This window comes from Tenrec ecaudatus, chromosome 5 (genome assembly GCF_050624435.1).
Source record: "Tenrec ecaudatus isolate mTenEca1 chromosome 5, mTenEca1.hap1, whole genome shotgun sequence".
NCBI classification, from domain to species: Eukaryota; Metazoa; Chordata; class Mammalia; order Afrosoricida; family Tenrecidae; genus Tenrec; species Tenrec ecaudatus.
This window is the reverse complement of record NC_134534.1, coordinates 5,877,867-5,940,000: the sequence shown is the minus strand read 5'-3', so window position 1 is coordinate 5,940,000 and position 62,134 is coordinate 5,877,867. Positions and strand designations below refer to the sequence as shown.

Sequence of the window (62,134 nt, the reverse complement as noted above, 5' to 3'; positions counted from 1 at the left end):
GTTTTTCCTCCCCCGTCAACATGAACTCACGGCCCCTTAAGGTTCCGATCTGTTCTTCTGCACTGTCCATTTGATCCCAAAAAGATAGCTCTTGGGAGAACACAGTGCTCAAGGAAGACATTCTGTACAACTTAAGCTAACCTATTATTGGGTTCTAAGAAGACATTAGGGCTTAATTTTGTTTAAGGTCTGAACGTTAAAGACGGTCTCTCAGCATTAGTTTTCAGAGGTCAGCCCAGCCTCCATGGCCCCAGAAAATTTGCAGTCCATGAAAATTTGAAATCCTGTCCTAGGATCTTACTTTTGTTGGGTTGCTGTAGCAAAAGTGCCACATTTGGGTGGCTTTAAAGGACAGAAAGGTGTTTCTTACAGTTCTGGAAGCTGAAAGTCCCAATCAGCTGGGGTCAGCTGTGTTCATGCCTTCGTTCTTGGTAGTTCCAAGCTTGTATTGGCTCTTGGCCATCCTCACATGGTGTCTGTCTTCCCCTGTTGGTGCTTAAGTCTGCTTGGCTCTCAACCACTCAAAAGTAGTGAGGGTTAGAACCTGCACTACCCTGGCATGACCTCATCAACCTAACACAGGAAAGTCTACTTCTAAACAGGGTCATGTCCACAGGTTTCACTCACTGCCATGAATCAATTCAGACTCATAGCAGCCCTGTCAGAGCAGAAATGCCCCTGTGTGTTTCTGAGACTGTAAGTCTTCTTGGGAGTGGAAAGCCTCAACTTCCTTCCCGAGAGAAGCTAGTAATTTTGAACTGCTGACCTTAGGCTTAGTAGCTTAATGTATCAAGACTACAATCAGGAGCCCTGATGGGGCAGTGGGTTGAATACTGAATAACTAACTGAAACGTCAGTAGTTCAAACCCACCAGCTACCCCAAAGAAGAAAGAAGAGACAGTCAGCCATATGAAGTAGTTCTTCTCTGTCCCATAGGATTGTTCTGGATTGGAATGGCCTTGTTGATACTGGGTTTCTTTTGGGTTGAAGTTTAGAAGCACAATTCAATTCCTAGAAAATACTAAGTGTGCTTACTCACCATTTTATTCCCCGCATGGCCAACCAGTGCTTGGCTTGTGTTTTCTGCAATGAAGAATAGCACAGATAGCCTTCAGCAAATAAACTCCAGTATTGTGTAGGATACACCAAGGAATGAACAGCTGCATCTGTTAAATGTCCTTGCAAGAGCCTGTGGAAGTATTTTTCTACCTTGATCACCCAGAGAACTTCTGCTGCCTTGGGAACAAAGTACAGCCAGCGTTTCCCAGCTCCCACAGGCTCACGATGCCAGGAAGCTGCTTCTCCGCAGCGAAAGCAGCAGGCATCAAGTCTACAAGCTTGCACATAAAAGGATCCATTATCCCGGGAGCCAAATGTCACTGCTGGAATGACTTCCAAATGCTGCCAGAGAGAACATTATTAATAACGGTAATGATAATAAGAGGGATCATAATAACACAGATTGAATTTTAATTTATATGACACCCAAGCTTCCTTCCCAGTCCTGGGAGGGAGTCCCTCTCACAAGAGAAGGGATAATGTACAACTCCAATTGCAAGAAAAGGTGGCACAACAGGGGCCGCGTGCCAGCCTGTGGGGCACGAGACATGCATTTTCCATGTTCCTATTTGGACTCAAAGTATTTGACAAATGCCCCCGGGAGTGTAGGAGAGAAACCTCCCCCAGTGCCATGGACTTGGTGTCTACACTGGGATGCTGAGAGCAAAAACATGGCTCTGAGGGGCTCTGTTTTGAGACCAAGCCCACTGGCTTCAAGCCCAGTCCAACGCATAGCGGCCCTGGAGGGCGGTTTCCTTGCTTCCTAGAATTGGTGAGACTGTAAATCTTTACAGGAACAGACAGCCTCATGTTTCTCCCACAGAGTAGTTGGTGAGTTTGAACAGCTGACCTCGAAGTTAACAGCCCCAGCACTTGCCCTACTGTAGCACACGCCCGGCCAATGGTCAAACATTGGGAGTGTGAAACAATAGTAGTACGTAGAGTCGGCGGTGTGTGTTAGGGCTTGGGAGTCCCTGGGTGGTGCACATGATCAGTACACGGGCTGTTAACCCAAAGGTGCCTTGGAAGAAAGGCTTCTTGATCTACTTCCCAAATAACCAGCCAGAGAATCCCCTAGGAATCAAAGGAGCACACTGACACCCAAGGGATCCGAATGAGTTTGAGTAGACTCACTAGGAACTGATGATATTTGGTTTAGAAAGGCTTCCATGGTGTTGGCATGGGGGCATTTCGGTTGGCTCTTTTCTGTGGTGTTTGGCAGGGGTACACTGGTTAGTGTCTAAAAGTTTCCCATCTTTTTTGGTTGCTTGTCTCCTGGACACTGACTTGTGAGTAGTATCATTCACTGGACACTTCTCCTTGTGTTAGGCTGGGTTGAGTAGAGACATAAAGACAGCGAGACTCCTATATGTGTAAGAAAGAGCTTTCTATCCGGAAGGAATTATATACCAAGGAAACACCCGGCCTAGTCCAACCCAAGTCCAGACGTCCGATACTAGTCCATCAGTCCCTCTTCAGACTCGCACAGTCACATGCAATGGTGCAGAATGCAGGGAGATCAGAGGCTGGAGGGTGCAGAGCCATCTCCAGTGTCGGTGGAAACATGGCAGGGTTCCGGCAGCTCCCAGAGTGGCCAGCCAGCACGGAGATGAAGGTAGAGAGGAACTTGGACCCTCCTTATGAGATAGCCACACCCAAAGGAGGCACCGTCAGACTGTGGCCTGATTGACAGGTTAGATACCCCATACACTTTTATATACCTTTAAGATGACATAGAATTGTGTAGCTGCCACACCTCCCATTTACCAATACGTGTTGTTATTTCTGGGTTATGTCTTCTTCAGATGTGAGTCTGAGATAGCTTGAGTCTTTGTGTGATGTCTACAAACAACAGAGAACTGACCGCCATATTGTTTCTTGGGTCCTGGTGTCCTGAATCAGACAGCCTCTCCCCGGGTTTTCTTAGCGTCTTCTGATATTTGTTTTATATATATAATGTCCAGTGTTCGTAGAGGTCCACACAAGAAAGAATAGGAAAAAAGAACACATCCACTCTCTCTTCTCAAAAGTGCAAGTTCAGCAAAACCATTAAAATAATTTATTTCTTTTTGGTTGTAATATGTACAAACACACACACATCCTCTTAGAACTTGTACAGGTGCAGCTCAGTGACTGATGGCAGACGTGTCACCATTCTATCTCGGTCCTTATGGCTTTATCCCATTGACTGAGGCTAGCTGCCTCTTAGGCTTTTCCTCCGAGACCTAGAGGAGCAGTTGTCAGTCTATCGAGGATGCATACACAGTTAATACTTGCTGGAAGCAGACATTCATTAGTCAAATTTGTTGTTTTAACAATGGCTACATGGGTAGTTTCAGTTCAAGATTGAAAGATTATTTCCAGGCATAGAATTTGGATGTCCCAAAATGTCCAATGGATTCAGAATATGTGATTTCTATACGGGGAGCTGAAAGTTCTATTCCCTGAACCTCTTCCTTTAGATCAGAACCCATCTCTTGGGTACTTGATTTTTTAAAAAGTCAGTAAGGGTAGCCAGGTGCATCCATTTCTTCTGGTCTCAGGGTATGGGAGGTAATATTTCATGGAGGCGAATAAATCCGCTTATTTCCTTGTCCAACTCTTAAGTCTATTTCCGCCTCAGCATAACCATTTTAAGCTAGGTGGACCCGTGAATACATTTATTTTTGAGGCAGAGAAATTGGAAACTACGATTCCTGCCTGCTTGTTGTCTTAGAATGAGATGGGACTGAGGCAGGCTATTATTACTTTACAATTAATCAGCATGCAATCTTTCACGGACCAGTCTCCCGCAGGCTGCCATTCTGCAAGGTGCCAGCCCTTTCTACCTGGAACACTGATGCTAAACTCAAGTGTATCATTGGATCCTAAGCTATCATGGCCAGCACACATGGTAAATAAAAGGAATAAAATATAATAAGTCACATCCTAAAATATCCCCAATAAAGTAAGGATGTAAAAATAAGTTGAATCTTACTTACCAAACCTGTGGCACCCCCATCATTAGCAAGTAATTGTTCCACGTTCATCCTTCCATAATTTTTATTTTTCAAAATTATCCCACAACTTGATGAACTGACATGAGTATATATATATCTTATTCAACTTACATGTCATATATATGTATACATATACATATATGCTATGTATATGATATGTACATGTATATAGTACTAATACATGAAGAAGAATATGGCATCAGGATTGGAGGAAGACTCATTAAAAACCTGTAATATGACCATGACAGGAACCTTGCTTGCTGAAAGTGAAGAGGACTGAGGAAGCACTCACTGAGGAAGATAAAACACTAGGGATTTCAGTATGGATCACACTTCAATATAAAGAAGGCAAAGACAAACAAAACAAAAAGACCACACAGCCGAACCAGTGAGTGACATCCTGATATGTGGAGACAAATAAGCGCCTATATAAGCGCCTATATATATATAAGCGCCTGATATGTGGAGACAAATAAGCGCTATATATATATAAGCGCCTCTGGTGCTGGTTGAGAGCCTGGCTGCTAACCGATGGACAGGCCAGCAGTTGGAACTCACCAGACAGTCCACAGAAGAAGGTAGGAACAGTTGGCCTCCTTCAAGGTCTAAAGCATCGGTTCTCAACCTGTGGGTCGCCACCGCTTTGGGGATCAACCTTTTCACCGGGGTCGCCCGATTCATCACAGGAGCAAAATGACAGAGATGAAGTAGCAATGAAAATAATTTTGTGGTTGGGGTCACAACATGAGGAACTGTATGAAAGGGTCATGGCATCAGGAAGGTTGAGAACAGTTGGTCGAAAGCTTTGGAAACCCTGGGAAGCAGTTCTGTGCTCCTCTATAGGGCCTTATAGGGTCTCTATAGGGTCGCTATGAGCTGAGCCTGACAACAGTGAAAAACTTGAAAAAAAGTATTAAGTGAACTAACACTATTCCGAACACTAGGTAGTTATATGTAATGTTATTAGGTGAATTGGTGGCAGATTGGAGAGAGTCTGCAGGAGGGTATTGGGGGCCAGTTAGGAGGATGTTCAAATAGTTGTCGTGAGGCATAATGATGGTTTAATAGGTTCGCGGTGGCGAGGGCAGGAGAGAGGGAAAGGGACAGCAGTAAATCAGGATATTCGGGACTGAGGGATTAGTCAGAGTGCGTGGGAAGGACGTGGAAGGAGATGGAGGCGCCTAACATGAATGTTTGGTGGACGTTGGGGTTATCAGTATATCAAAAGAGATTCGTTAGGCATTTATCGCAATAAAGGCAAACACTTAGTAGGTAACTTTTATATTTGAACACAGCAACACTAGATCCCGACTTCACCCTTATCTTCACTCTCAGTCTGCGGGGTTGACATCTGATGGCTGCTTTTTCCACTTTTCATTATTGCAGCATCTGGAAGAACTAGAGGATGGGCTTCTGTATAAAGAGGAGCTGAATCCTCTGAGTCACAGGGATGGGCGACCTTATCTTAACTGATAAAGTGTCCTTTAACTGGAGTTTTTCTCTTGCTCCATTCTATTTTCTAATAGCATTTAAGACCAGGTTCCCTTTTCTACTCCCTCTTTCCCATCTAGGTCATTAAGAGATTGTTTTATAGGTGTCTGGAACAGCCTGTGCAGGGAAGCAGTTCTCTTGGACATTTAAAGGGCTGGAGTTGCTTAGAAATGGAAGTTGCCTTACAATCATTAAGCAATCATTGAACTAGGCATTTTCCATCCTCCACCTTCCTGATTACCTTGTGTTATGTTTGAGTAGCAAATAGCTAAATTAAGTTAGAGTAACACAAATTTAAAATGTATACTTCATTAATGAGGAGTAGGTTGCAATGTAAATTTTACAACTAATTTAGAAAGAATGCCATTTCGAGAACAAATTGTCAATTTTTTGCTCCCTTCACTTGAATTCAGACTAGGGAAAACTAGTGTTTTAATTACAAGCTAGACAAATACAGCCCGTGAAATCTTGTTTAGTGAGTTCAGATTTAATGAGCTTTCAGAAAGCGGCAAGAAGGAAAATGATCATTTATTTATGTGAGTTTTGCTTTTTGGCTCCTTGTGATTACACTTGTTTGGTGCACTTCAACATTACGTCTTAACGGCACTTTCCCCATAAAAGGAAGAAAGATGCCCAAAAGCCAATACTTGGGAAGAGTATCCTGACTCCTGGGCTGGAAACAGCCTCCATCACCAGGAGCAGAAACAGCAATTGGCAGCCAAGACAGTGCCCCATTTCCTCTCTTGTTGTTGAGCTGTGAAGACCTCTCTTTGGTAAGACATGCTTTGAATATGTTGTGATTTTACATACTTTGGATATGGTCTCTCCAGGAGAGACCATCATGCTTGACAAGGTAGAGGGGGCAACAAAAGGCCTCCAACCAGATGTATTGACACAGAGGCTGCAAGAATGGGCTCAAGCATAGGAGGACTTGTGAGGATGACTGAGGACTGGACAGCGTTTTGCTCTGTTGACCCCGTGAGTCAAAACCAATTCAGTGACACCTAATAACAACCACAGCACAGACTGTTGAGAGGACGAACAGATTTGTCTTGGGAGAAGTACAGTCAGAGTGCTCCTTACTTGCGGGCAAGGTTGGCAAGACTTCCTCTTACACACTTTGAACATGTTGTCAGGCGAGACCAGTCCCTGGAGAAGGAAATCATGCTTGGTAAAATAGAAGGGAAGCAAAAGAGAAGAAGACCCTCAATGAGAAAGACTGACCAAAAATGGCTGCATCAGAGGACATACACTGGCACAGACAGGAACCGGAAACCCACGGAATCCAGGACAGATGATCCCTTCAGGACTGGTGGTGAGAGTGGCAATACCTGGAGGGTGGAGAGAAGGTGAGGTAGAAAGGGGGAACCAATTATAAGGATCTACATATAACCTCCTCCCTGGGGGATGGACAACAGAAAAGTGGGTGAAGGGAGAAATTGGAAAGTGTAAGACATGACAAAATATTAATAACTTATAAATGATCAACGGTTCATGACAGGGGGGAGGGAGAGGGGAAATAAGGAGCTGATACCAAGGGCTTAAGTGGAAAGAAAATGTTTTGAGAATGATGATTGCAACAAATGTACAAATGTGCTTGACACACAATGGCTGGATGGATGGGTTGTGATAAGAGTTGTATGAGCCCCCAATAAAACGGTTTTAAAAATGGCTGCCACAATGGGCTCATGCATCGCGACAGTTGTGAGGACGGCGCAGGAGCTGGTGGAGTTTGGCTTTGTGGTGTACAGGGTCTCTGTGAGTTCCAAGTGACATCACGGCACCTAGCAGCAACAATGCACCGCCTTCTGGATGTTCAGCCGGAAAGAAGGCGCGCTGTCCCCACATAAGGATGGTTTGAACCCACCAAGCACTGTGTGAGAGAAAAACATGGCCGTCTACTTCTGTGAAGATGCATATCCTTGTACACCCAGAGGGCAGTTCTACCTGGTCCCATAGGCGGTGATGTGCTAGAACTGACTTGATGATCACAAGTCTGGGATCCCAAGCATAACTCCACGTTTGAAGAGATTCATGTCAGTTCTTGGTGTTAAGGACTCACAGGGCGTGTTTGGGAGCATGCTAGGATGAAGCAAAAACCCCAAAGCAGAGTATCATTGCCAATGTCTGTTAAATTCACGTTAACAATTCTTGTGCATTACTTTCTTCAAGAAGAAAGGGTGAACCTGTGGGATCAAAAACTTGTAGATTCAAAATATCACTGCTTTGTCCTGTAAGCCTTTGCTCTGTTCTCCCTCTATTTCTAATCGCTTTGACTTTCAACAACAGCAACTGCTTGTGCCACCCTCCAGGTCTGACTTTTGTGCCCTTACTTGTGCCCTACTCGCTGACCACTGACCTGTGCAAATTAACTCAGGAACCCCCCAGAAAGCCTCTGCTGATCGTCCCCTTCAGTTTGCATCCAATGGCCCTCTTTATGCGCTCATGGCTCTTAGGAGTCCCGGTGCTTCAGAAACTCGCAAGGGCATTCCTACCCTGTCCTGTAGGCTCTCTGAGTTGGTATCGACTCCTTGGCAGTGAGCTTACCTTGAGTTTTTGCTATCATTGCTCTTAGCATTTAGAGCTGTTTATGCTTCCAGCTTTTCCTCTGGAGAGCCAGCCACGAATCTTGTGGAAAATGCCACTGGCATAGAAATAGACTCCTGCAGAGGGAGGCCTGGTGGAGCCCTGATGGCAAAGGGGTTTGTGTTGTGCTGAGATCCACCTGGTCGGCAGTTCTAAACCACCAGCAGCTCCAAAGTAGAAAGACAGGGCTTTCTGCTCCCGTATGCAGTCACAATCTCAGAATCACGCAGTCTCAGAAGACGCTCACTGTCCGCATTGAATCGATGGCAGTGAGTCTGAGTTTTTGAGGATGAGGCCTCATAGTTTGAATCTTAACACCCCCAGAAAATGCCATGCACCCTCTGAACTACTTCTCTGCATTGTGTGTTGCTAGAACATGGGACAGCTCACCTAAGCACTGTGCGCTTGGCTGAGTAGCGCGTGTGTTTGAGGAGGACATTACACAATCATAACTGAATGAGTGAGTGAAGGAATGAATGAATGACAATGCCCTCTGGACCATCTGAATGAATGGCTCTCCCCCCAGCACCCCCAGGGGACCTCTTCAAGTCTAAGTTCTAGACCATCTGATGTGTCTTACAAACTCTCATCTTTGTCAGCTGCACTTGCCTTTGCCTTTTCTCCTGTTTAACCTTCTGGACTCTCTCTTGGAGGTGAGCTCTTGAGACTATGAGAACGTGCTAGACCGCTCTTTCTTTATTGGGCTTGTTGCTTATTTATTTATTTTTCCCATTTTCTTCTATCGAATTCTGTAAGGGTTTTGTGAATGAATGAGTTTTCTGAAACAAAACCATTCTTCTTGAACCCCATTGGTGCCACTAGCCTTTCCCTCTGGGCTGTCTCCTGTCTGCTCAACACTCCTGCAGTTTTATTTCCCTTTCATCATTCTTTCTGGACACCCCACTTTTCAGGCTCTGCCCATATTCTCTTCTTTCTTTTCATTTGAAGTTTTTCTCAGTTTTACTTTGTTATTTTGTGGGATTTTTTGGTGGTATATTTTTCTGCATATGAAACCCAGGAGAGGTAAACCTATTGAGACAGTACCTGGATTAATGGTGTCTTGAGGGTATGGCATGGAAGGTTGGGGTGGGCGGGGGCAGACGGGGAGAGGGAGAAGGTTGGCGGGGGAGGTTGGGGGAAGAGGAGCTAATAACCATGAACATGAGAAAGAAGAAAATGTTTTAGAATTGATTGTGGTGATGATTGCACAATTCTTCTTAACATGATTGAAGTGTTGAGTTATATGATATGTGAATTATATGCCAATGATACTGTTAATAAAAATATAAATAAAACCATGATAGCAAAAAAAAAAAAAAGAGAGAAAGAAAACAAACAAAAACATTCAGCCAAATCCAGATCTGACTCTTCCTGGAGACTTCAGAATGTATGTCACGGGTCATTACTAATTAGATGTCCTGCTTTGAGATATTACCATTTTCATGGAAGCCACAGCCTCAGCTGCTGGCTTTGACTTGTTCCAAGACTGGGTAAGGAAACCTCCAATTCCTGCTTGGGATGCAGGAAGTCCTCATGGGAATAAAGTTAGACTCCTCACTGCAGATGGCTTGGGGGACTGCACCCTCCCAAAGGACTCCACAGTTGGATGTGCCAGTTGGGCAAGAATAGTCGCCTTTCCAAGGCTTTGTGGCTTGGTAACGGGCACTTTCATTGAATCTGCTTACGTTGTGGTCACTGGTTTGAAAGCAGTCCAGGTTCCTGGTGATAAACTGTGCTTCTGTTTGACAGCTGGGCTTCGGCAGGTCTGAGGGATGGTGTGGTTTCAGGCCAGGTCTGGGTGAATCCTGTCTCCTGTTCTCCTGGTGAGGACAACCTCAGTGGGAAGCCTGGTCCTCCCCTCTCGGTGGGTGTGGTCCCTGAGGCAGATGACAGGAATCATTAGGGCTGGTGGCTCTAGATCTTTGCTTGGTAGAGCAGAACATTCTTATATGTGACTAAAAACATCAAGGACATAGGGGCGTGACCAAGAGTTACCAGAGGAGAGTGCGGAGGGGAGGCAGCAGTGAGGTAGCAGGAGGCGACAGTGGAGAGAGAACCAGGTTGGGCGTCAGACTCGGCTATAGATTCTGGTGCTGCCGCTTTCTCCTTGTGTGATTATGAGTTGATCACATGGATTCAAGACCTCCTTTTCCAAATTGGTAAAATGAAAATAATAATACCTATCTCATGTGCTTATGTTCATTTTCCCTTTGCTCCATTGAATTCCCCTGTCCTGTCTATTAGGACCTATATCTGGTCCATGAGCCCCAGTGGCATAAGGGTTAGACATCGGCTGCTAACTGCACGGTTTGCAGTCTGAGATCCATAGCCACTCAGCAGGAGAGAGACGAAGCTGTCTACTGCCATACAGAGTTACAACCTCAGAAACCCACAGGGGCAATGCCACCCTTTCCAAGAGTTGACAGGAGCCGAATCCATCAGGTGGCAGTGGGTTTGGTTGAGTTTTTATGGATCAAATTAGGAACTCTTCTGTGGAGGATTACAAGCTGGGCTTTTAACCAAAAGGTCAGCAGTTCAAATCCACTGGCGTTCTGCTCCAGTAACGGTTTATGGCCTTGAAGACACACAGGGAAAGGTCTGTTATATCCTATGGGGTTACTATGAGTCGGAATGGACTCAGTCGCAGGGGTGGGGTAGGTTAAGCTTTCATTCGCTAACTGGAAGGTTGTTGGTTGGAAACCACCATTTACCCCACACACACAAAAATGAGGTTGACTGCTTTCTTACATATTTGTAACCTTGAAAATTCTGTAGGGCAGTTCTAATATTTCATTTAGGGTTGCTGTTAAAGTGAAGCCAATTCTAAGGGAATGGGGTTTGTTTTGTTTCTTAGTATGGATACAATAAAAGTAGGGGAGATATCTTGAAATCATGCCGGCGATAATTTCCTCTAAGTTTTTAGTAGTTTCCATTGTGTTAGTAAGATTCTTACAGATACATGGGGTTTGAATCACTTACTAATAATGTGGCCTTAGGCAAATGGCTTAGATCTTCTGAGTCTTCTCTCTAAGATGGAAACAAAGGGGGCCTCAGAGGGCTGATGGGAAAAGTAAAAAAGATAAAACATAACATTGAATACTGAATAACATTGAATATTCAAATCTAGAAATTAATAATGAATTATTTATCCATATTATTTTATTTTTAAGATAATTTTATTTGTGGCTCTTACAGCTCATACATACTTCAATTGTATCAAATATATTTGTACATATGTTGCCATCATCATTTTCTAAACATTTACTATTTCAGTCCTTGGTATCAGCTCCTCTTTTTTTCCCCTCCTTCTCCCATCCTTGTGAAACCTTGATAAATTATAATTTATCATTATTTTCATATCTTACATGAATGCTTCTGGTGTTTGTCTGGGGGGGGGTTGTTATGCTGTGATCATTATGATTGGTTCCCCCTTCTTCCCTTTCTTTCTCCACCTCCCCCCTACCCTTTTGGTATTACTACTCCCATTTCTGTTCCCGAGGAAGGTATCTGACCTGGACTCTATGTTTCGTGAGCTCTTATCTGTACCAATGTATATGCTCCGGTCTAGCCAGAACTGAAAGGTAGGACTGGGGTCAAGATAATGGGGAAAACCCTTAAAGAACCAGAGGACTATTGTGTATTTCATCAAGTGCTATACTCTACCCTGGTTGACTCATCCCTTCCTTGTGACTTTTCTGTGAGGGCGTGTCCTATTGTCTACAGATGGGCTTGGGTTTCTGCTCCAACTCCCCTCATTCTCAACAATATGTTTTTTTGTTTGTTTTGGGGTGTTCTGGTGCGTGTTACATGATTCCATCAACACCTCACGATCACACAGGCTGGTGTGCTTCTTCCATGTGGGCTTGTTGCTTCCCTGCTAGATGACTGCTGTTTCATTTCAAGCCTTTAAGATGTTATATCTTTTGATAGCCTGGCACTATCAGCTTTCTTCACCACATTTGCTTGTGCACCCATTTTGTCTTCAGCGATCATGCTGGAAGGTGAGCATCACAGAATTCTAGGTTGTTAGAAAAAAGTGTTCTTGCATTGAGGAAGGGCTTGAGAAAAGGCCCAAAGTCTGTCCACTTCCTCAATGCATTGCCGTATAAATATATGTTCATAGGCCAATACCTCTATTTTAAAATTAATATATTTACATATGTATACACATGTTTATTGCTCTACAAATATCTTTGTTCCAAGGTATTTCCTCTGTTATCTTACCTTCTTTCTGCTCACCCTTCTTTTGCCTCTTAGTAATTCTTCTCAGCCAGATTGCTGTTGCTCCAACACCACCGGAATCTCTACATCCTCTTCATTGTTGGTTTTAATTCCATAGTTGGCGCCCTGTCTATGGCGTTACTTGCTCATTGCTTCCTTCCCCTGCCTCCCCCTCCCCGGAAGTCCTTCCAGAACTATTGATCCTGTTGCTTTCTTCTCAGGCTTGCTTCCCACGGCTATCTTAGATAGGTAGGCAAAACAACAATAATGGAGACAAAAATAAAAAGAAAAGATTGAAGAAAAACAGACAAAATAAGCAAAAAAAACCCCCAAAAGCTACATAATTCCAGGTATATCCACTGACCTTTACAATTATCTCCCCACTGGTCCTGGGGGATTCCAGGAACTGCCCCTCCGAATCTGAAGTCTATTTTGGGGGCTTCTCGGGGGTTTATGGCTTTGCTTTGCTCCTGTTGCTGATCTGTTATGTTCCCTTCTTGGTTCACCCTACTGGAGATGGAGTGTGTGGGGAGTGTTAGACCAGACTTACTCCCCGCTGTGTGTCCCCAGTATTGTCCTCTGTCACAGCCTGCTCCAGCATGGGGACATCATACCTTGAGGTGTTGTTGACCCTACAGTTTTCACTGTGCCTCAGCAGTTCCATCTAGGGACATCATCCTCAGGGTGCGGTGAGTCAGTATGGGGCCTAGTCCCTCACTCTCTCTTTAACCTTCTTGATTTGCTTCCATGTAGGCATGGCAGGGCGGCTCCTCTGACCCCAACCTGTAGGTGTAGTGTTACCCTCTGTAGCATACATTCCTAGGAGGGGTCAGTTTGGCTCTGATTGGGGCAGCCCCGTAGACCTCTGTTCATGCGTTGCTCTATGTGGTTACATTGCCCTCAGGTTGAACATGCCATGGTGGGATCTGCACTCACACTCGCATTTCTGTGGAGACATAAACAATACCCTCCCCCTGGATATATTTTGTTAGTGCTATGCTCCCCCAGTGCCATCAACTCTCTTTCCCCGCCTTTTCTTGCTGCCCCCCTTCCCGCCCTTCCCTATTCTTTGTGTACATCCTTGGGCTTGTCTGGTTCCCCCCCACCCTCCCCAGCCACTGACTGCCTGTACCTCAATCCATATATTGTGAGATAAGTGGCGTTTATTCTATATCTACTATGCTGATTGTACTTATCTCAGTGGACTAATGTTGTGCTCATCCTTTTGTGATTGACTAACTTCACTTATGAGGTGGTATGCTTCATGCTATCATCAGTGCTTTTTAGTGATTCGTAGTACTCCATCACGTGTATGTGCCAGAGTTTTCTAATCCACTCGTCAATCAATGGAAATTCAGGTTGTTTCCAATTCTTTGAGATTGTAAATTGCGCTACAATGAACATAGGAGTGCAGATGACTGGTTGTTGTCTATTTCTTACCTCTTGTGGGTATATGACCCGTAGAGGGATTTCTGGATTGTAAGGCAACTCCATTTCCATTTGCTTTAAACATCACCAGGTCACTTTTCACAGTGGCTGTATGTATCTACATGGCCACCAGCAGTGAAAGAGAGTTCCTGCTTCACCACATCCCCTCCAGCATTTGTTGCTCAAAAGCCATGGTTCGCTTCAGGACTTTGAAGACCCTAGGCGATATATCTTTTGATAACTGGGCACCATCAGCTTTCTTCACCACACTTGCTTGTGCACACATTTGTCTTCAGTGATCGAGTCGAGAAGGTGAGCATCATGAAATGCCAGTGTAATGGAACAAAGTATTCTTGCATTGAGGGAGTACTTGAGTGGAGGCCCACTGTCCATCTGCTACCTTAATACTAAATCTATAATATATGTACATAGATATATTTCCTGATCATCATATATAAATATATTTACATAAGTATATGCCTGTATTTAGGCTTCTAGTTCTTTCCTCTGTTTCCTTTTACTTTCCTCTTGTCCCACTATCATGCTCAGCCTTCATTTGGGTTTCAGTAATTCCTCTTGGTGACATTGCCCTTGATCACTCCTTACCAGGCCTCCTTGCCACTGGTTTTGAATCACTCATTGCTCCCTTCTCCCTGGGTTGGTTAACACCACTTCCTTTCCCCCACCTCCCCTTGTCCCATGTCCCCCGAAAACCACCAGTCCCATTGTTTTCTTCTCCACATAGCTCAGAAGCAATGAAGCCCACATGGAAAGAGCATACCATCCTGTGTGATCACGAGGTATTGAAGGGATCAGATAGCAGACAGCAAAAACCAAAAATATCATCATTGCGCGTTCACCTTCCCCATACAAATGCTGAAGACAAATGTGTGCATAAGCAAGTGTAGTGAAGAAGGCTGATGGTGCCAAATTATCAAGAGATATAGCATCTGGGATCTTAAAGGCTTGAAGGTAAACAAGCGGCCATCTAGCCCAGAAGCAACAAAGCCCACATGGAAGAAGCACACCTGCCTGTGAGATCACAGGTGTCAAAGGGATCAGGTATCAAGCACCAAAGAACAAAAAGTCCTATCATTGTGAATGAGGGGGAGTGCAGGTTTGGGACCCAAGGCCCATCTGTAGGCAACCAGACATCCCTTTGCAGGTGGTGGAGGGAGAGAAGAGACGAATCAGTCAGGGTGCAGTGTAGCATCAATGACACATACAACTTTCCTCTAGCTCTTAAAGGCTTCCTCCCCACCCACTATCATGATCCCAATTCTACCTTACAAATCTGGCTAGATCAGAGGATGTAAACTGGTATAGATAGGAACCAGAAACACAGGGAATCCAGGACAGATAAACCTCTTAGGACCAGTGGTGAGAGTGGCAATACTGGGAGAGATGGTGGGGTAGAAAGGGGGAACCAATTATAAGGATCTACATATAACTTCCTCCCTGGGGGGATGGACCACAGAAAAGTGGGTGATGGAAGACATCGGACAGTGTAAGATATGAGGAAATAATAATAATTTATAAATTATCAAGGGTTTATGAGGGAGAGGACAACGGGGAGGGAGGGAAATAAACGGGGAGCTGATACCAAGGGTTCAAGTTGAAAGAAAATGTTTTGAGAATGGTGATGGCAACAAATGTACAAATATACTTGACACAATGTATGTACATATGGATTGTGATAAGAATTGTATGAACCCCCAATAAAATTATTTAAATAATAACAATAAAAAAAGCCATGGTTAGAGGCCACCACGTAGGTGGCAAAGCCTTAACCATACACCTGTTTAAGGCTCGAGGGCACCTTCCACCCTTGTCAAAGCGAGTGCTAACCTCTCTCCTTTTCTACAACACTATCCACATTCTTTTATAAGGTCTCTTCAATTGATGTGCGTCACCTTATTAATCAGAAGAAACGCCAGTGAGGGAGAGAAAGAGAGCTGGGGGAGAGCGATACTGATTTATAGGTCCTCTGACACTAGTATACTTACAAGAAAGTTACCTGAGAGAAATGTTCCAACTTTAAGCCTGGGCTCTCTCATCTGTCCACTAAGAATGAAAGATCCTTGATTGTGGTCTTCTGAGGAGCATTAGCAAAGGCATCTGGGAAAATAGGAAAGCCTAATTGTCTTGGGCAAAAAGAGCGCTTGCTGGTCTTTTCACTTTCTCCGTCTTCCCTTCCCCCTTTCTTCTCATTTCTTCCTTATTTTTGCATGACTTTACTTTCACTAATTACAGCGGTAATCCAATGGAGTCTTGGTAGCACTTTGAATTAGGCTGTGGGCTGTTAAGCACAGAATCAGTCATTCAAACCCCCGGTTTCTCTGAGGGAAGAACATGAGACTGTCAGCTGCAGATGCACACTCTTGGAAGCCCAAGGCCACTAGAAGCTGGAATCAGCTTGATGGCAGTGGGTTCCGTTGGTTGATTGATCACCCCTCCCTGGTATTTGAGGTCCTCCTATGTATAATTTGGCATTTAAAAAAATCATTCTTTTGGCGGCCCTTCTTGATACTATTTTTTTAACCTGGGAAATAGTTATGTTTTCTGAAAATGTTTTTGATTCTTCCTTTATATGAAAGGGCTTTCAAAAAGCTTATGAAAATGGCCCAACAATCCTTCTACTTGGTGTCTGTACTGAGAAATGAGACCTAGCGTAACACAAATGTACATATATGCACCCTCGCTTTCACAGAAGCACTATTCACAGGAGCAAAACTATCAAAACAACCTACCTGTAAATGCCCGTCAGTGGAAGAATGGATAAACCAACTTTGGAGTCTACAGACAATGTAATACTCCAGCCATTGAGTCAATTCCAAATCATAGTGACCCCAAGGGACAGAGCAGAAGTGCCCTGGTGGGTTTCTGAAACTGTAGAAAGCCTCACCTTTCCCCCACGGAGTGGCTGGTGGTTTTGAAGTACTATTCTTGTGGTTATGCATGATCCTGTATTCCATCAGGGCTCCTCTCAACGCAGTACTAGCTTTCATTAAACAATGAGGATAGGCCTGCAAAACACCTCACAACATGGATGGATTTAGAGGACGTGCTGAGTAAAATGGGTCAGTCACCAAATATTGTCTGGGACCACTATTGTAAAAAGTTAAGGGCAGGTTTCCACACTAACGGTTATTAGGGTTGGGAGGGGAGGGGAGGGGATGTCACGGGTTTGAGAGTAGACACATGAACTTGACTGAAAAGGAGGATGAAATCAATAAGGGGAGAGTTAGCCACAAATGTTAAAGGCAGGAGATGATACAGGGATATGTGTACAAGTGAAAGGCAATGGAGGGAAATACCATTCGTTGCATGCACAATCCCACAACAATAGTGGTCCATGAGTAGATGCTTGGCTAGATTCCCAGGCTGAGTGGAGGTGGAAGAGAGAGTAGATTTATGCCCACAAATATGTATCAGTTTGACAGTGGGGTTTACTTCTGCTGTAAATACATCCATGAATGTGGCAGAGGTTCTGGGAACAAACTTATGAAAATTTCCCTGACATAACAAAGACCTTGAGGAAATGAGTCACGGGGCCTGGGGAATCAGCAGCACAGTCTTGAGGACACCAAGGTCAATGGGCATCACCCTGTTAGCAAAGACAAGGTTAAACGGTGTCCTTCTGTGAGCAGCGGCTGGGCTCATGACAGCTCCTAGGTGACCATGAGAGGGCCAACCATTGGTGTCTCTCTCTCTCACAGAAAGAAGAGTGGCAAAAATAAAAGATTGATGGAAACAATTAGCCCAGTGGAATAATGGCCCAAAGCAGTGGTTCCCAACCTTCCTAATGCCATGACCCTTTAATACAGTTCGTCATGTTGTGGTGATCCCCCAACCATAACATTATTTTTGTTCCTACTTCATAACTATAATTTTGCTACCATTGTGAGTCAGGCGACCCCTGTGAAAGGGTCATTCGATCCCCAAAGGGGTCGCACCCACAGGTTGAGACCTGCTGGACTAAAGGAACAGCAGTCTCCCTGGCCCTGAGATCAGAAAGAGTACATGGTTCCCAGCTACACGAAACACTACTTGAACGAGCCATTGAGAGAGGGAAACAAAAGCGTGAAATAAAACTCCACGTCACGAAAGGGACTGGCCTTCGTGGTCAGATAGAAACTGGTGGGACTCCTGAGACTATGTCCCTGGTCACCACTCAGGCCTGGGATGGAAATCACCCCCCTGGCTGAGTTTTCAGCCAAGCAATCATCAGGGCAGGACCACGCCAGGTAGGTGCTCATGCCTTAGGGTGATCCTTCAGCAGAGACCCAAAGGGCAGCACTTCATCAAGCACAGCGTTCCGAAGGGTTGGGAGAGACAGAGCGACAGCAATAGGACACAGGGAGTAAGGGGAGAGGAGCCGGTACGGGGAGGGTTTGCTGTGAAGGAGTCCTCATGTCGCGGGTCAAGCTGCTCATCTGCTACCCCCTCTGCCCCCCCGTCACCCAATTCACAACAAATTCTTGTAAGATAATGTTCAGTGAGAGATGGAATGAAAAGTTAACAGCATTGTGTTCCACTTTTTCTTTTTAAGCCTCCTCATACTTTGGCTTCTTTCTGAGATTCTTGTTTATTGCTGCCGACATTTCTCTTCCTGCCTTCCACGCCTCTTCATTTTTATGTCTTCTGGGGGAATGCCTTAACCTAATTCTTCAGCAGTACGAACTCTGTAATCAATACTCTCTATTTCCATGATTACAGGGAGACAACTTCAATGATAAGGGAGCTGGAATTCCCCAGTGGCATCTTTCGTTAGGATGATTTGAAAGTCTGTTCCCGCTGGCACAGGTGGGTCCCTTAAACAACTCACCTATTCCTATTTGACCCTGTGAGATCTTTCAGGGTCGGGAGCTCTCATGGGTCATGATTTTTCTATAGGGAGGGACCTCTGCCTCATTCCTTTTAATTGGTAAAAATAAACTCAGCCTTTCTCAGGCGGTCCCCGGCAGAGACAAAATAGTCTGTCCATAGTAAAAGGTGGAAAGACAGGGAATGAAAGGGGTGAAAGGAAGAAGCGATCGTGAAAGAAGAAACAGCACTGGTGACTGGCGGCACGATGGTCCCACTCTCACCAAGGAGGCCCTGGAGCCCGGAGATGTGAAGAGTTAGGTTGAGGAGGCAGAGCCAGGATGGAATTAGGGAGACTTGGACCCCCCTCATCATCAAACACGTCACAGACCCTGTATCTACCCCACCTGCTCCGTGCTTTCACTAAATTAAAAAGGAAGAAAAATGAGCTTTTTTAAAAGTGGGGTTATGTGTGATTAAATGGCTGTTTTAAAAATACACAAAAATATAAGTATCACAGTGTGTATACACACATATATTATTTTATAAACAAAATAAAAATATTAATTTGAGCTCTTTTCTTTCTTTGCATGCCAGTCTGAAGCCAAAAGGTCTTTCTGCACACATGCACTCCCTGCCCTGGCTGGTTCAGTCATCTTGGGCTTGTGGGGAATTTTTCTGGTAGGAAATCCAAGAGGAGATGGCCAGATGCTTTGGCAAAGGGCAGTTGGTAGACTTTTCAATGGAAATAAATCACAGTGATTGAGGCATCCTGTGAGCAGAGGTCTTGATGGCAGCAAAGGGGAGCAGGCTGATGTGTCTGGAAAGCTCGTGACTTACTGTGTGGAGGGTGAGGGATGGAGTGAAATGGCCAGCCCCACACACCATGGGAAGTGGGCCATCACTGTCATCCAGCAGGCTGGGCCAGACACAGCACTGTTCACTGGGCCTCAGACCAGGCCGTCAATATGATTATGATTTGGCAGACATTGGTTCTCTGAAGCCATTCCAAGCCTGGCCCAATCACGGGAGCGTATCATGCAAACGAGCTGGGAGGCCAACCGTTCTAGCCCCTTCATTTTGCAGATGAACAAACTGAGGCTCATGGGAGAGTAAGGAAAGCAGGGATTTGGCATGAGACTAACCTGTGTGGGGGCTATGGACTGTTTGATGCTGACCTGTGACCTTGACCCTGTCCTTCCCCGAGCCTCTGTCTTCTTGTGTCTAAAATGATGGCAGTGTGACCGTCTCTATGGGGTTGAAGGGTCTGAAATTGCCAGCTGTGGAGTGCTGGCAGAGGCTCTGGCATCGGGAAAGAATTGTAATGGAGGTCAGCTTCACAACCTCTCCAGGGAGACACAGCTTGTACATGGAGCCTTTGACTCGAAATTAGGACCCTTTCCACTCTTCCCTTTGGCCTCAGGCAACCCAAAAGCGCAAACATAGTTTGAGTCAGTCAGCATGGTTCAAACATGCCCGAGACAGACACTGGAGGCAGGCGGGATGGGCCGGCGGGGGAGAAAGCCCTCGGGAACATGTGGCGCGCTGGGCTGGAAAGGGCCTTTGGATCCCCCACCCTTCTCCTCCTCAGATCGGCTTTGAGGGAAGCGCTGAATTCGTTTCCATCACGGATGTTCAGCTAAATGAGCATGGCTTCGGCGTCACGCCCTCGGCAGTGTGGTAAGGGGGTTACAAGTGCAGAGGAAGCAACCAGGAGACCATTGGCAAGGAGTTGCCACAATCTAGGCGTGAGGACATCGCGGTTCCAGGTGTGTCTCTGCCGTCCTCCAAACAGTGGGGACGGTCCCATCTGAAAGCAGAATGCTTGGGAATTTCAAACTCAAGTGATACCTCTTGGTGATATTGGTGACTTCCACCGCATCCTCCTGGTGTCCCTGGACTTGCGAATGTCCCTACAACCATCATTTCTTCCATCGCAAGCTTCTCCTCAGCAGCTCTGAACCCCTCCCTCCAGGCTGCGATGAGGTTCCTCTTCCTCACTACTTCCCAGCGGAGCCAAGAGGGTGCTCTTTGATTTGCACACACAAAGCTCTGTCAGCCGAACACCAGGCAGGATGCTCCTCTTCCTGCGCAGGTTGGTGGCTTCTCTAGACCTTTCTGTCGCACAGTTTTGGTCTACCAGGCCCCAAGATAAGGAGTAATAGCAATGGCAACTCAAACTAAGGGACTCTGGTGCCGGGCAGACCTTGCTTCCTGGATGGAGCACAGAGGAACTCTCCCTGCTCTCTGGTGAGTGAGTTTGCTCACCACTGAGAGGAACTCAAACACTGACTGATGTCCCAATGTGGGAATGTTTGCACGATGCACAGGGCTGACTGCCAGAAGAAGCCCAGTTCTCCTCACTGGGTCACCATGGCCACGTCCCACGCTCCCTCTGGCTTCCCCAGGGTTGGCTTCCCCAGCTGCCTCCTTGAGAGAGACAGAGGAAGCAGTCTGCTGCTGCTCAGTCACAGCTTTGGTGTCTCAGAAGGAGTTTTGCTCTGCCCCAGGGGTCGCTGTGAGTCAGGGTTGACCCGTAGCTGCGGGTTGGGTTTTCTGAGATTTCTCAATGTGGGGGGCTGGACCAAAGATGATGTAAACACCACCACCTCCCCAATCCCAGTTTGTCTGCTTCCCTAATCTAGATTTAAAATAAAAATAAAAAACAAAAACCCCACAACCCAGTTTTTACAAAGGGGCTTTATTTTATCTCTGCCCAGGCCCATTTTCTTCCTTCTCTTCTTGGCAGGCGGACTGGTGCTCAGGCTGACCAAGTGCCAAGGGTGCTCCCCAGGACTGGGACTTGGCAGGGACAGCTGCCACACTGAGTCAGTGGATCCCCAGGCAGGAGGGAGTAGGATGAGAAGCCATGTAGAACTGTCAGAACTGCAGGATGCCCAGCCACAAAAGGTTGGCTGACGCCCCCACACTGGCCCCCTGGCTCAAAGAAGGCATTCTCTAGGGCTTCTAATAGGTTCCAGAGAAGCACAAAGAGAAGCGGGCGGTGCTGGGAAGCAGGCTTCAAATTGCAGCGGCGTCATGAACGGGTATTTATTGAGAGCCATGGATGCCAGGTGCTGAGTGGTGCTCCTGGCAGGAAGGGTGGAAGATGGTGTGGTGAGCACAATCAGAATCAGACCCGGTCTTACTCTTTAGGAGACCCCGCGGTAGAGTCGATTAAGCAATAAACACAAGGGGAGTGCCGGCCGGGGTCCATGCTAGGGCTAGGATAAGTGAGAGCGCATGTTGAAGTCCGAGTCCCTTGTTGGCATCCTGAAATGACAGTGTTCGTGCTACAGTTAAAAACCGCATCTCGCTCATGCAGCTGATGCGACCATTTTCCGCTCTCCAGATCTACGTGAGAGTAGGTTCGCTGCATTTGTCACTCACGAAATTTTCATAGAAAGAAGAGTGTTGGTGGTGGGGGGTGGGTAGGGAGAAGAATTGAATAACCACTGATTGAAGGTGGTGTAATTCAACTCATTGATGGGAGTAGGGAAATGACTGCAAACTGAACACTTCCAACTCAACGTCTTGTCTCCCCTCTTTCAGAGTTCCCGGTCCCCAGGAAGGATGCATTCATATCCATCTATGAGGGAAGCTCACTTGGAGGGTGATTCAGGGAGAGGAGTTCTATTCCGTCATGATGGGTGGGGCAATGTGGCAATGACAAGCAGCTCCACAGCCTCGTGGCTCACAACTAGATAGAAACCGCCGACCAAAGGCAGCCATGTCTATCCCCCAAGGTCTTCCCCTCTGGACATGGGCAGATGGAGTTTCTGTGTTCTTAAACATTACCAGTCTTGGGAAAGGGAATTGGCATACCATTCATTGGCATTAGAGCTTCTACTGCAGTATTTGACCTCTCAGTTTTATTTCTTTTTATGTGCATATTATTTTTAAAATCGCACGACATGCCTAAGGTCAATGGGATGGGAATTATCATCCGTCCTCAGGGCCAGATACATTTCTAAATATTCATAGCATTTGCTGAACTTGGGGGGCAGACATTGCAGTAAGTAGGTCAGGGTGACCCATAAAGTCTTCATTAGCTACCACGAACTGTCAGGAGAATGAGAAACTCTGTCTTAAAAGTAGTACCAGCAGAACGCTCCTCCAAAGTAAGGTTGGTAAGCCTTCCTGCAGTCTACTTTGGGCATGTTATCAGCCAGGGCATGTCCTTGAGGACATCATTTCAACATAGCAAGGACTGTGAAGATGGCAAAGGACTGGGCGGCATGCTGTTCTGTTGTGTGCAGGCTTACTCTAAGTTGCAATTGACCCAAAGACATCTAACAACAACACCAATAAGGGTTTGGAATCAGATTACCAGGCCCTTTTTCTGATCTCTCTTAAGTCTGGGCACTCTGCTGAAACCTCTTTGCCATGGTGACCTGCTGGTTTTCATGCCATCGTTTTTAGGACCACAGCAACACACAGGTCTCGAGAGTAGGACAAAGATGTGTGCGGGTGGTGGGCGTGACGTGCTGTGGAGTCAATTCTGACTCAGTACAACTCTATGTACAACAGCCCAAAACACTGCTAGGGCCCATGCCATCCTCACAATTGTTATGTTTGGCACCAGGGCTGCAGGCATTGTCGCAGTCCATCTCCTTGATGGTTTCCCATCTCATTGCCCTTCTGTTTGTTGCAACATGATGCCCTTTGCTGTGGACTGACCTTTCTTGATAACAGGTCCAAAGTATGTGAGATGAAGCATGATCATCCTCACTTCTAAAAAACAGCCTTGTTATAGTTCTACCAAGATGGGTGCTAGAACAGAATAAACAGTTCCATAAGCTTTCCTGAACTATCACTCCAATTTCAAGTATTCATAAATCCACCCCTTATCTTTAATGAGCACCAAACTATGGCCAGGCACGATGATACATGATTTGATGTGGTTATAAATAAGATCTTTATGGGATCCCTTCACCCATGACCTCTCAGGAAAGACAGGTTGACACATGTGATGAGCCCCCAGTGGAGAAGTACAAGTACCCAGAGTGTTTATCCTGTCTTGTAGATTAGGAAGAACTTTTGGTAGGGAGTCTTGTTTGAACTGGTGAGTTACAATTACTTAGCCAGACAACCTTCCCAGGAAGCTTCCCTTGAGTTACCTGCTCCTTAAGAAATTGTCTTTGAGGACCACAGTGGTGACTGTCTGATGTCTCTGAACTTTCCCCCTGGCTCTCCTCGGCTACTCACTACAGGGCATAGGGTGGCTGTTGATAGACAGTCTCAGAGTGGGTGGGGAGTGGTTTCCATTCTGGTGGTCAGCCCATCTGTCAAGGGAGTAATGGCCAAGCTAGAGTAGGAATTGTGGTTACTTCTAGGTCATCACAGATTCCCCTGGGGGTCCCTCCTTTCCAAACCTGCCTGGTGGGTTTCTGCTTGAGATCTCAGGTTGGATCTCACATCTTCCACGAAACTTCTCATCCTCAGGATCTTGGTGGGAGCTCTTCCTCTGGTCTCCCATATCACCCTGAGCTTACTGCCCTGGCTGTGTGTCTCAGCCATGCTGTTCACTAAAATTAGCAAGATTCTGAAGACATGGGTCTTGGCTTGACTTTGGGCACAGGTAATATTTGAAAGCTGTCCAGGTAGACACGACCATCCTACCACGTTTGGACCACTGCAGCTCTCACCACCCTGTGCAGTCAGTTCCTGCTTGTATATCTCTTTTCTCCTTTGGACCATAAGTTCCTTGTTAGTCAGGGTCACCTATCTTACTCTTCCTGCACTTACAGAGGTTGGCCATCATGGCTGCCGGACAGATATCTGTTGAAATAACGGGGACTGATTAAGAAGGACTTATACTGGGGCTTCAAAAAGTTCGTGGACAATTTTCACTTTTGATTTTTTTAATTCCATTTTTCCAAGAACTTTTTGAAGCCCCTTTGTAATTCCCCAATGCCCACAACAATGTTGCCATCCTGTCTCTCCATGTTGAAGTCTTTGGAATTGGCTCATGACCCCCCTTCTGTTCTCCGGCATATGACCCAATCTCTGGGTGTCATCTGCTGTCCATTTAGCTCGAACTCCCTAAGATTGCACAATCAGGACAGCCTTCAGAAAAGATATCCTGTCATCCCTACCTGAATCCCTCTCTCCCCTAGATTTCCATCTTGTTGAGGAGCTGATCAACCCATTCCTGGGAAGCTGGGAGTCCTTGGCAAAGCTGTGGCAGTAGGCATAGATGTAATTGAGAATGGGGAGTGTACTGGGAAAATTAGGTTACATCCTGGCTTGCCCTACTAAAGGGACTATGAGACATGGAATGGCAAGATAATTTAACAAAATGACAAAGAAACGAAGAGTAGCTAAGAGACTCTTCACTACCATATGCTTGCTTTCGTGTTCATGATCTAGTTGAGTCTCCACTCATTCCCAAAGATGTCAAAATAAGGATGGTGAGCCTGGTAAGGGTCCTGGCACTGCACATGCCCATACAAAGACACACCACTTAACCAGTTTCTCAGCATGCTGTTTTCAGTGGTTAGTGGATTCAAACCTCTGGCTTTTGAATTTGCAGCAGAGTGCTTAACCAGTGCACCCTCGGAGTCATAGCGATAGGCAGGACTGAATACTTTCTTTAAACCTGAGCAGGTGCCGAATAAATGCTAGCTGTTTTTCCTTCACTAGGCACATGTAGGGGACATATTTGTAAACTGATGTCCCTTCCTCATGCAATATTCTTAGCTTCCTCGTGTTCACACGGCAGAGGCAGCTGGAGCTTTCTGAATAGCTGAGAATTTGGCCACGGAGGCCACAGCAGGGCAGAAGGGATAAGGGAGCCATGAATGAACAAAGACATGAATGAACTGCTCAGTCGGGTGGGTGTTGGGGCGGTGGAGCATCTGGGCTCCCTTGTTAATGTTGCCTAGTGGCTGCAGTAACTAGCAGGGCTTAGTAGGTCAACCGGAACACCCAGACCCCTGAATGACAACAAGGGGCATTTTCAAAGTTCCTGGACAAGGATGAAGGAAATTTATGTCAAACACTTAGACACAAAAATGGCCAGTGTTCTCATGGGGCTTAGCCATCACCCACTCTAAACACTCATGTTCTTAAGGAAAACATCAGATCGGAAAGGCCACGTGGCTCATTCAAGGTCAACCTGCAAGAGCACTCTCCCATTTGTCTCCCACTTAGTGTTGTTGTTAGTTCTCACTGAGTGGGCTCCCACTGGCAGGGACTGGAGAGTGACCTGAGGAGTCAAGGCCCAGGCCTGTGCCATCTTCAGCATCACTGGCATGCTAAATTCCTTGTTGTTTCTATTATTGCAACCCATCTCGCGGACAATGGCCCTCTGCTTTACTGAGCCAATGTTATATTCAGGGTCTGAGCTAAGTGCTGCCTGAACAAAATATGTGGAAAACAGATCTTCAGCTCAGAGTCCGACAGAAACAAACATGTACATGGGAGTACTTAGGGATTTCAAACCTGTCCCCACATGCGCTGCATGGATGGCAAGTTGCTGGTGACATACTTGGGCTTCTTGATAAATGTAATATTGGGTATTTGTGCATTGCATGATTTGGGATTATTTCCTCTATATGCTGGTTGAACCATCCTAGACAATGGATTATATGAAGCAGAATGTGACACCAGGAGTGGATGAAAACACATTAACCACCTTCCATGTGCAGATGACACAGCCTTGCTGTGGAAAGGGCAGAAGACTGAAAGCACTGATGAAGATCAATGACTTCAAGAAGGCTAACACCTCAGGTAAAGAAAACAAAACAGCCGCACAACGGGGCCTGTAAGTAACACCTTGATAATCAAATACTGTAGTTGTCAAGTATTTCATTTGACTTGGATCCACAGTCAATGTCTATGGAATGATCCACAATCAATGTCATCCGTCAAGACAGTGAAGGATGTATTGCACTAGCCAAATCCACTTCAAAAGGGCTCTTTAAACCACTAATGAGTAAAAATGTTACTCTGGGGAATGAGGTGCACCTGACCTGAGCCATGACATTTCCTATCTCCTCATAGAGATCCCTGGTGGCACTACCTGGTGAGTTTTGGATGCATAACCATAAGGTGGGGAGGTTCAAACCAACCAGCTGATCCTCAGGGTAAAGTCACAGCTGTCTGCACACAAAGATGTACAAAGCCTGGGAAGCCCAATAGAAGAAGGTCACTACTAGTTGGAATGAATTCCATGGCCGAAGCTTTGTGTTGTTGTTGTTGCTGTTGCTGTTGCTATGCATGTAAAAGCTGGACGATGACTAAGAGAGACTAAAGAAGGTGGTGTGGTTTGAGGCCATGGTCTTTACAAAGAACGTTACTACACCAGGGACTTCTGGAAGAGTCAGCAAATGTCTTGGAAGGATAGGTAGGGTATTTCTTGCACATGAGGATGATGATGCTTTGTCTCGTGTACTTGTTATCAGAAGAGACTTGTCCCTAGAGGACATCATGCTCGCTAGAAGGTGGGCAAAAGGGAGGAAGACTGTCAGTGAGCTGGATTGACACAGTGGCTGAAATAACGGGCTCAAGCACAGCAATGACTGTGAGGATGCACAGAATCAGGCAGGCGGTGTTTTGCTCTGTTGTATATGAAGTCACTGAGAGCCAAACCCAAGCAAAGGCACCAGACAACAACAATGTCACCAACAACCTGATTGAGAAGAAAACGATTGTTTCTTAGCTTCCAGGTCTACTCTCCACACTGCTGTCTGCTCCAGGAGCTAAGGTGAGTCCCGGGTGGGTTGTGCTTCTCTACAGAACTCAGCCGAAGACAAGGCGGGTGGGTGGGGGTGGGAATGGGTGGATGGAACCTCTAATTTAGTGCACAGTTGAATAAATATATAATGAAAAGAGAGATAGCAGGGAGGAATTTAGTCCCGATAAAACAAAAATATGTATCTTTGATGATAGGATTGTGTCCACAGTTTCCACTCACGTCCATTGAGTTGATGAGTAGAACCAGCCCTTTGGGTTTCTTAGATGGTACAGTACATCTTTCTAGGGGCAGACAGCCTCATCTTTCTCTCTGGAAGTCTCACATGGGTTTGATCTACCAATCTTGCAGATAGCAGCAGAACTCATAACCCACTGTGCCTTGTCCCTTCAGGGCTGACTGTAATCTGCTAGCACCACCCAGGCACTCCTGGACTCTGAGACACACCCTCTTGCTCCATCGCCTGTTAGCAGGGGCATTTCTCACCTGACTCTGAGGGTGGCACCAGCCAGGATCTGAGGGAGGAATGGTGTGAGCTCATTTCCTGAAAATTCTCACTCTGCGCCCGCTGGCAGAGTGAGAGCAGGCCTGAAGCAGAGTTGGGCCATGGCCCGCCCTGGCCTGGCCCCTTGGACTGACCGCCCTTGAGGCGATTCACACTCTCTGTGACCATCTAGGACAGAGTAGAACTGCTCTTCACAGCTTCCTTAGAAGAACAGACAGCCTCAGCTTTTGCCTTCAGAGAAGTTGTTGGCTTTGAACCACTGACCTTTTGATTAGTAGCCCAATGCTTAACCCATTGTGCCACCCAGTAAATGCTTGTGAATCAATTAGGGTCTCTCCTCCCTTCTTTTTCTGTGGGTGTCTGACAGAGAGGGGAGAGACTGAATTGAGTGCAAATCTCTCTTTAGCCAAGCAGCCTTCCTTCCTTTTGTTCAATGAGCCATCTCCTGCCAGGCCCTGAGTTTCCTACCTTCCATCCGGGCCTGTGAATTCAGCTGAATGGAAATCCTTGTGGGAAATGTGGGAGAAGCTTCAGGAGAGTCATGACTGAGAAGGCCCCTTCAGCTACTCCAGAAGAAGAAACCCCCCAGAGGGATCAGGGTCCAGTGGTGCAAGAAGAGCTCGCTCTCTCTCATCAGTGCTCACCTGAGAGCCATCGTGCCCTGTCACTGGCTGATACAGAGGGGTCACTAGATGGTGGTGCGTCTGGAGCAGGGAAGGACCAGAAAGGGAGGGGGTGCAGCTTTGAGTTTGCTGTTGTCCAGGGATAGGACCAAGTGGTGACTGTGGCTCGGTCCCAGCCTGACCCAGCTCAGGAGATGGCTTCACGGAACCTTGCTTGCTGCAAAGCTTGGTGGGTGAGAGTGGATAGAGCTTCTCCCATCATGTTAGGAACACCAAATTTGGTTTCCACTCAGGTCTCTTCCCAACTCTCTGGGTGACCCAAGCCAACATCGCTACCTCTCTGCGCCACAGTTTGCAGCCTACCAGTCCACGGCCCTGGAGTCAGCTCATAGCAGCCCTGTAGGATAGAGTAGCCTGGTACAGAAGCGGGTCACCTCATCTTCCTTCTGTGAAGTGCCTGGCAGTTTCAAACTATTGGCCCTTCTGTCAGCAGGCGGTTTCTTTAACCACTGTGCCACCAGGACTTCTCATAAAACTTTCCCATTCCCATTTGTGATTTGTGAACTGCTTCTTCTTGCCCCGGGCACCTGAACGCTCAAACTTGGCATTCGGCAGAGACTTCGGCGATAGCAGGGGCTGGGAGAATGATAAATACTTGGAAGGAAATGGGACGGAGGGAGGCGGGTATCGTCATAAATTCTGGGTGGCGAGAGAGCTTACACACACTAGATCAAGACGCATGGGGCTGCGATCCTGGGAAAGAGTCTGGGCTTCCTTAATTGGAGCAGGCTTTTTGAGCTGGTTCCCCCTCTCGCTACAAAACCCATCCTTCACCTCTACCACGGCACTCACCTTAATGATTTGTGCCCAGGGGACGCAAGATGGACGAGCCATCGTCTGTGCCCTTCAGGGGGGTATTCCAGTAGAGAAGGTAGGGCCCTGAGCACAGGCTTTAAAATAGTGCCCCAATTGCTAAGCAGGGCCGGGCCTGGGCTAGTGGGGCAGCACAGGACACCATCATGGAGGGTTATTCAGGCATCGCTGGAGAAAAGGCCGGACTGGCCTTCTGTCTCAAACTTGTAAGAATTCATACCAGAAGCCCCTTGTGGCCTTTTTGCCTTCCCTGCCTCCCTCTGAGTTATTCCTTGTTCCCTATGAAGCTCTGCTTGTTTTCCCATTGGAATGGAAACCCACATGGACTCCTCAAGGTTCGTGGATCACCCCAGGCGTGATTGGTACCCGAACTTCATATTTGTGCCCATGGGACAGTCCACACTAGGTCCTGGCATTCTGGGTATGAGAGCTGCCCCAGATCAAGGCAACCACAGAGACCAGATTTCAGCTGCTTCTTCATTGTGCCCTGTGTGAGCCAGAGCCACTTGCCTCTCTAGGGGCTCCATGGGTCCCTAGCATTTCCTGTACACTGACCATGGGCCTGCCTGGGTTCTAGGCTATGAGTCATCAAACTTCTTATGTAAAGGACCAGGGAGCGAATTTTTCAGGCTTTGCAGGCCGAAGGACAAAATGCAAGACATCACTTGGAGATCACCGTGAGATGAGTTGGGGACAATAACAGCAACCACATCTAGCAAGATGGAGACCTGTTATACATGAAAAGTATATTAATCATTGGACCTCTTGTTATTGTTCCTTTGTTTTTACATATCTACTCATGAGGGGAAAAGGGGGGTGTTTCTTTTTAGGAGGAAATGCTGAGGACAATGGAAGAAAATCCAATCACAGAGCAAAAGAAATGGGGAAGAAGCGGAGCTCCCCACCCACTGGGGGCCCATTCTGATGCCCAGTCACCCTGCAGGACAGAGGATAACTGCTCTCTAGGGCTCTAAGACAGTGCCTTTTTATGCCTCATCTTTCTCCCTTAGAGCGGCCAGTGGGTTTGAACCTCTGATCCTGAAGTGAACCCAAAACTTATTTAACTAGGGTTCCTTCAGCAACTTAACAAAAGAAACAAACACACTGTCATAAATCCATTCTGAGAGTTATCCTATCTCAGGTTTCTGAGACTATAAGCCTTGACAGGAGTAGAAAGCCCCATCTTTCTCCGGGGGAGTGGCTGGTGGCTTTGAACTGCTGACCTTGCAGATAGTAGCCCAACTCATGACTGCTATGCTTAAAAAGACATTGAGAAAATTGACTTATAGAGCAGTTCTTGGCTAAGCCATGTTCCTTGTTGACATGATGGTGAAACACTTGGCTGGTAACCTAAAGACTGATGGTCATGCCCACCCAGGTGGTCCTTGGGAGAAAGACCTGGTAGTCTGTTTCCATAGGATTCCAGCCACTAAAACCCCTCAGAGCGGTTCTGCCCCATCACATAAGGAGGCGATGAGCTGAATCTAACTCGACCGAACTGCCCCCAACAGCCCTAGCGAAGTAAGAAACCAAAGTTTGGTGGAGACAAAGAAAGAGGCAGTGTGAATTCCCAGGGGTGAATCGTCTCAGTTTGTGATCCACCGAGTGTGTGTGTGCAGAAACATGAAAAGAGTGTGCGGGTACAGAGACCTAAAGAAGCCACCTGATGTTTGAGGGCACCCACGGGAAAAGGGTGTATTATGACAGGCATTTCTCTTTATTGATCATCTGATGATGAACTTCAGCGCTGTCTCCAAGCAGCAATTGACTGTGACAATAATGCAAACCAACAGCACGTTGTCGACTGCCCACTCGACACAGTTCTTTGTCCTTAGGGCTGCAGATACTAAGGATCCAGATAAAGCACAGATTCTGCTCTCGGAGAGCTCATCGCTTAGCGGGAGGACACGGACAAGTGTCATAGGAGAACAGAAAGGTGAAAACAGAAGGTGAGAGCCAGCAGCAAGCTGCCATCCACTGTGCACACCCGAGAGGGAATGCCTCATTCTGCCGGGGCAGGTAGGAAAGACTTCCAGTAAGAGATGGGGTTTGCCTCTTGTTAGGATGTTTGCATCCTGAAGGAGGGGTAGGTTCATATTCTGGGCAGAAGGAACAGCATGAATAGACGCCCAAAGGCAGGAAATGGTAGGATGAATTCATATATGCCAGTCGGTTCTTCTGAGTCCTCAAGGATAGGCGAAGCTTTCATTGCTACCTGCTTCTCCCAATGGCACCACCTGGTGATGGTTAAGTGGTGCTGAGTTGGTCCTGACTCATGGCAAAAAGGAAACCCCGCCCAGTGCTTCACCATCCTCATCATTACCCTGATGTTAGAGTCACTGTGGAAGCCACTGGACCAGTCCATCTTGTCGAGGGTCTTCCTCGTTGTCTCTACCCTTCTACTTTACCAAGCATGATGTCTTCCTCCAGGGATTGGTCTCTCCTGATAATATGTCCAGTGCACATGAGATAATAAATATTGAAAGTACCATGGGCTGCCACGATTATTCTTTCAACCATTCTGTGGATTAGATGGATTAGGTGCTACTTGTTTTAGCAAATGCAGTAAATGCTCAAACATATGAGTCATCTACTACTCTGTAGTGGAACACGTTCTGAATGCAGACTTGTCAGCACTCAAAGCTTCCATTGCCCAGTTTATCAGACATGTCATTCAGGTGCCAAATGACCCTTCCTTGAAAGATGCTGAGCAAGTGTTGGGTGGTAGGGGGGGGAGGGAGGGGAGGGTTGTTACTTAATTAAGAAACACCTGGTCTGAGCCCAGCAGGTTCTAGTTTTGTTTTTAAGGTTTGACTTTGGATCCCACTCTACTTTGCTTATCAACCAATGCCCATGGAAACAACAGTCAAGAAATCAAATGATAGATCGCTCTGGAAAAGCCTGCTACTAGAGACCTCTTTAGTCTACAAAGCGAAGACGCCACCATGACGACTAATGTGGCCGATGCAATGCATGCTCCCTTCTGCTACCTCCTGCCTGTGAACGTTGGATATCGAGAGAGACAACAGAGGAAGATTCGGTGCATCTGGACCATGGTGTTGCTAAAGACTGTTGGATCTTCCACGGACTGCCAGAAGCATGAGCCAATCGGTGTTGGGGTTAAAGCAACGGGCCTGTTTCCTAGATGTGAGGATAGTATGACTGCATTTCACTTACTTGAGACCCCTCTTCAGGAAAGATCAATGAGTGGGGAAAGACATCCTCCTTGGTAGAGGGTCAGCGAGAATGAGGAAACCTCTCAGTGTGATAGGTTGGCACAGAAGCCTCTGAACTGGGGTGAGATTTATCAACAGTCGAGAAGATGGGACAGGACTTAGAAATGTTTTATTTTCTCCCGAAGGTCACCATGAGCAGAAGCCATCTTGTACTTACACAAACAGCAACCTATTCTGCTGGTTTTCTGCTCCCTCTTGGCTCGCATCTGATGCCGCTTCTCAGTCTAAGTCAAGTGAGCGCTTCCCAAGGCTTGAGCTGATGCTCTGGGGTAGTGATTCTCAACTTGTGGGTTGCCACCACCCCTTTGGGGGGTTGAACAACCTTATCTTTTTCTTTTTTTAATGTGCCCTAGGCATGAAACAGCTCTGGCCACAATCTAGGCATCAAGCTAGGATGAACAAAGGGCTGCCAGTCTGCTCTGCCCCTGACTGATATAAGAGCACCACCACCAATCAGCCAATCAGGTATCTCTTTGCCCATAGCCAGGGGGTTGAACAACCCTTTCATAGGGGTTTCCTGATTCATAAGAGTAGCAAAAATACAGTTTAAGGTTGGTGGTCACTACAACATGAAGAACTATATTAAAGGGTGGTGGCATGAGGAAAGTTGAGAAGCACCGTTTTAGGGATTTAAAACTTGTCTTTGACAATGAAGCAGTTGGAGTTTGAGCTTTATGTTCTTCTATCTGCGTCTCCTGTGCTTCCAAAGGCCATGTCTGTACTGATTTGTGAGCCATGCATCTGCACACTTGCTGGAGAAGACGTGTACTTTCTGTTTCGCCAGGATGCATTCTGCAGCTGTCCATGTTAAAATCATGCCACCCGGCCTCCTCCTGAGAACTGATGGAGTGGGAAGGGTTTCTGGCACCTCTGGATTTTGAGGCTAAGAGAATAATTATGGCATTCCCCTTCAAGTCCATTCTGGGTCATTTTCTCCATGGCTCATCTGGCTAAACATCTCGTATGCCTCATTCGGGTCTTTCAAAGAACCCTCAGGAATATTTCTGAGATAGGAATCAATGAGACCCTGCACGCAGGAATCGTTTGCTAGATAGTGGAGTAGTCTCAGTGTGTGATCATGCTTGAAGCGAGGAGTCCACTGTGTTCTTCATTTCTCTGATGGCTTAATTTGCTTTTTTTCAGAGCTCACTCAGAAATTTTGGAAGGAAGCTGGTCAGGGAAATGAGGGCCGGAGAATCCCTTATTCACCAAGATCAGATTTGCCCCAGCAAAGGGGCCCTGGCCACATAGTCATTCAATGCTCTTTTGAGTCTTTACCTTTCCAGGAGGTGGATAAAGGAATGCAGACAGAAAGGGTTTTCTGGTCCCATTATCTGTCGACCAGACAGGTGACTCTGTATGTTCTACTTGCACATGAGTTTCTGCTTCACCTGAGAATGGTTCCTGCTCCAAAGTCAGTTGAAAACTATTGGGTTTGTCCAAAATATCCAGAATGGCTTGGAAGCATCCCAGATATTGCCTTATTCTGCATCGCATGTTAAAACATGCACCAGAGTGTCTGTCTCTGCCAGGTTTTCTGACATTTGAGTGTCAGGGGTTCAAAGGAAGGGCTCCAAGGAGAAACTGGTAAAATGGGAAACATAAAAGGCTAGCGAGGTTGGGGTACCAGGTGACGTTGGGCATGACTTGCATCTGATTTTCTGGAGGTCTGAGGATATGATTTCCTGGGCACTTCCTGTTGTGCTAGCTGCTTCAGCAGCCTAAGAAGTCTCCTGAAGAAGGTCAAAGGCACATTGGAAGGCAGATGTGGCCACTGAAAGCTCCATGGATTGAGATAAACCTAGATTTGCATCTCACCCTTCCTTGTCCTTATTACTCCATCGTCCTTGGTGACAATGGAGGTTTTGTGTCAACTTGGCTTGGCTAGCATCCTCAGTGACTTGGCTCATAATCCCTCATGAAAAATCTCCTCGAGGTCTAGCCTAGTTCCACTATAAGTGCATGCTATGGAAAAGCTTGCTTACCTTTGCTGGGTCTGGATCCTGCATCTGGATTGTTGGCCTCTGGCTTCTTGGACTTGAGCCAACCATTTTGCACCTGTTTTATATACTCGGCTTTGATGTAAGTTTTTGCCTCACTGACTGCTGGCTTATCCTGGGTGTTCTCAGTGGCCTGCCACCTTACCTCCCAACCTTATATCCATTCACTTCTGCAGCCAGCAGCCAGACATCTTCCTGACAATCTCAGGCTCATCAGTACCCGCAGCGAAGTGAATCAAGAGAAGTCCTCAGCCTAATATCTGACCCACATGTTTAAAACTCGCTCACTTCTACAATTGTGTGCACCATGTCCTTGATATAAACCTCTCTTGATGAAGCTTTCCACTCCCGTGAACAGTTAATCTCAGAAACCCACACGGGCAGTTCTACCCTGCCCTATAGGGTTACTGTGAGTCAGAATCGACTCAATGGCAGTGAGAAGCTTCTTTAGTTTTGCTTCTCTAGAGAACTTAGCCTAAGACATTCTTGGCCAAATGATTTGTAATATTTTCTGTATCATTCAACTCCTGTCTTGCTTCTCAGCAAGAGAGAGCATCAGCTCAGTTTCTCAACTTATCTTTGTCACTACTGACCTTGGTGTGCAGTGTCTTCATCAGACAGAGTTCAGCTAGAGAAGTAGACCAGGATTACAAGAAGTTGGTTTATGCAGTGATGGGGCTGATAAGCAAACTTGAGGTTTGTAAACTAGACAAGAATTAAAGAAGGGGATCTTATAGGCAGATTGCAGCCTGCAATTCCCAAAGCAGACATGAAGCTTGCTATGACTCAGCAGTTTGATCAGGGGCTTCAAGGAGCATGGCTGGAAGATCGGGGAAAAGGAAGCCTGGGGTGGGAACAAGCTCAAAACCAAATTCACTGCCACTGAGTTGAATCTGACTCGTAGAGACCCTGGAAGACAGACTAGAACTGTCCCCGTGGGTTTCCAAGACTAACTCTTTATGGGAGTAGAAAGCCTCATCTTTCTCCTGACGGTCATCTGGTGGTTTGGAACTGCTGACCTTGTGGGTAGTACCCCAATGTGTACCGCACGACACCATCTAGGAAGGCAGGTAAGGAGACTTTGAGGATGGTAATACTATTTGCCAACCTAGTGGTTCACATTCTGCCTTGCAGGCTGTGGCCAGTGCAGAGGAGTCACTAAGCAGACAAGACTTGCTCTGGAGATGTCAGCTTACTCTATCCCCAATCAGCCTCATACCTTACAATGACCTTAGAACCGTGAAGCACGGTTCTGCATGAGCCCAACTGCATGAGCTCCCCCTGACCATGGCTTATATATGTATTGTTACTGATAGAACTCGCCTTTTAGATGCAGAAATCCATGCTGAGTCCTCCTTCGGACACCATCCCATGTAGAGACCTGCCAGGCACTCGGTGAGCCCTGACTTCCATTAGACTCCTTGCACTATCTGGAAGGGGTGATAAGTTGTCTGAAGTGGCATAGGTACTTGTGTGCTGACCTCCCCGGCCCCAGATTCTCTATCAGCCTCACTATGGAGGCTTCGGAGGGGCCCACGCACTGCCGTGTCTGTCTACGGGACCCATGTTACACTGTGGAGATGTCCCAATGGCCTCTGGTCCTCAGAGTCATTTCTTTGCAGAACTGGCTGGTCCCAGATGAGGGTGCAATGGTTTGCTAAGTGCTCAACTGGTGCCGGGAAGGAAGTTGAGCCCAGTGGTTTGGGTCGCTATCTTCCAGGATGCTCCATTTGGACTAACCTTATTGGAGCCTTTGGGGATGGTGGTAATTGTGGTGCCATTGAGTGGATTCCAACTCATTGCAACCCATGTGACAAAGTTGGATGGTCCCATAGCGTTTCTAGACTGCCTTAAAAAAATAGGAGCAGACCACCAGACTTCCCCCCCTCAAAACTGCTAAATGGTTTCCATCTGCCAGACACTTGATCAGCAATGAAGCCCTTAACCATGGCACCAGTAGTGTTTACTCTGTCCTGGCAGCACCCGGCGTGGCTGCAGCATGCTCTCCATCCACTCAGAGGTGTCTTGGTGACGGAGCAGGAAGGAGGACACTTGGGATCAGCCAAGGTCAGGGCCAATACTTGTTGGCAGTGCTGAATATTTTCTTGGCTAAAGAACCCCGAGCTCTTTTCTTTCTGGTCCGCACATTTGCAATCTATACAAACAGCACTTGGAGAGTAAAAGATGAGGTGCCAGGCTTCATAGCTTTGATAAATTATTAAGCATATCCCTTCCCCATCCTCAGTGTGCAGTTGTGCCCCACCTGCCTCTTTGCACCCACTGACACATTGACTGGTTCGTGGGGGAATAACTCCTTGGAGACAGACATGGAGTGGATGTGAGTAGACAGGTAGTAGCCAGTGGAAGACAAGGTGCCAGCTGGTTAAAACTGGGGCTGGATTATCTCTCAGCAGAGTGGTAGGGAACAGAGGTGCTTTTGAGAGGCGGACCGGTGAAGACCAAGGAGGCTCATCACGTGAGTCCTAAACTACGTAGACCCCTTCTTCATCACATAGTGGGGCATCAGATGACCCCTTTCTTTCCCTATGGCATCAAAGCAGGGCTTCTGAACCCACCCAGATGCACCTCCAAAAAAAGGCCTGCTGAACGGTTTCCTAGGGATCACAGCTCTCCTCTGTAACATAGTCGCCAGGAGCTGGAATTGATTCTACCATAACCGCAGTTTTGTTTTTATTTTTATTGGAGCAAGAGGTTTTTAAGTGTGAATAAGGAAATGTGTCTTTGTGATATTTCTGAGTGGAACATACCAAGCCCGTGTTTGAGAGAGGCACCTTCAGCCGTATGTTTGGATTCACATTGAGTTCTCCTTCTCCTTGTGATTGGCTGATGTGGCCTTGCTCCTGGACCTGTGGAGACCCCTTGCACAGGAGAACAAAAGGGAAAAGCCGCCCCATCCTGCAAAATTCCCAGGATGAGTTGTGATGGTCAGGGATAATGACCATGAGACACTCCGGGGTAAGATTAGGGGTCAAACTCAAGTCTATCAATTTGGTCACAGCCTGGTGACACCTCCGTGGGGATGTAGTGTTTGTATAAGGACGTGGTTGAGTGGAGTTGAATTCTCTTTGGCCCTTTGCCTTCTGTGGGAGCTGGATCTTGCCTCTAGTTCCTCAGTCTCCATTGCTTGCCGATTCTAGGAGCTTTCAGGGGACTACCAATGGTAGATGCATTTGGCCAACTTTGGATTCATTTACCTGTGCATCTGCCAGTCTGTGCTCCCCATCCCTGCCACCTATGCTCCTCCTTCCTATTCATCAGCTTCTATGAGTCAGGAGAAACCTGAACTGAACTAGTCTTACCCACTTCTGCAATGGTGGGAGCCATTTCTTGATATCAATCTCCATATTCAAACACATAGCAGCATCACTGGTTTGACTTCTCCTGAGAACCCAGCCCAATCCTGAGTTGTGGCTCAGATTGCAATGGTGCCTGGAGGTTTTCACTGCCAGGTTTCCAGAAGTCGATCAATAGGCATCTCTTTCTGGTCCATCATGGTCTAGAAACTTCACAGAGACCTGCACAGCATCCTGGGAGCTGGGTGGTGCCTGTGCATGAGGTGCCTGAGCTGGGAATGGAACTCGGCAGATCTCCTGTGTTTACTTCTCCTAATATTCCTTCCCCGTGCAAACTGAGACAGAACAACCGAATGGCTTGCTCAGCATTACAAGTGAGCAAGGCAAGAACTGATTTCATTTGTAATTATGTTCGTTCTCCTTTGAAGACGAGGTGTCTGGGGCCCCAGGTGTTTGATGAGTTACGGGAGGTGGGCTGGGCAAGTGTAGTGTAGCCCTGCTTCTGGCTCCACACGCTGCCTCCTTTGCTGATGAAAGAAGTGTTTGAATGTGGGTCCTGCTGATTCCTGCTCTTTGTCCACAGATTTATTTGTCTCCTCTGCATTGTCTAGTACCACTGGCTTATCCACGCCATGGTGCGCGTGCACACACACACACACACACACACACACAGGCACACACACCCACACCTCCATTCAATCCTCAAATATCATAGTCTGGGCCCTGACTCGGATGACTGGGCGCCCCACATTGTGGCTGCCTCTGTTGGTTATATAGGCATTGGAAGGGTATTGTTGGTGACGAAATTTTAAAATGTCAAGTCACTCTCCAAAAGGAATTCCTTCCCTTCATAGACTTGGACTGATTGCTTAAATGCTACTGGCCTCCCACAGGCAGGCCCCGGGCTCCTGAGTCAGATGTTCAAAGCACTAAGACAGACAGCCATCTCCTGGAGACAATACCACAATGACAAGTCTTTCCAGCAGATTACATGGAGTTAGAAGATGGGTTGAGGGGGAGACTTTATTACTCAGATATAAAACGATTGATCAAGTAAATGGCAGGAGTGATGTCCTGAGGGTGGGGTGGGGTGGGGCCTGCTTGGCAGCTTGACAGTTCTGAGTTTGGGTCTCCCTCCCATGACCTTCAAGGCTCTGCATCTGAGTCTTCTCACCTGAGAAACAGAGCAAGACTCCCACTTCTGCAAAGGAGGTGAGTGTTAAACAAAATCATGGCTACCTCATGCATAAGGCACAACTGTCGCCTGCCTCCCTAGGTCTGTGGCCTTTGAAAGCAGGTGTCCAGGTGCTTTTAGGTGGATTTGAACTGCTTACCTTTCCATTCGTAGTTGCACACCAAACACTCTGCCATCCAGGGATTCTTGGTGGAAGGGCTGTTTTTGCTGTTGTGACTCCAGCTAATAGCAACGCTACATGGAAGTAGCCCTGGGTCATAGGGTTTTCTAGGTTGTAATATTTAAGGGAGCAGATGGACAAGTTTTTCTCTGATGGAGCCACTATCCCTGCTGTCAAAACCATTCTGACTCACAGCAAACGTGTAGGATCAGATCGAATTGCCCCAGTGAGTTTTGGAGACTAAGATGTTATGAGAGTTATTATTGCTGTTAGAGGCCATGATGTCCTTCTCCAGGGACTGGTCTCTCCTGACAACATGCCCAAAGTATGTAAGATGAAGTTCTCCATCTTTGCCCCTAAGGAGCACTCTGGCAGTACTTCTTCCAGGACAGGTCAGTTTGTCCATGGTCCTTTCAGTGTTCTCCTCCAGCACCACGATTCAAATGCACACATTCTTCCACAGTCCTCCTTACTCAATGTCCAACTTCCACAGGCATACGCTGCCTTGGGCCAGGCACACCTAAGCCTTCAAAGGAATATCCTTACTTTTCAATATTCTAAAGAGGTCGTGTGCAGCAGATTTCCCCAGTACAACCCATCATTTGATCTCTTGACTACTCCTTCCATGAGCATTGGTTGTGATTCAAGCAAGACAAAATCCTGACCACCTCAACCTCTTCTCCATTGAGCACGATGTTACCTATAGGTCCAGTTGTGAGGATTATGATCTTCTTTACATTTGAGTTTTCATCCATACCGAATGTTACAGACCTTGATCTTCATTGGCTAAGGCTTCAAGTCCTTCTCATTTTCAGCAAGCAAGGTTGTGTCATTTACATATCGCAGGTTGCTAATAAACCTTTCTCCAATCCCGATGCCACATTCTTCTTCAGACAAGCCAGCTTCTTGGATTGTTTTCTCAACACACAGATTGAACGAGTATGGTAAAAGGATAGAGCACCGACTCACACCTTTCCTGATTTTAGAGTCCTGTTCTGTTCTGCCTCTTAGTCTATGTACACCTTCTTCATTAGCACAGTGTTTGGGAATTCCCATTCATTTCAAGGTTATCCATAGTTTATTATTATTATTGTGGTCCACACAGTTGAATGCCTTTGCACAGTCAATGAACACAAGTCAGCATCTTTTTGGTATTTTCTGCTTTAACAATTGATGCATTTGAATTGTGCAGGAAAAGAATATTGGAAGTACCATGGACTGGTCAAAGGCCAGACCAATCTGACGTGGAATAAGCAGTCACTGTGAGTGCTCCTGAGAGGCAAGGATCCCAAGACTCCCTCTTATCTACATTAGACACATTGTCAGGAGATGCCCGTCCCTGCACAAGGACACCATGCTTGGTAAAGTGGAGGACAGTGCCCGAGGAGATGGATTGACACAGTGGTTGCAGAAGTGGGCTCAGACATACAAACAGTCGTGAGGATGGCGACTCGGTGTGTCTTTGCTGTGCATAGTAGGGCCACTGTGGGCTGGCACTGACCAGAGGGCACCGAACAGCAACAGCTGCTTTGAGTCAAAATCCACCTGACACCAGCAATGATAGCCTGTGCCCCATGTCCTCTTCTGAATGTGTCCTGATCCTCTGACAACCCCTCTTCGGGAGGAGAGAACCTCATCTTTCTCCCAAGGAGCGGCTGATTGTTTTGAACTGCTGGCTCTGTGGTTAGCAGGCCAGTTTATTAGCCACTATGCCACCAGGGGTCTCCTATGGAGCCACTCCAAACCAAACGCATCGCCATCAAGTCAGTTCCAACTCCCATGACTCTATAGGACAGGGAAGAGCTGCCTCTGTGGATTTCTGAGGCCGTAATTCTTTATGAGAGTAGAAAGCCTCATTTTTCTCCCGGGGAGTGGCTGGTAGTTTTGAACTGCTGACCTTTAGGTGAGCAGCCCAATGAGCAACCTACTATGCCACCAGAACTCCTCTAAGGGGCCACTAGGGGGTTCTAAAGTGCCTCCCTTTGGCAGTCAAGCACCTCACTCCTGCAGGAGGTCCTAGGCCTTCTGAGGGCCAAAATGCCCTCCAGGCACCGCACACATCTGGTTGGCACCAAGGTATTGCAGGCATCCTATGCCTTAGGGAGTGGGGTGTCCCCTGCATGCTATACGCGGTCATTCTTCCCTGTCCATATTTTACCCACGTGCTCGTGGAAACAGGACCCTGAGGTTCCCATGGAGAGTTTGACTCGTGGGGGGGGAACCTGAGGTTTTAACTCTCCACTCCCACCATTCTTCTGTGTGTCCAGAGGAGTGTGGCAGCCCGCCCCCCCCACCCCGAACCCTGAATCTGCATGTCTGGCAGATCCCCCAGAGGGCCAAGCACTCCTGGCTGAGCGCCCCTCCTGATAGCTTGGCATCGACCCACATTGCAAGGTTGTGCTGTTCTTGTCTCTTGCTAGGGCACAGACTGGGGCTCGCTGCAGCCGTGGGCTGGTGCACTGGAGAACTGCCGGAGGTTCCTGGGCTGCCATTGTGATGGGAGGGGATTGCCGGGTCTCTTCTCCTGCAGAGCTGCTTGGAGTATTGAACTGCCTGCCTTTCCACTAGTGGCCACGTGCTTAATCAATGTGCCACCACGGCTCCCACAAAAGCAGCTCGGATTATGCTTTCCAAGAAAGGGTTTGGGGTCACATCCTACACACTTTTTGTACACTTGAGGAAAGCAACACACAGCGGGAAGAGACGTCTCCAAAGGCATGGATCGGGTGAGCTCTAGACAGCCTGGGGAGCTGGGCCCCTGGACGCCCCTGGGGCTGTGCATCCTCTGGGTGAGGCCCCTCAGCGCAGTGGGAGTCCCAGCAGTCCACACATGAGCAGGCAGCCAGTGCTGTTTCCCATAATTTTTGCTCCTGACATGGTGTTTGGTGCTAAACAAGGTCCCCAGAGCAACATCAGGCTGAGTTCCCTTCAGGGTCACACCCGCTGGATGGCGAGCAGGGCTCATCCATTCCCGGGGACAGCCACCCTCTGCTCGTGCACTGAAACCCTCCGTCTTCATTATTAACTCATTCATCACCATCACCACCGTGCGGCCTGCGAAGACCATGAGAGGCAGCTGGGACAGGGAAGCTACCCTTGGCCCATCCATGGCCTTTAATAAGTGTGCCCGTCTCCAGCTGCCTTCTGGCTCATTGTCAACACGGCGACTGAGGCTTTCTCTTCACTGATGCACTGTGATGTGGGGGGAAAGTGTTAGGAGCAAACTGGCTTTCCAGTCAATAGCTCACACACATTTTGTTTCATGATTGCTGTCCCTATTTCCACCCCCACCCCACCCCCACCCCTGCCACCTAGCATTGCCATAGCCCTCCACCCTGCCTTCTTGCCAGCCCTGGCTCCCGAGCACATCCCTGGTGAGCTCACAGGGCTAGTGTTCTAAGGAATGTGCTCCTGCAAGATGTTCCTGCTCCCCCTGTAGATCTGTCTCTTGTCTGAGTGAAAATCAAGTCAAAGAGGTGAGCTTAGGTGCAGCTAGAAGAGTATCCATCCACTGGCCATAGTCTCAGAGGTTCTCCCAGCCCCTAGCTGGCCAGCATGGCTTGTGTCCTATACATGGTAACACTGAGAATTTCTGCCCTGATGGCTTGTGAGGGCCTTGTTATCTCTCTTTCAGTTCTACTCTTAAACTTCAATGGTGTCTTGATGGTAGCAATGTTTTTATTCGTGTCTATAGTCTCAATGTTTCTTTCCTGGTATATAGTCGATACATTTTCAACTCACTGTCATTGACTGGATTCTGATTTCTAGTGACCCTCAAGGATAGGGTAGAACTTACCCCTTTGGTTTCTGAGACTGTCACTCTTGATAAGAGTAGAGAACCTTATCTTTTTCCCTCAGAGCAGCTGGTGATTTTGAACTGCTGACCTTGTGGTTATCAGCCCAACCCATAACCACTGCACTACCAGGGCTCCTTCCATAAACATTGGTCAAATATGAAATAAATTACTTTATTGTCAGAGTAATCCAGCCTTTAACAGCTGCAGGGTCCATAGGCACAATTATACAGTTATCATCTATAAAGATCATGGTAAAGTCATAGAAGATAGGTGGCACAGGAGAGACTAAACTAAAGGAGTCAGACACATTTCATGGTAGCATGCTCACCTCCGGGATGCAGAGAGAAAGAATCTTCCCTATGTCGGGGGACTTATAGGTAGCTATAAGACATGCATATGCAGTAGTTACATACATCACAGGGTGGATGGTAACCACAGTAAATCCCCGAGCTCACAGGCGAGGAAACCCACTGCCTGCACTGGGGAAGGAGGGCGGATGGGTGCTGCGGTGGGAGAAGATAACAATAATGTCTGCTTCTACAGGGAGACAGAATCAACCAGGTGCTCACTTTGAGGCAGAATAGCTGTTTGGGGAGAATCTGTGGGAATGGTATTTGACACAGGATAATGTATTTGGACTTTACCAAAGTGGTGGCTTTCCTACCGGGAATACTAGCTTTCCAGAGTCCCTCTGTGATAAGTTAGGGGATATAGACCTAGTCATAGCTCCCTCAGTGTGAGTTTCCCAAACTTTATTCCCGTGTTGGTTTTCCAAGTGCCTAAGGTCAGGATTGTAGTCCGGAGTGGAGTGAATTGTGCAGGACTCGGCAACAAACTGAAAGGTTGGTGGTTCAAACCTACTCAGAGAGGCCTCAGAAGGCAGGCCCGGCGATCTACTTCCAAAGATCCCAACTGTATGAAACACAATTAACATGTTCTCTTGTGATGCCCATGGGATCCCCAGATGACATATAAGGCCAACTGGTTGGTTTCATGCAAGTGTGATGTGTTGTGGGGCAAGGGCTGAGAAGTTTGTGGGACACCTCATACTGACCTCCCTGAGGTTTTAGTGGGGTTGGACATCTTTGATGCCACAGGAAGGCTGGCTTGCTTAGAGTTGATCAGGACAGTCATTTATACAGAGTGAACCTGCCGGCAGAAGGAGAAGGCCAACAAGGTGTCCAAGATCTGTGCTTTCCCATATACTGGAGGCCTGCTCTCGCTGCGACCTTAGCACACATGGTTTTGGGTGACCAGCGTGCATTGATCTCAGTAATTTGTGCGGAACTTGCCTTGCAAGCTTTTAGGATCAAGCACAATGGAGCATCGTTAGGATTTTCTTTTTCCAAGGATGCACCTTCAGGTGCAAACACGTGCCTGAACTTCTAGCACAGGCTTTCACGGTGGACATTGGAAGCATCCTGTTTGTGAAGATGTAAGGTCTGGAGCAATGGCAGCCTTCTTACACCCAAGGGGGTCAGCATGCCTAGAGTGGGATCCCATAAGTTGCTTGCGAGCTGCAGAGAAAGGGTCCTAGGCCTGATGTCATTTTGGTTTGCGATCCTGGTCAAGTGGTGCTGGGAATGCCACCCTGAGATGTTCCATTCGATGAGAAGGGACAAAAGTCAGAGTACCTGATGTTTGTAAGGAGCGTTCCACCTGAGATATAGACAAACGTTCTGATAATTATGTTGCCTGTTCTTGTACTGCAAGGCTGAGGGAAATACATGTCTTGAATAAGAAGCTTAGGGATTTCAGTCACTGAAATGAAGCTCTTATTGTGAATGAATGATGCTCTCCTTCTCGTGACAAATCTGTCTTGGAAGAAGTATAGTCAGAATACTGCTTAGACCCAAAGATGGGGAAACTTTGTTGCTTAATAACGTGGAGGAACAGCGAAACAGTGGGAGGCCCCAATGAGATGGATTGACACGTTAGCTGTAACAATGAACTTGAGCACCGAAACCACTGTGAGGACAGCCCAGGACTGTACAGTGTTTCATTTGGTGTGTAGAGGGAGGGTCATGATGGGGCACAGGAGACTCGATGGCACCTAGCAACAACCCGCCACCTGCTCATTTCATCGGTGCCCGGCAGGCTCTCATTTGGCAGTCTCTGAGCACACTGACATCATCTTTTCTTCCAGATCTGCAAGACTGTGAGACAGACCAGGACTTCAGGAAATGGTTTCTAAGCATCTTTCCAATGTGAAGGGATTCTTCAACTTTTATTTGCAAAAAGTATATACTTGCGTGTGTGTGTGTGTGTGTGCGTGCGTGTGTGTGTGTCTACATGGTCTCCTAGGCCAGGTACACTTGGATCCTGATTTTAAACTTAACGTTGTCATCTAAGTTGTGTGTGTGTGCGTGTGAGTGTGTGTGTGTCTAGATGGTCTCCTGTGCCAGGTACACTTGGATCCTGATTTTAACTTAACGCTGTCATCTAAGTTGTGTGCGTGTGTGAGTGTGTGTGTGTCTAGATGGTCTCCTGTGCCAGGTACACTTGGATCCTGATTTTAAACTTAACGTTGTCATCTAAGTTGTGTGTGTGTGTGTGTGTGTGTCTAGATGGTCTCCTGTGCCAGGTACACTTGGATCCTGATTTTAACTTAACGTTGTCATCTAAGTACTGCCTGCATTTGCGCGCACGTGCTGTGGACGCTGCTTGTTCAGGGTGAGCTCTGGCTCTGGGAACCTGATGACCTGGTCTCTCTTCCATGCGCAGCCCCAGTGAGCAAGGCTTCCAGGAATGAAGAAGCCCTGGACTCCCGTTCACTGTCCTAAAGGGTGGCTCTTCACCAAGGGACTCTGCTCAATCTGGCTGCTCCTCCACTTTCTACGAGGAAGCTCCATGGGGCACCCCGAACGTGCCGTTTCCCAGTCCTTTCCACTCGCGGGACCGGCTTCACAGGTTCCTTCTCTGACTGCGCAGCCATCTTGGCAGAAAGGCCGCCGAGAAGCTGGATCTGCTTGACACCAGAATAACTGTGAAAGATGAAGAGCCGCTCTCGCGGGCTGATCTTCGGGATGTCAAGAATCCCGAGACCGTTTTTTGGCAGACCTGGGGCATAATGTCTTGCTTTCGTCTCTTCGGATAGGAGGGTTTAAATATTGTTCCAGCAGCAGGAAGAGTCAGCAGCCCCGATTTCTCTTCTGCTGGTTCCAAAAGGCCTCAGGGGTGGGGCTTGCTCCATCATTTAAATTCCTTCCCTGCCTCGGATGAAGCCCAGAAGCTGTCAGATGGAAAGATGAGGAGCCAAACTGGCCCTGCACTTCCTTCAAGTCTAATGGAGCACTTTAAATGCTAAGGTATGTTGCACCTTCCCATCCAAGAAGTTCAAATGCTCTTCTTTTGTGGATCTCAAGGCCTGGAGTGACTAGTGAAGCTCAAACGGAAACTCCTTGAGCAGAGTAGCATTTTCTTGTCAGCATTTGTGCCAATTGTCAAAGGCCTTTGTCTGCCCAGTCCTGTGGTCAGGCACCAGGCTACGTCTTGCCCAGAGGGATCCATCATGGTCCCTCTTCTCAATGTGCTCAGTAGATGCACTGGCGGCAGTGGGCATGCAAAAATGCCTTTTCTGGGAAGCCGAATGAAGCCAGTGCTTCAAGGAGGCACAAAGGCAGGTGTGGGATTCAGGAAGAACGGGCACAATGATGTCGGGATAATCAAGGGAGGCTTCTCAGAGGAGGTGCCTTTTGTGTTGAATCTTAGGGGGTTCAGAGATGAGGGTGAGTGTGTGTGGGTGTGGGTGGGGATTGTAAATCCAGTGGGTGCCACAAGCCAAACCTGGAGACCTAGAAGCAGGTAGCAGACGTGAGAGCAAGAAGGCAATCAAGAGCAAAGGAGGCGGAGTGGCAGGCATGCGAGAGCAATGCAGAACTTTCCCTCTCCTTAGTTTCAGTCAAGGTAAGGTTTGCAATGTGGGAGATTTGTAAGCAGATGGATGAAGCACCTTCTCTGAGCTCACTCTCTCTCTCGTCCCTTGACCTACTTCACATAGGAACTCGCCCACGCTCCCACGGTGTCCTGCATCAGGAGTATGCTCACATGTTTCTGCGTGGTCCATAGGTTTCCATGATGGGGGGTTTGTCTCTTTCTTCTCCTTGGAATGCTTCCCCCTCCTTCCCCCATTGGCTTGGTGGATGCACTCCCATGGCTCTGGAAGATTCAGCTCAAGATCGTTCATCCTGGGAAAGGTACTTTTTCTACCTGCAACGATAGTCTCCTTCCTCTGTATTCCCACGGGTCTATTTGGATGACGATCTTTTCGTTGGGGCAGAAATTCACCTCAAAGCTGTAGGAAAGGACAGCCGTTGTCTCAGGCTGCAAGGACAAGACGATGATGTACATTCTTCCGAGGCGTAAACGTTATCATTGGGCTATTGCATACATCTCTCCTTGACTATGTTTTTGCTGCTGACTCGTTTCCTTCTCAGAAGTAGAAGGACACCGAGTCTTCATTGTCATCCCCTATCTCAATCCCCAAGAGAGACTCTTCTCTTTTAGGATGTATGTGCTACGTTTTCTGGGAGAAGGAAATTGGGTAGATTTATACACCCAACTTTACATAATTCCTGTGACCAGGGGAATGAATGTCTCAGCCCCCTTCTCAACTCACATGTCAGGGTTTCTCACAGGAAAGAGTGTTTCTGTTGGTAGAAGAAGGAGAAGAGCAAACTGGCTGTGGTGTGTCAACTTCACCAGGTGAGGGTTCACAGTGGTTTGGCAGGCATTAAGTTGTGGGTCTTCCACTGTGTAAGATAACATAATCATTCTCTATTGTATGATCAGATCATCGCAGTCAAGGCTTTGAAGCGCCATCAATCAGTGAAAGGCACTTAGTGGAAAGCCAATGAGTTGACAGCCGATCTGTTTCCTTGGGGCCTGGCCTGAGTCCAATGGGCGTGGACATGCTGGCAAAGCTCACTCATTCTCAGTCCTGCAGTTGACTGAGCCTCCTCTGACCACGGCTTCTTGGGATTTCATTCAGCAACCCGCTGTCTGACCTGCTGCTTTCAGGCTCAGCAGCCCCCACAAGCCTGTGAGACTGGAGAAGCTTCTAGCCTGACACTTGACTCATAGATTTGGGACTTGCCAGCTTCCAGAACTCCAGGTTGGCTTCACTGGTTTTGCTTCTCTAGAGAACCTAGCCCTAAAATACTCCGGAACAACTCACAACAAGTCACCCACAATGCAACCCTTACGACATCATACCAATGGAATGTCTGGTTCACCAGGTGCTCTCTACCCTGGACTACATGTAATCCATGATGGCAACAGTAGCTATGGAGCCTTCCCTGTGATAAGGTGTGAGGCCCAGATCACTGGGGACTCGGTAAACACGCCAGGGGACGAGTAGGAAGTAGATGTCACTACTTCCACTGTAGAGTCTCGGTTCATCATTGCTAGCCTTGGCACCTTTTAAATTATCCTCCAGATAATTTCTCTGCTCACTGTCATCAGTTTGGCTTTTGGTCCTACTTGGAGCTCACTGCCACGCTGCGACCCTATAGGAGAGGGTGTAATGGTCCCTGTGGGTGTCCAAGAGTGGAGGGTCTCATCTTTCTCCCGTGGCCCATTTGCGGTGTCAAAGTGCTGGCCTGGTGGTCAATAGCCTAATGTGTAGCTGCTGTGCTACCAGGGGTCCTTCACCTAATATCTACAAAGCCAAGCCCACTGCCAACCAGTCAATGCTGATTCATAGCGACCCTCCTGTGGGTTTCTGAGACTGTAACTCTTTATGGGAGAAGAAAGCCTAGGCTCTCTCTTGCAGAGCTACTGGTGGTTTTGAACTGCCAACCATGTGGGTCGTAACCCAGCGGGTATCCACTACACCAACAGGGTTCCTTCATCTAATGTCTCCAATTCATTCTTTGCACAGCAGTCAAATTGAGATTTTAAAAAATGCAAACACGATCATATTATACTTCTGTTCAAAGCCTTCCCTCAGTTTTAGGGCACAGGAAAACATTTTCACGGGACTCTGGTCCTTTATGATTGAGATTTTGTTTGAGTCTCCAGCCCCATCCTTTGCTGATCTCACTGTCTCTAACACCAGCCAATCTCCCTCTTCCCAACACCAAGTTCATGTGGGCTTTACCCTCGGGTGATGCTGAAGCTTATTTTATTTGTGCAAAGATACCAAGTGCTCTCCTGCTGCCCAATCTTTATTCCATCCATTCGGGAGAAGAGGTATCCTTATACTTAGGCTGTGGAGTCGAGTTTGCATGTCACGTGGAGCTCAACTACTTTCCCTCCTACTTGCTCCTGCAATAACGGATCATTTCTATGTGAGCATTTCCCGTTAGGTGGACTGTACGCTTTTGAAGGAGAGTGAATTGAAACCGTCACCATTGAACAGATTCTGACTCAGAGCAACCTGTGGCACAGACTCCAGCTACCTGCCCCTCAGGAGTCCTCAAGACCGTCCTCTCCAGTGACTCATAATGATCCTGTAGGACAGAGTCGAACTGCCAGCTCTGGTCTCCCGGGTTGCAATTGTTAAAAACAGTTTTATCGGCACTTCATCCACATATCATACAATTCAATAGGTAAATCACATCAACATGACTTGTACATATTCACCCAAATCAACTTTAGAACATTTTTTCCTTGTACTCATTGTTATTCATGTAACTTTTTGTTTTCAAGCGCAGCAAAAACAAGCACAACAACACATTCTCCAGTTCAACAACTTCTACGAATTTAGTTCAGTGCCATTGATTCTACTCCTCATGTTTTAAGGTTGCAACTTTGTATGGACTCAGTGGCCTTGTAGGGCAGAGTCGAACTGCCCCAGAGTTTCCAAGGCGGTGAGCCTCACAGAAGCAGATCATTAGCTGGTGGGTTGGAAACACTAATCTTTGGATTAGTAACCAAGTGCTGAAATACTCTGCCACCAGGATTCCAAGGACAAGGAACAGATCTGTTTTATTCCCTACTGTATTTCTATATCTAGTTCAGGACTTGATGCCAAGGGATAGATGGACAAATGAGTGCTTTTAATGAGCCTGAACAATGTGCTAGGCATTTAGTTTGGCTGAAGTGAGAGGTCTCATCACTGCCAATCCCTGGAGAAGGACATCATGCTGGTTAAAGTGGAGGGACATTGAAAAGGGGGAAGGTCCTCGATGATATGCATTGACCCAGTGGCTCCAACAATGGGCTCAAACACAAGAACAATTGTGAGGATGGTACAGAACGGAGCAGTGTTTCCTGTGTACCCCAGGTCCCAGTGACTCAGAATACCGCCCCCTCCCCCCACCACCAGTCCTTGCCCTGAAGGGGTTTAACTGTCTCCACACAGAACACTGAGGCTCAGAGAGCATGTAAGGGACAAGCTGAATGTTGAACCCAGTCCCAACACCACATTCAGGCTCTTCAGTCCGCTGGAGCTGCCCCTGCATTTGTGTTCAGCTCAGGCTCATTTGGACAGGCAACTTGTGGGTGGGCCAAAGTGGGCTGGGTTTGGATGGTGAGGCAGCCTGAGGATTTTATAACTAAGTCAAACCTCTGAAATGATATTGATGCCAAGGGCCATGTTCCAAATCATTATTTTCCCATTCATCTGTAGAGAGAATGTGTTGATAGCACATGGCTTTGGAAAATGGGTTGTGACTGACACATCCTTCCTTTTTTTTGGTATTAAATCGCTGGCCTCAAAATAAATCATAATGAATACTAAAAGTCTTCAGGTTTCGGTCGTTGATTTTCTGGTGGCTTGCTTATGGCCAGGCATAGATTATGGGCGCTGACGATCCAGTCATTCTTGAGATATCTTCATTGTAGTACTTATTATTAGTGCTTAGGAAACTCATGTTCGAATCTCAGTCTGATTAGTAGACATCTTTGTGGTAGATTGTAGGGACGGTGGCTTGCAGGATTAGTCGATAATAAAGGAGCCGGGCTCGATGGGGAAGAACACACCAGCAGGATTGTGAAGACACGGCCATCTCGTTGCTGGTCATCCTCCATATGTGGATGCTGAGTTGCACGTGTGGAGGTTGGGTTTCCCAGGTCCACTCACATCTCACCTTTTCCCCAGGTCTCTTCTCCAGAAAGTTCCAAGAAGCATAAGGACACTGGAAGTCATGAGGGCAGAAGGGTTGTGGCAGCTCACACTGTAGCTGGGATACCCTGGTACCTTGAGCTTCTGGGACACCTGGCTCGTGTTGTTGTTAGGTGTCGTCACGTTGGTTCCGACTCACAGTGACCCGACGCCTAACAGAATAAAATGCTCCCTGGTCTTGCTCCTTCTCACAATGGTTTATATGCTTGAGCCTATTTTTGCAGCCACTGTGTCAATCCATCTTGTTGTGGGTCTTCCTCCTTTCACTGCCCCGCTAACATACCTCCATGACCGGCTGCTCCTGACAAGACACCCAGGGATCCTGCTCCTGTCTCTGAGGAGGTCGACCTGTGTCCAGGGAGTTGATTCTGACCCCCAATGTCCTCACGTGCTACAGAGTAGAACTGTGCTCCATGGAGCTTCAATGGTTCTGATATGGACAGAAACACATTGCCAGGCCTTTCTCCCACAATGCCTAGGGTAGGTCAGAACCACCAACTTCAGCTTAGTTGTCTAGTACATTTACGCTACCCAGCGGCCTATTCCTTAGGTTGGCATAGCCTTATGACCCCAGACCACCGCTTACTCACGCTGGGTTCCTCAGTTCCTTGTTGGTAAAATGGTGTAGAGATTGAGCTCGGTGTCTACGGCCACTCCTCGCTGTGCCCTCTTCTGACTCGAATCCGCCTTTTCTCTTCTTCTATGTTCCAGGTAAAAGAGGTGGACAGAGATGCCACCTCTTCCTTGGGAGCCTGTTCTAGATTCCCACTGCTTTTCCAGCTCCTGGAATAAACAAAGCTCTTCCCAATGGAACTCTGTTTCCTCCTGCATAGAATTCATGAATGTGGAGCTCAGTCACCAAAGGCCTGTTTCATATGGAACCTTTAGCTGCTCACATATATACAAGTTAATATACTTTTCAGCTCTATATTTAGCCCTCATTTGGGTCTCATTCCCATGCATTTGCATGCTAATATTCATAAATATGTAGCTATAGCCCTGGATTCTGTGGGAAATACTACCCCACAGACAAGGTCACAAATGACAGTTTGTTCTCAGAAGTCATGCCTACGTTCCCTGAGAAGTTCACGGGGCAGGGGTGCCAAAGGCCATACCGGGCTGGGTTGTCAGTGCTGCATGAGAAGGGCTGGGAGCTGGATGCATCTCCCGTGTCTTCTACCAACAGGAACACAGAAGTGGAAGCCACGTGGAAGACATCCTCCTCCGGCAAGCTGGCCCAGGTGAATGATGTAGCCCTCTACCACCTGGCAGGCACCGGGGAGAAAACAGGTCACTTGGGTGTCAGAAATGTCATGCCCTTGTCATGGGAATGTCAGTCTAAATACCTCTGTTTCAGGCAGGTACCACTGATCCCCTTTGTAGTGTGGCCTTCTTGCTGAGAACTTTAACAGACGGAGGTCTGTTAATAGGACTGTGAAAGCTCTCCGAAGAGCTGAGCTTGGGACCCCTCTGGGAGAGGGACTGGCTAGCTCTCCTGTACTCAGGCCTCTGGGTGGTTAGTACAACCAGCTGCTAACTTAAGCAGTGTTGGGTTGCCCTTGGTTGAAAGCCCTGATGAGCTGATTCTGTAATGATGACACCCAAGAAATCCCCCTGGAATAGCACCGCTCCACACATGTGGCGTTGCCCTGAGTCAGAATCGCCCCAAAGGCAATGGGGGGTGGGGGGGGGGTCGTGTAGCAGGTGCTAGGGAACACACTGCTTCCTTATCTGTTAGCTTACTGCCTTTGGGGGTGTGGCAGGGGAGGTTGTGGAGAAAATGGGGAGCTACAAACAGTAAGTATTAGAAAGAAGGAATTGTTCTAAAATCGATGGTGGCGATGATTGTACAACTCATCCCAGTATGATTAAACTGTTGCATTGCATGGCAATGGAAAGATAGGTCGATAAAACTGTTAAGAGCAAGCAATCATTTTCAAACATGCCTGTTGTTGGATAGGTGTAATTGTTTCCATGTGTCAGATGAGGACGTGGAGGCTCAGAGAGGATAAATACCTGGGTCGAGCCAAGTCCATGGTGGGTCTGAGTATCGCAAGATGGTCTATGAGGTAAAGCAACTCTTAGTTATTTCATCATCATAGTCTCCCGGTGGTTTGGAATGGAGAATATCTTAGGGCAAGAAGACCTGATGGCACAGTGACTTAAGCATTGGACTGTCATCCAAAGGGTCGCTGCTTAAAACCAGCGACTTCATGGGAAAGAGTTGAGGCAGCCTGTTTGAGTAGACACTTGCAGCTTTAGAAGCCGTATGGAGCAGCTCTACTCTGTCCTGCAGGGTCATTACGATTGGCAATTAACCCTCGTACAATGTGTTGTATTAATTTCTCTTAGTTGGTGCACCCTAGGATGTTCTTGTGGTAGAACATTTTGATTAACTTTTCTGATTATGCTCTCTGGTTAAACTTCAGGATGAATGCAGAAACAGATGGTCTTCGCCTTGCTCCAGTTGGAAACAAAATCAGAGGTAAAACCCACATGCAGAGGATTTACTGGGAGGTGCTGATCCAGGGGAACCCACAGAAGGGGCAATGGGAAGGACACAGAAATCTGAGGGGCATCGAAGAGCTGGTCAGAACTTTACATGAAAACCTAGCTGGATGAAGCAGCACCAGCCCCAGGTGGGGGTGGGGGGGAGAAACACAGCCTAGGTGGTTCCTGAAAGCACTTTGCTTCAAAGCAGCAGGTCAGTCCCAGGGGGCAGAGAGCTGTTTGTGTCCCTTCCAGCCCTTGCTTTCATTGGCTCACCTGTGTCACCTGAGGCTTGGTTTATCCAGGCTGCCTCAGGGAAAGTCAAGTCATACACTGAACCATGAGGTCTTTGGTCACAATTCAGAAGGGACAGGAGATGTTCAAAGTATTATAGGTCCAAGGGTCCTTGCGTCTCCATAAGCAGCTCCTCTTCTCTGCAGGGAACATCGCTTCTGTATCGTTGTACTTCTTCCCAGATGGCATACAATAACCACTTGTCTTCGAGTCAACAATATGCTCTTGTGATTGCTTGACTTAGGCTCAAACGTCTTATTTAAGAAACAACTATGTGAGTCATTGTACTTACCCTGCAGGTTCTGCTGTGATGACAAAATTAGACAGTGCACTGAATGTTCTTCCTCCTCCTTGGCAAACAAGCATAACTTGCTTTCGGATGCTCGTAGTGAAGACTGGCACCATCAGCTTGTTTGGTGGTGATCCTTTGATGCTTTGAAGTTGATTTTTCCTCCCTCCTCCCCGACGCCTGCTTCCCTAGCATTTATTCCTGTGCAGCTGTCTGTGTTGCTTTGCTTTCTCCTCTTCTCTGAGTGATTCATTACTTAGTTTCCAAAGGTTGAGTTTGGGTTCATTTCTGAAGATTTCCCAACACACCCCTGAGGAGGCTGAAGTTCTCTTTTCTCTCCTTGGTCCTATTGAACCAATTGTCCATCTCCATTACATTGTAGTGCATTTATCTAAGGCCTGTCTCCTCTGATTTGTGAGCTTCATGGGAGCTGGAGTATGTCTCAATCACCTTCCCATCCTCAAGGAATAGCAGTGGGCTTGACATAGAATAGGTGCTCATTAAACATTTATCAAACAGAATCATTGGATGAATTCACGTTGCTATACACAAGTTTATCTTTATAACATTCAGTGCATTCTTTCATCTGCTCAAAATTAGCAGTGAGAAATGGCACTCTCCTACTCCAGGGTCTCCCCAATCTATTTCAATATAATAGCAACTAAGGAGAAATGACAAGCTAGAGCACTTAGGTCTTGGGTATAGTTCTACCCCAGCATACAGGAGGGACAGGAAGAAGGGCTATTTGTTTCTAAAGATTTAATTGCAAAGAGAAAGACTGAAAGGCAATGCTCAGAATGCCTGTAAGGATGTTCCCTGAACTTAGCTCAAACCTTTGCCCATTACTTCTCCCGAAACTTGGTCTTCCAGCTTCCAATGAGATATGTTCCCTTGGAATATTCCAGAAGGAAGAGGAGAGAACATGGAGTCTAGAACTAGGAAGGGAAATAACAACACTATGATATCGAGCAAGCTGCATGGGAAACAATGAGATAAGTTCTGGTGCCACAATGGTTAAGCGCTTGAGCAATTACTGAAGTGAATGATTCGGATCCACCCAGCTTCCCTGTGGGAGAAAGAACTGGCAATTTGCTCTCAGAAAGAAGAGGAGAGCCAAGAAAACCTACTTGGCAGGTCTACTCTGTCACTCCGAGGATCTCCGTGAGACAGAATCAACTCCACAGTATCCAAGAGGAAGTTAGCAGGCGACTGAATGGAGAGAAGGGTATCAGACAATGCGCCAGCCATACACATTCGGAGAAGCAACATCCTTAGCCTCGGTTTATCTGGGTTACGGCCTCATTCCTGCAACCAGCAGCTTCTCACGTCACACCTCTAACCCTTAGTCCCCTCATCCACCAGGAGTAAACTAACTACCCACACTGCCTGTGAGTCGGTCCCTACTCAATCAGCCATAGGATGGAACAGAACTGCTCCATAGGGTTTCTGAGACTAAATCTATATGGGGAAAGACCTCCGCATCTTTCTCCCAAGAAGCAGCAGGTGGATTTCAACTGCTGACCTTGCAGTTAGCAGCCTGGTGCTTAGCTCACTGTCACACCAGGACTCCCTTCTACCCAGAGTAGTTGAAAGCTGGTTTCTGAAATCCTTTTCCACAAACACTTGGGCTTGTTGACCTTTTTCCCTTGGGCAAACCTTTTCAAAATTTCTCTGTCCCAAACTGTGCAGCATTAAACTTAAATGACCAAGAACCTATTAAAAAATTAGTAGTTACAACCCCAAGGAAATGAAAAGTTTAACAAGAGCCCAGCCAGAACTGGTGTTTCACTCGGGGAAGAAGCATTCACGTAGAACTCCTAATTGGCAACTGGGGCAGCCGGAGTTAGGCAGCTAACAAGCTGAACAATTTTGATGACATAAAATTAACACCAGGACATAGGAAAAGCCTGTTTTATTTGCTATTTTATGTGTTATGTGACAATTTAATTAAACTTTGAAGGAATCCAAGCAGTTAATTCCCCAGAGAAATAGACCTAGAACGACATTCCGGCCCGTCTCCTAAGGAGTTAGGTGAGGGAGTGCTTTTCATTGTATAAGGCTATAAACACAACTTTTACCTTCAAATTAACGATGCTGATTAAGTCTCCCAGGGCCTGCCTACAGAAAGGCCTTCCTTCCACCCTCTGCAGATGGACTTGAAGTTGAGGTCATTTGAACACTCACGACAGAACATGGTTAAGGCAAATTAAATTACTCCTCATCACATGGTGTGTACGACAACACTCCAGAATAGGCTGGGATCCAGGATTACCTCTGGCATTTCTGCTTTCTTCTGGTTGGGAGGACATACTAAAATAACATCAACAACATTAATAGTCATAATCATAACCATACAGTTGTCAGTTCTAACTCATAGCAACCCTGCTACAACGGACCAAAACACTGCCTGGTCCTGCACCATCCTCGCAGTCATTTCTATGTTTGAGACCATTGTTGCAGCCACTGGGTCAGTCCATAGCATTGTATGTATTCCTCATTTTCACTGACTCTTTATCACTTACCAAGCATGATGTCCTTCTCTAGGGACTGGCCTGTCCTGATCACATGTCCAACTAGTTGACCTAATATCAATCAAGAGAGGATGCTCCATGGGAGAAAGGCCTGGCTGGCAATAGCACATCTCCAACACCCCTGTGCTTTCAATAACAGACATCTGATTCTCACTCAGGCTTCTTGTCCACCCAACATTCTGGAGGGTCTACATTAATATGTTGGGCTCTCATGCAAACCCCAGATGAAGCAGAAACTGAATCAGTGGTGAATGGAAGGAGGTAATAGTTATGCAGGCTTCCATTGGTTATGGATACATGTTATTTTTATTTTACATGACAATGGCTAAGGTAAATTACATGGTCCCCCTTAAGCAGGGGAACGGGGAGTGAAAGTTTACCATGTGCCTGAAAGAGCGATGACTGGTGATATCTTGCAAGAGCTCGTTCAGCCACAAGTCAGTTTATATCATTTCCTGTTTCCAATCCCTGCTCTATGCAATGTATATATTTACGTATGTGATGTGGGGGCTTCAAAAAGTTTGTGAAAATTTTCATTCACTCTTTCATGCACTTTTTGAAGTCTATTTCTCTCTCTCTCTCTCTCTCTCTCTCTCTCTCTCTCTCTCTCTCTCTCACACACACACACACACACACTATAAATAGAGAGCTGCTATTGAGCCAACCCAAACTCATGGAAACCTTATGTACAATAAGATCAAACCTTATGTGCAATAAGATCAGAACTGTCCTGTTCTGAATAACTACCAGTATATCCAAAAGCTGCTTTGTGTCACTGCATCTCACTAAGCGCCTGTCTCACCCTCCTTCCCCCTTGTGATGTCTTCCCCAGCAACTAGTCCCCCCTGACAACATAACCAAAGCAAAAGAGCTGGGCAATGTTTGGCTGTGATCCATCAGGTTTCCAGGAACTCATTTTTAGAAGTAGATCACTAGACCTTTCTTGCTAGTTTGTCTTAGTCTGGAACCTCTGCCTGAATTTGTTCACCATGGCTCAGGCTACCTTGCTGGTATTTGAACTACTGGTGGCCCAAATCATAGCAATACTCAAGCCACCATTGTGCCACTAGCTGACTGAGTAGTGATGGAAATACTTATGCATAAACATATATGATCTTTATTTAAGTCATCTGTATAATACATATATAAACACTTATGTAGTAGAGTCAAAAGACCTTGAAGTTGGGCATCTCAATATGAGTTGCCTCTATTTCTCCACCTTAGCAAGACTGGACAAGTAAGATTTTTAGTTCTCTCTTTCTTATTGAGAAATGGGAAAAATCATCAAGCCTGCCGCCCAGGGCTATGGTTCAGATAAAATGCATATGACCTTGTGTGGTCAATGTATGCTGAGGAAATAATCGGCTAAACTGGATTATATGAAGAATGTGTATCAGGATTGGAGGAAAACTTATTAACAACTTGAAATATGCACATCATACAAACTTGCTTCGTGAGAGTGAGGAGGAGTTGAAGCGCTTGCTGGTAAAGATCAAGGAGTGCAGCCTTCAGTGTGGATTACGACTTCATGTAAAGAAAACCAAACATCCTCACAACTAGTTCAATATTTACACCAGGATAAGTGAAGAACGATTTGAATCGTCAAGGATTTCCTCTTGCTTGGATCCACAATCGATAATCAGTCAAGCAGCAGTCAAAAAATCAGAGGACATAATGCATTGGATAAATCTGCACACGAGCCATTTACAAAGTTGAAAAGCAATGATATTCCTTTGAGAACTAAGGTGTGCCTGGGCCAAGCCATTGTATTTTCAATCACCTCATATGCATGTGAACGTTAGCCACTGAATAAGGAAGACTGAAGAAGAATCCAAGTATTTGATTATGGTGCTGATAAAGAATATTGAAAGTACCATGGACTGACAAAAGCACAAGCAGATCTGTCTTGGAAGAAGTAGAGCCAGAATGCTCCTTAGAGGCAAGGATGCTGAGACTTCATATCACATACTTTGGACACAATGTCAGCAGAGACCAGGCCTTGGAGAAGGTCCTCTTGCTTATTAGAGGGGCAGCAAAAACAAGATGGATTGACACAGTGGCTGCATGCAACAATGAGCTCAACTGTAAAAGCAATTGCGTGGATGGGCCAGGACTGGGCAGTGTTTCCCTCAGTTTTACATCGGTCGGCTGAGTCAGCATCGACTCCAGGGCACCTGACCACAGAAACAACAAAGTTCAACAAGTGTTCTCACTGTCTACACGGAAGAGTTCCACACATTCTCCTAGTAGACGCAGTTCACGAGAAATTGATTCACTTGAAAATCCTTCGGGTAGTTGTAGTTTGGTGCCATTGAGGTGGCTCTTAGCTTGTCAAAAGGGCTACTATGTTTTGGGGGAAATAAATAAAGACTTACATCCAGTTCCTTTAAGCAGCTTTGGACTCGAACTTAGCAGCCAGGAGGAAGATGGCACAGGACTGGGTCGTGTTTTGCTCTGTTGTACACAAGGTCTTAATGAGTCAGAACTGACTTGATGGTACATAACAATAAAACCATGCTTTCCTTTATTATATGTCCACAGGATGTGCAGTTTCAACTTCTAAGTACTCTTTGCTTGGTATTCAAGATATACATTTAAGGGAAATTATATAGCACTTAATCTCTTTGCTATTAATTCTGATTTCAATCATGCACTACTGTGTGATAGATAATATAATAGCCTAATACACAGTTGAATGCATGCATTTGTGGCTCATGTTTAAAGCCAAGATGAACAGCCACCAGGATCCTGCAAAGGAGAAATGTTTGTGAGTGTCTGCTACGTGCTTATGAGCCCTGCTTGGGTTAGACCATGGACTTGCTAACCAAGAGGTCCACAGTTCAAGCACACCAGTCAATGCACAGGAAGAAAGTATGAGGCTGTGTGCTCCCAACCTCAGAAAACCCATATGGTGTCAATGTAAGCTGAAATTGAATCAACAGCAGTGGATTTTGTGTTTATTCATTCGTTGGGTGATTATGTGCTCAGGAAACGTGGTGCTAGAGTTTGGATACTGTTGCTGGGGGTTTGTCAGACCAGGTCTGAGATCCTATGTATAACAGAATGAACCACTGCCTAGGACTGCTCCCTGCTCGCAATCATTTCTGTGTTTGAGCCCACGGTGTCACTCACTCTTCCCCACGGAGGGATTTTCTCTTTTTTAATGACCTTCTTCTTTACCATGCATGATACTCTACTCCATGGAAAAATTACTTCTGATAGCATGTCAAATAACTCAAAAAAAATAGATATAATCACCACTTTTTATACGAGGAAATGGATACACAGAAAACTAATTCTAAAACTTAGACCCAAATTTACTACCATGGACATGATTCCAACGCAGAGTAGAACTGCCCCAAAGGGACCCAGGATTAATTTGTATGGGAGGAGCTAGTCTCATCTTTCTCTTTCAGAGAAGCTAGTGGGTTCAAACTGCTGACCTTGGGGTGAGCAGCTCAATAAGTAACTGGCGATGACCAGGGCTACTTCACAGTGAGATGGTCAACTACTATCTCTCGCAGAAGGTCATCATCACATATTGTTGTTAGATGCCATTGAGTAGGTTCCAACTCTGGCCCTCGGTACAAGAGAGCACAACACTGCTTGCTCCTGCAGCATCCTCCCCGTTATTCTTACTTTTGAACCCACTACTGCAGACGCTGTGTAAATCCTCTTCCTCTTTGTTGCTGCCCCTCTACTTTGCCAAACATGATGTCCTTTCCCAGGGCCTGGTCGGTCTCTCCTGACAACGTGTCCAAAATACATGAGATGTAGTCTTACAATCCTTGCCTCGAAGGGGCATTCTACCTGTTCTTTTTCCAAGACAGATATGCTTGTTCTTTGGGAAGGCCCCAGTACTTTAAAGATTCTTCACTAGCAGCAAAATTCAAGTTCATCAAATATTCTTCAATCTTCCTTATTCAACATCCAACTTTTACCTGCATGTAAAGTAGTTGAAAATACAATGGCTTGGATCAGGTGCAACTCAGTCTTCAAAGTAACATCCTTGCTTTTCAACGTTTTAAAGAGTCTTGTGTGTAGCAAAGTTACCCAGTGTAATGCTATTAGGTGCTGCTAAATTAGAATACAGCTGACAGCAACCCTATATACAATAGAATGAAACACTGCCCAGTCCTGCAGTGTCCTCACAATTGTTAGTATACTTGAGCCCACTGTTGCCGCCAGTATATACATACCAATATATACATACCAGTATATACATACCAATATATGTAATGCAGCACCGTGTGAAGAGCTGGGCTGGTATGAGAGCATAGAGACCTTCAAACAAGAGACAAAGAATCATATTTGAACATCATTTTTCAGTAGCAGAGTGATACTTTGGCATCAGCCATACAGCGGGCCAAATCGATGTGGGGTGAGAATGAGGAGAGACTGGAGAAAAAGAAACCATTTTAGAAACTCTTAAATTCAAGCCAGAGATAATTAGCATGTGGACTAGGGAGCTGGCGGTGGAAATGATGGGACCGGGATGCAGCTTTGCTGGAGATCCTGTGAAGCCCGTGTAGAAAGAACTGCCCACACACTGATGTGAGGCCAACAAAGGGTGTGGCAACCAAGCTTCCTCAATGGCAGAGCCTAGACACTAACAAGACAGTGGTCCTTTCTAGTCATTGGGGGTGGTGGGCAGAGAAAGAGCTCGTTTGGAAAGAGTGATGAAGAAGTAAAGTTCTGGATTCTGGGTGTACAGCACATGAAATTCAGACGAGCAATAAAAGTGAGCTAGTTAGCAGGCAGCGAATCTGAAACTGGAGATCAGGAGAGGATGGGCTGCGGCTGGACACTTGAATGGAAACAGCAGAAAGTCAGATGTTAACGACGGAAGGTGGATAAGGCAGCGTTCCTTAAGTCGGGTGTGAGATACCAAAGACAAGGCACGTGAGTGCACACTGGGGGAGCTTTGAGGGGTAGGGGAGTGGCCCTGGAAGAAGTTACCACAAAGAGACCAGCTGGGAGAAACCCACGTGGAAGGCTCCGTAGACTGGCCTCAGCTCACCGGGCTGTGAGCAAGCACCGGAGCTCTTGTGAGCATGGAAGGATCAAGGGAGCGAAGGGAATATGTTATCAGTGACTTAGAATAGGGGCGTCACCCAAGAGCGCCCAGGGATCAAGGAGCTTCAGATCAGGAGAGGCGGAGTTTGGGGAGCGGCACTCATTGTGGAAGTGTGAATCTGAGATGGAGGAGAAAGGCCAAGGGTAACTCAATACGCATTCCGTTTCCGGAAAGCAGCAGGGGTTGGCATACCTCGAGACTGGAGAAGCCTGCACATTTCTTCACATAGAGAGGAATCCTAGGAAGAGCGAGGAGGGGAAGGAAAGGAAAGAGGAGAGAGGTGGTGGCTGTGGGTGGAGGGTGGGGGGTTATGCAGAGAGACAGGTGAGAAAGGATTTGATATGGCAGGAGCGCAGCAGCAGAACTGCCGGCATGGAGGGCTCAAGTAGAGATG

At 46.9% G+C, this 62,134-nt stretch overlaps 1 non-coding gene and 1 pseudogene across 1 annotated transcript; both read right to left on the bottom strand.

Moving 5' to 3' along the window:
- Window positions 1-15,529: 15,529 nt before the first annotated feature.
- On the bottom strand, window positions 15,530-15,653 carry LOC142449730 (U6atac minor spliceosomal RNA). The gene has a single exon (XR_012784845.1). It is a non-coding gene; the product is annotated as a U6atac minor spliceosomal RNA (small nuclear RNA).
- Window positions 15,654-32,865: 17,212 nt separating this feature from the next.
- Window positions 32,866-33,017, bottom strand: LOC142449708 (small nucleolar RNA SNORA48; annotated as a pseudogene).
- Between the last annotated feature and the right edge of the window lie 29,117 nt (window positions 33,018-62,134).